The sequence below is a fragment of the Humulus lupulus genome, chromosome 2 (genome assembly GCF_963169125.1).
Source record: "Humulus lupulus chromosome 2, drHumLupu1.1, whole genome shotgun sequence".
Classification (NCBI taxonomy): domain Eukaryota; kingdom Viridiplantae; phylum Streptophyta; class Magnoliopsida; order Rosales; family Cannabaceae; genus Humulus; species Humulus lupulus.
This window is the reverse complement of record NC_084794.1, coordinates 22,971,522-23,043,610: the sequence shown is the minus strand read 5'-3', so window position 1 is coordinate 23,043,610 and position 72,089 is coordinate 22,971,522. Positions and strand designations below refer to the sequence as shown.

Sequence of the window (72,089 nt, the reverse complement as noted above, 5' to 3'; positions counted from 1 at the left end):
GAAATATTTTGCACATTTTTTATGGATGAATCAGTTATGTTTATTTATTCATACAAACATAGTTTGGATTTTAGGCTCGAAACTCGATGCATTCATGCATAGTTTGTTCGAATTATCCGCTTCCGCCCTCGTTATTTATCAAGGTCCGATATTACTTTAACCACGAACCCGGAAGTACTTATATGGTATGTAACGTATATGATTTGGTTATATCTTTTTTGTTTAGTCACTTTTCCTCATCCTCAGTTTTTGCTCCGAGGTTAAGAGTTCGAAACTATTTTTCTTTAAGATATTCCAGCCTCGATCTCGACTTATCTCGAAGCAGGTTTAGGTTCCTACTTATCATCGATCAATTTTTTGGCCGGTTTGTCCCAAACTTGTTAAGTTTGCTCATCTGGTTAACTCCAAATGTTTTAGGTTTTTGATGGTTCGGTTATGTCCGAACTATCTAAGCTCGCGTACTTGGTTACATCCAAATACTTTATGTTTTTGCTAATTCGGTTAAGTCCGAACTATCTAAGCTCGCGTACTTGGTTATATACAAATACTTTTTTATATATATTTTTATTTTTTAAGCTGATGGTATGTATACCAATGATGCCCCCTTAATATCCTATGAGTGTGACCATAGGTTATTAAATTAAGAGAGATTGCCAAAATAAAAAAAAATTAAAAAGAGATTACATATTGAACAAAATAGATCTTTTATTTGATGGAATTCAAAAACAGACAAGCTAATACATATAGAAAATCATGGTTACAGGCAGCACACTTCCTATACTACTGATAGTAAGGTCTAAGGTGTTCGCCATTCCATGCTCGCGGTACTAGGCTCCCGTCCAATCTCGCAAGTTTGTATACGCCAGGTCGGATTACTGACTCTATCTGGTATGGTCCTTCCCAGTTCGGCCCGAGCACTTCAGCTGCGGGATCTCAGGTTGCTAAGAATACGCGCCTCAACACCAGATCTCCCATTCCGAATTTTCGATCTCGAACCCTCTTGTTGAAATATCTGATAGTGCGTTGCTGGTAATCGGCATTTCTCAACTGAGCCTCTTCTCTTTTTTCTTCGATCAAGCTAGGGTTTCTTCGAGCTGAGTGTGATTTGAATTCTGATCGTAAATTTGAGTTTGGATCGTTGGGATTTCGACCTCGATAGGCAACATTGCCTCGCATACGTATGCTAGAGAGAACGGGGTATGTCCTGTTGATGTCCGAGTTGTGGTCCTATACCCCCAAAGGACTTGAGGCAATTCCTCGGGCCATCGTCCCTTTGCTTCCTCCAGCTTTTTCTTTAGTGAACTCTTGAGAGTTTTGTTAACGGCTTCGACCTGACCATTCGCTTGAGGGTGAGCCACTGATGAAAAACTCTTTATTATGTCGTTCTTTTCACAAAAGTTGGTGAACAAATCGCAAATCGAACTGGGTCCCGTTATCGGATACGATCTTCCTCGGTACTCCGTATCGGCATATGATGTTTTTTACCACGAAATCAAGGATCTTTTTCGAAGTTATGGTCGCCAATGGCTCAGCCTCCGTCCATTTTGTGAAGTAATCTACGACGACTACAACATATTTTACTCCGCCTTTGCCAGTCGGGAGAGAGCCTATGAGTTCGATGCCCCATACTGCAAAAGGCCATGGGGATGTCAACATGGTCAGCTTGGATGGTGGGGCTCGGGGTATCGTGGCGAATCTCTGGCATTTGTCGCATTTCTTCACATAATCGAAAGAATCCATTTTAATGGTTGGCCAGAAATATCCTTGGCGTATTATCTTCTTGGATAGGCTATGCCCCCCGGTGTGATCTCCGCAGAGTCCTTCATGGATCTCTTTAATGATTTTCTTAGCTTCGGGAGGGGTTACGCATCTGAGTAACGGCATGGAATATCCCCTTCGGTATAGCCTTCCATCCATAATTGTGTAACGGGGAAGTTGATACATCAACTTTCGAGCTCGGCTCCGATCTTTTGGAAGAACTCCGTTTTCGAGATAATCAACTATGGGGGTCATCCAGGTCGGCTCTGTTTCAATCATACACACATCTTTCTCTTCTGGCTCGTTGATGCTAGGTGCTGATAAATGTTCTACGGGCACAACATTCAGCTCTTCGTTTTCGAGGGACGTGGTGAGTCGAGCTAAGGCATCTGCATTCGAGTTCTGCTCGCGAGGAACTTGTTCGATTGTATAGAATTCGAAACACTCTAACGCGGATTTTGCCTTTTCCAAATAAGTTGCCATTCTCGTGCCGCGAGCCTGATATTCTCCCAAGATTTGATTAACCACGAGCTGGGAGTCACTGTAGCAATGTATAGCTTTAGCTTTGAGTTCGTTAGCTATACGAAGTCCCGCGAGTAAAGCCTCGTATTCGGCCTCGTTATTCGATGCTTTAAAATCAAATCTTAGGGCAGAATGAAATCTGCTTCCTGCGGGGGTAACCAAAATGACCCCTGCCCCTGCTCCATTTTCATTTGACGAACCGTCGACGTAGAGTTTCCACAGCTCGTGGGCCGTGGTTATTACCTCGTCGTCGGGTATACCCGTACATTCCACTATAAAGTCCGCCAAAGCCTGTGCTTTAATGGTCGTTCTCGGGTGGTAGGTGATCTCGAACTGTCCGAGCTCAACAACCCATTTAAGAAGTCGACCTGAAGCTTCTGGTTTAGATAGGACTTGTATAAGTGGTTGATCAGTCAGCACATGGATGGGATGTGCCTGAAAGTAGGGGCGGAGCTTTCGAGATGAATGAATTAGACTGAGCGCGAGTTTTTCCATCAATGGATATCTTGACTCTGCCCCCAGTAATCTTTTACTGATGTAGTAAACGGGTCTCTGCACCTTCTCTTCTTCTCGGACGAGCACTGCGCTTATTGCGTGTTCGGTAGTTGAAAGGTATAGGTATAATATTTCTCCCGTTTCAGGTTTTGACAGGATGGGTGGTTCCACAAGGTGCTTTTTGAGCTCCTGAAAGGCCAGCTCACATTCCTCTGTCCATTCAAACTTCTTACCTCCTCTCAATAAGTTGAAAAATGGAAGATCACAATCTGTAGATTTCGAGATGAATCTGCTTAGGGCCGCCATCCTGCCAGTCAGACTTTGGACATCCTTATGCCTTCGAGGTGAGGGCATATCAATTAGGGCCTTGATCTTGTCGGGGTTAGCCTCGATTCCACGAGAGTTTACAATAAAGCCCATAAACTTTCCCGATGATACCCCAAAAGTGCACTTCTGAGGATTTAACTTCATGTTATACTTCTTGAGTACGCCGAAGCACTCTTCGAGGTCATCAACATGGTTCTTGTTAAGTTGAGACTTGAAAAGCATGTCATCAACATAAACCTCCATGTTGTTCCCAATTTGTTCCGAAAACATCATGTTTACGAGCCGCTGGTATGTGGCTCCAGCATTCTTGAGCCCGAATGGCATGACATTATAACAATATAGCCCTTTATCCGTGATGAAGCTCGTATGTTCTTGGTCTGGGGCGTGCATGGGAATCTGGTTATATCCAGAATAGGCATCCATAAACGACATCAGGCCATGCCCCGCTGTGGCATCCACGAGCTGGTCAATCCTTGGTAACGGAAAACAATCTTTTGGGCAAGCTTTGTTGAGATCTGAGTAGTCAATACAGGTTCTCCACGTCCCATTGGGCTTTGGGACCAACACCGGATTGGCTACCCAGTCAGGGTAAAAGGCGTCCCTAATGAAATGGTTTGCCTTTAACCTGTCAACCACCTCCTTTAGTGCTTTCTTCCCGTTTTCGTCCAGCTGCCTTTGCTTTTGTTGCTTTGGGGGAAAACTTTTGTCTATGTTTAGAGCATGGCTTGCTACATTCGGGCTTATCCCCACCATGTCAGAATGCGACCATGCGAAGACATCCTGGTTTTTCTTCAGGAAGCAAATTAATTGCTATTTTGTCTCATCTGGGAGGTGTTTCCCAACCTTCACCTTTCTCAAGGGTTCAGCTTCCTCGAGCTGAATTTCTTCGAGCTCCTCTAGAGGTTCTAGATCAACTTTCTCCTCAATTCTCAGATCAATCTCCTCGTCGATTTCTAAGATCGTACCATCTTTATTGTGTATGATAACGAGAGCCTGAGCGCTCGTTTGCTTCTTTCTCAAAGAGATGCTATAGCACTCTCTCCCTGCCAGTTGGTCTCCTTTTAATGTCCCGATTCCGCTAGGGGTCGGGAACTTAAGGGCCAGATGCCTTACAGATGAAACTGCCCCCAGCCCGACCAGGGCGGGTCTCCCGAGCAGCACATTGTAGGCAGATGGTAAATCTACTACTACAAACTCCATTATCTTGGTTACCGAGACTGGGTAGTCTCCCAAGGTCATAGGGAGCTAAATGGATCCCATACAGGCAGTTCCTTCTCCTGAAAAGCCGTACAAAGTAGTTGCACATGCCTTCAGGTCGCGAAGGGAGAGTCCCATTTTCTCGAGGGTTGCTTTGTAAAGAATGTTGACTGAGCTCCCATTATCTATGAGAACTCGACAGACTCTTTTGTTGGCGAGCTGAAGAGTAATAACCAGCGGGTCATGATGTGGGAACTGAACATGGGAGGCGTCCTCCTCAGTGAAGGTTATGGGTTGTGATTCAACCCTCTGGCTTTTAGGTGCCCTAGGTTCGGGTTCATAAGGAGACCCGTCCCCTGTCTTAAGCTAGTTAACATATCTCTTTTGGGCATTCATGCCTCCTCCTGCGAGGTGAGGCCCTCCCGAGATGGTTATTACGTCCTCTCCATCTATCAGAGGGGGCCTGTCCTCTTCCCGAGATCGAGAGTTATTATTTTGTGTCGTCGGAGGCGCGGCTACTTTATGGCTTGCGGTCGTCTGACCAGAATTCTGGTTTTTGACATACTGCCGGAAGTAACCTCTCGAGATCAACCCTTCGATCTCGTCCTTCAGTTGTCGACATTCTTCAGTTGTGTGTCCGTTGTCTCTGTGGAACCGGCAATACTTACTGGAATCCCTCTTGGACTTTTGATTTCTCATTGGGTCCGGACGCCTGAAGGGGACCTGGTTTTCATTAGCCAGGTATATATTTTCCCGAGATTTGTTGAGCTCGGTGTGTACTTTATACACGGAGAAATACCTCTCTCCTTTCTTTTTCTTTCCTCCCTCAGCTTCGGGATTACTTCCTTCGTTCTTTTTCCTCTTGGATGGGTTCTCCGAAGCAGGCTTTGATGCCGCTGGGTCCGCCGAGGTTGAGGCAGAGTTGATGTTTATCGTTGTAGTTTCGGACTGGGAGGTCGCTTTGAGCGTCGACCTCACTTCCTCTACATTGACAAACCTCTGCGCTCGTCTGTTAAACTCGGTTATCGACCTTACCGGTTTCCCTTGCATATCTTCCCAAAGGTCACTTCCCGGTAATACGCCAGCTCGGATAGCCATGAGGTGTCCACTGTCATCCACATCCCGAGCTCGGGCTACTTCCAGATTAAATCTTGTCAAGTAACTCTTCAATGTTTCACCCGGTTGCTGCCGGACGTTAGTTAAGGTGGATGCTTCTGGTCTGACCCCTACCATTGCTCTGAACTGCTTCTTAAAGTCTTTGGACAACTGCTCCCATGAGGTTATCGAGTGTCTCTTGTACTTTTCGAACCAACTTTTGGCAGGACCTGCCAATGATGTTGGAAACAACATGCACCTGAGCTCGTAACCCACGTTACTGACTCTCATGATAGTGTTGAACGTGCTCAGGTGACTACACGGGTCGGTTTTTCCTTCAAACGTAGGGACGTGAGGAATCCAAAACCCTTGTGGAAATTGAGTGTCAGAAATATGGGGAGCAAACGGCTCGAGCTCCTCATTAGAGTCTTCATATCGACCATTTCCTCGTTCATTCTTTAAAAGCCTAAAAGCTCTTTCGAGCTGATCAATTCTTTCTTGGACTGGGTCAGGAGGTACTGTTTGGAATTGACTGTCATTGATCGTGATTCCAGGCTCACGTCTCCGCGAGGGATCTCTACGCCTATTCAAGCGATCCCTCAGGTCCGGATTTGTTTGATCTCCATTCCCCCGACTCTGATTCAGATGATTGCGCAGGTCGGGACGTTTCTTGTGACTCCCAGTATTCTTTCGACCTCGGTCGTGTTTGTTGACGGACCTGGTCTCTCCGGAATCGTCACTGGTGAGACTCATTGCTCGGTTGTTTCGCGATGGATTTTTTCCATGTCGCCTCGTCTCCGCGATGCGAGACCGAGACGTTTGACTTCTCTCAGATGGAGCGCCTCTCCGCTCCTGGAAAGTCTCCCTGTTTCATTGTCCATCCCCTGCACGCCCTTGATCCTGATCTCGAACAGGTTGAGCGTTTCTGCGGGGTGGCGAAGGATATCTTATGGGTGACGGAGGGAACCGTATAGGCGACGGTGGCTGCCACCCTTGTCGCATCCTAGAGGGTCCTGAATTTTCCCGAGATGGGTCAGTCGCATTTGGTGCGCTCCCAGGTACCTGAGTCCGAGCCTCTGCAGGGGTTCGGTTATTCTCAGTTCCCGCAGGCACTTCCACAGGCGGGTTAGGCGGGACCCGAGCTCGGGTACTCCTCTGAGGCCTAGGAGGAGCAGATGGCTCTGCTGGCACCGAAGGTTGAGTCGGCCTCCTTGTGGCAGCATCCTTTCGTGGACGTCCACGGGGCCTCCGGGGAGGAACATGCACGTCCCTTGGAGGAGGGACTTGGTTTTCGCGCGGAGGCGGGGGCTGAGCCACCTGCGCCTCTGCGGCTATCCTAGTCAACTCCTCATTCCGTTTGTTGGCTTCTGCCAACAGCTGTTTCAACTGCTGGTTTTCCAGTTCTACAATAGTAACGTAACGTTCGGGATTGTAGTACATATCCTCATCCCTTGGCGGAGGCGGTGGTCCCCGGGAATCAGAGGACCCACTTCTCTCCTCGGCATCCGGGTTCTCCATTGGTTGTTTTCCAGGACGCCTTGGGTAATTTTCATCAGGGGCGTTCTGATTGTTTGCGGCCATGACTTTTTCAGGGATGAACGCTTAAGGCTCTCAATGAAAGCACCAAAATGTTGACGCCGTTTTTCGTCAAACAGTGAAAGAAGAGCACGTAAACTATAACTGAAAATGGCCAATTCAAATAAAACAATATAAACACATGATTTTTACGTGGTTCAGCAGTTAAATCTGCCTAGTCCACGAGTATTTGTTATTAAACTCAAGATTATCTCCAAGAATTCTTCAAGAATGAATTCTCCAGAGTTTTCTCTCAAGGTTCAGAATTTCGGTCATTTACAATGGTGCATGGCTTCTCTATTTATAGAGAAGGCTAAAGAATACTATCCCACATACTTTGGGTAGTTACTCTTTTTGTATAAATAAAATTAATGACTTTAAATGCCTATAATCAGATATACAAGGAAACGTCCCTTGAAGACCAGGAGACGTATGATACCAAATAATATCCCACGATTCTAGGGGATTTACAATAATAAATGAGGATTACATCTCATATTTATAACACTTGCAGATATTCAAGGTGGTTATCGCGTATCTCCAAGGTTTTAGCCTCCCAGGTTTCCCGTCATCTATCGAGCTAGAAACATCTCCCGAGGCCACATGATTTTCGAGATCGTACGTGCGTCGAACTCGGGACCCCGGATCCGAAGTCGTCCCCGAAGATGAGTGTGTTCCCGGAGCTATCTTCTGAGATCATGAATACTTCGAGGTCATCATACTCGAGGTCGTCTATATCCTGCAAGCTCGACATACAATCCTGGAGCATGTTTCCAACCTTATGAGTCCACTGATTTGCGAATCCAACTTTCGAGATCATAATTAACATAGCTCGAAATCTGGGTATAACACTATCAAAATCGTAAATATACACTATTGATAGTGTATATTAACAATACTATAAACTATATGAATGATAATAATAATTATTATCAACGTAATACAAATGACTCTTCATATAAAACATTGCTCATTTAATAATGTACTCTCATGATAATAATAATAATAATAATAATAACAACAACAACAATAATAATTATCATCTATAAATAAACTTATTTCAATAATAATAACAAAATACCTCAATAACAATACATATATGAATGTATATATATTCAAATAGTCATTTTATAAAAGAAATCATATTTTTAACATAAAATTGTAATAATCAATGTAATGATAATAATATAAATATAAATATTTATATTATTATTAATTAGTCATAATATCAATTCCAGTGATATAATAAATATACTTCCTCCAAAATTCACTGGTCTTACGAATATCAATAACTGTAAGAAACTAATATTTGATATTATTTTAATATTCAAATATTAATATACAATAATAATGGTTAAATAATAGGTTTACTATAAATCACACTTTTCATATATATATATATGAATCTGTATTATTGATTTACTTAACAAAACAATAACAATAATAATTAAAATTAATTAATCATAATAATTTCCATATTAATGGAAAATCAATTAAATATGTATTTTTATACTTTATTTAATATCTAATATTTTCTAGAAAATTGGACAGCACAACGGCTATAAAATGGACAAACCCAAAATCAAAACCTGTATCAGAAATATATATAATCCCAGACAGCCAGTATAATTACAGAAAAATATTCCATATATTAATAATATATAATTATATACTATAAATACATATAATAACAATTACTCTAATCAATCACAATTAAATCATAATATATGGGTCAAAGAAATTATACCACAATGATCGGGTTCCACAACAAGTCAAACGATGATTTTCTGAGACTCAAAACGTACTTCAAAACCTCGAACACTAAGTTTCGACCGTCGGTCTACGGTGGATCGCGGTGGCTCGTGGTGGGCCCACCACCCAACTATGGTAGATGTAGGAACAAGTTATTGGGTTTTGAAGCCCACAACACGAGGAACACGATGGTGGTGACGGATCGGCAAACGGATGCCTGAGGTGGCCGAATCGCAACTTTGAAGTCGCGGGGTGGCCGAACTTAAATCGACCAGTTGAGGTGTTTAATCGGCGAGTGAGCTCTAGATTCCCGTGTGGTCGATAGTTCGGAGGCCTCTGAATCCAACGGTCCGGCGCGTGGCTATAATTGGTGACCGCCGGTGGATGTTTGGTGGTCGGGCAGACGCACGCACGCGAGAGAGAGAGAGAGAGAGAGAGAGAGAGAGAGAGAGAGAGAAAGATTCGGTTAAAAGGCTGAAGCCTTTTTTTTTTAATTTAATTATTTATTTAAATTACACTTGGACCCAAAATACTAAAATTCTTTTCAAATAAGCCCTTTAGCAAAACTTTCTTAATTTTATAAAAATCCCCAATTAAAATTATATGACATTTGGGTCCAACTACTCAAGTTTCTCTCTCTTTAATCTCATTAAAAACATAAAATGATATTTTAAACACTATTTTTCCATTACTATTTCTTAAATTTGTAAACTTGTACATTTTATGTATTAAAGCTCTGATTTATAATAAAAAATGTATAATGAAAATGTTGGATATTACATTTTCATTCCCAATATTTTTCACTCAAATATCAATTCACTTTTCCCTATTTTTCTTACCTAAATAAACATTCATAATTTATTTTTTTTACCCTAACTTTTCACTAATCTTTTACCCAACCAAACATTTCATCTTTCCAATACTCTTACACTTACTCTATTTATCCTACCACTTCTCAACACAATTAAATTAATCAATTTATTTATTTTAGTTTGATTAATTTAATCTTCACATTTTGCCTATAAATAGAGTTTTGTATGACCATTTGGGGGGCTCTTCTTCTTCATCTTTTTTTCAATATCTTCTACACATTTTTCTCTCTTCTTTTCACTAGTTTCTCTCTACCATTTTCATCTTTTGAAGAGCATGTCAAGTATGTTATTTTGTAATTTCTATCTAGTTATGAGCTTCTAATATTTTTCAAAGGTTATTAAGATGATGATGAAGCAAAATGTAACTAGATAGTATTTTTTTTTATTGTATGTTGATTTCCCATTTGTGTAACATTGTTTATGGATTTTTCTATCAAAGATATGCATTTTTCATCTATTATTGAGTGTTAAAGCATATTACACTTAGTTCTTCATTATGCAAAAATATGATATTCTTTGATTAAATGTTTTTCATTAAATTGTTCACATCTAATTCTTAGAGCATAAGTATCATATTTTGCCTAAACATAATCTCTTTGATTTTTTGTAGTTTCATTAGGTTGTAACACAACTAATGCTTAGAAATTATATCTTATATAAGTGAAGAAAAATCCTACCTTTTTGAAAGAGTAACTTGTGCTTGAATAGAAAATATATTTTGAAAAAAATATATAGTGTGATTTATTTCAACTATATTAAAACTTGGGAATCAATATACTTATAAATACTATTGAACTTGCATTTTGTGGATTCTAAAATCTTAATAATCTTATTTTACATATATCATTTGAAAACCATTTTTCTATTTAATCTTAAATTTTTTTATTGCTTGTCTTTTATTTTTCTAAAACAAAATCTCATCAAATATTTGGAACTAGGTTAGAATATTATTGTTTTGTTTGAAATAGTTTCTTTTGATGTTAGTCAACTCCCATGGGTTCGACCTCGTACTTACATGAACATTATATTCCGAAACGATTCGTGCACTTGCGAGCTTAAATATTAAAACATACCCGTTTTGGGTCCAACAATCACAAAAAAAAAAAATTGTGTTTGATAGTGTGGATAAAATATTGATTGAAGAAGATAACAAATGGAAGAAAATAAGAAGAAATATAAATAAAAAACATGGTGATGAATGTCTCAGTTTTTTCTTTCAAAGAATTATGTAAAAAAATATTTTATCAAATATAAATGATAAAAATCAACACAAATAGATTAAAATTATAAAAATAATCTAAAAATATATAAAAAATAGGTACTGAAAAAATATAAAAGATAAAATATGGTATACAAATAAAGTTTTACAAATATATGGGAAAAAAACTCCCATAAAAATGTATACAAAAAAAATATGCCATAAAAAACTTAAAAAAAAAACTGCCATATTTTCAAAGTTTATAAAAAATCCCATAGTTGGTGTAATTTCCTTATATATTTATTAAGTTTTAAAAAAATATCAGTTTACTATACAAAAAGTGTCTAAAATTTAGAAAAATATCATATTTTATATATTAATTATAAAAATACCATATTTTTTCTTAAGCCTTCAAAGTCTCGTCTACCACTCTCACATATATAATATTTACTAGGTGTAAGCAACATACAATGCACGTTTGGTTAGTTTAATTTAGAAAATTTACGAATTATTTTTATTAAAATTTTATTATTGTCATATAAATTTTAAATAAATAAAAAATATTATATATAAAAGAATGACATAAACATATTAAAAGAAAAATTAAACCAAAACATTGCTTATGTTTTTTTTAAATAATATGATAATATTTTACGAACTACCCTATTTAACGTACAAAACATTTATGATATTATTCAAATCACATTTCAATAATTGGAGAAGAAACTTATTTATTCTGTATAAAAGATAAATATTATTCTATTTTTTTATTTAGTTACATAGTCATATTATTTTTACACGTATGACACTTATATATAATGTATTATTTTGTATTATATATTATTATAATAATAATATTTATAACATTTGAATTTATATTATTATAATTATTAAATATACTATTTTATTATATATTATTATAATAATAATATTTTATAATATTTACATTTATATTAATATAATTTGATAAATATATATTTTTAATTTGTTAATTATTAAATATCTAATATTGCATTATATATTATTATAATAATGATATTTTATAACATTTGAATTTATATTAATATAATTAATAATTTTTTTAATTTACTTTAAAAGTATATTTCGTTAAATATTTATAATATTCTGTTAAAGTTAAAGAAAAAACATTAAAACCAATAAGTCTTGTTATCTAGAATCTCATCTCGTTAAACAAAAAAAAATAGTGTACACACTTTTTATATGTAGAGATTTTTTACTTTGTTACAAATTACAATCAACCTCCCCACATACAAAGAATCCCACCTCAATTAAACATGTTAAGATTTATTAAGGCATTTCTCTTCGCCTATTTCTAAAGCATATTCCCAATACAAGTATTTTAAAAGCTTTCTGATTTTAGCAAAATTTAATTTTTAAAAATATCAACTTTTGAAGCTGACCATTGTCAAATGGGTGAAACTATAGGTCCTAAAGTTATGCCATTCTTTCTCCAGTCAAATCATGCATCAAATTGATTTCAATATGTTTGGTAAATTCGCTATAAATCATGATAAATGGGTTACACAGTATTATGTATATATATATACATATAGGTTGTATACAACCATAAATCATTAAATCAAATTTATCTCCAAGCAACGATATGTGTTAAAATAACTTATTCATTACTCATTACTATGATGGTAAAGTCAATAACTATAATTGAAAAAATATTTATGAACCAATTATTCTAAAAGAAAGAAGAAGAAGAAGATATAGGTGTAGTTTCTCAACAATTCTACTAGATTTAATGAGCTTTTTTTACCTTACTTGCCCTAATCAAACAAGCATATTTGACCAAAAAGAACTCAGATGTAATCAAAAGTGAGAAGTGAAATGTTCCCACTCACAAGTGACCATTTAATTTTGGTTTTTTTTTCTTTTTTTTTTTTTATCAACAATTTTGGTTTGTTTTCTAAATAAGGTGAAATGCAAGTTTGTTTTTTTTATTTTTCCATGTTTGGACCACAATTTAAGTAAGTTTATCTAAAAGTCAATTAACGTATAGGATATGTAACAAATTAGAGAACACTTTCTCAGTATTAATTATTATATTTTATTTATGGGGGCGAAAATTTTGACTAACAACAGAAAATGTTATCATTTGTTAATTGAGTTCGTGAGGTTAAATTCAACAAAACTGTCGTTGACTCATAATCCAAATAGCATAATTAATATTTTTTTTATATATAAAAATATATATGATTATTGTCACTAGTAGCAAATAATCCTCCTTCTAGAAAATTAGCCAGTATTACCTAACTATATATTGTCATGACTCGTGATATTATACTTAATAACTTCTACATTTACAGGGTGTAAAAAAAAACAATAAATACGATCTCAAACGGTGGTAACAACAAAATTGAATAAAATAAAAATATGAAACTAATAGCATAAATGTATTAATAAATATATATAGAGTATTTTTATGGGACAACTCACATAAAAATGTACACTGATGCACATTTTTTTGTTTGTAACACATAAATATTTTTCGGCGTGAATTATTTTTATGATCATGTATATTGTAGTTAATTAGATCATCGTGTAAATTTTTTAAATTTTTTACAATATTATTTTTTATACTCTAAATTATTAAAAAAATTCTAAAAATTTACAAAAATGCTTTAAATAATTATAACATTCTAGGAGAAAAAAAATCAATTTCTTTTGTGAGTTGAAAAAATTCCCTATATATGTAGAGTACATATAATTAGGTGTAGATGATGGAATGGGTAGCATGTGCAACATATTGAGGTTAAAAAGGCCAGCAAAGCGTGACAGACGCACCCAATTAGGGCTGACTTTTATGGAAAATTATTAACCATTTTGTGGGTTGGTCACATCTCACTCGATCATTTCATATCAAGTTTTTAACTTTTTATTTTATTATGGTACTATTGATATGGCATGATATAGAGTTGTAATTTATCATTTTGTATTAGGTTATATTTATAGGTCATTTATCGGTGAATCGAATCATCTGAGTCTAGTAGTGGTCTAATTTAAGTTAGCATTATGTATAAAAAATTATTATATTTTGTATTTGTCATAGTATTAATTTAATATGGTATGGATTCAAAATCGGACAACCTTTCTTTAAATATTTTTTTCTTAACAATTATTTAAAGAAAACTATATCATAAAACTTCGTAGACCCAATAATTTTAAACATCTTATCAATTTTAATTATGGGTGTCTATAATTTAGGGAAGATTATTGAATAATTCAATATTGTTTTAAGAGTTGATCAAGCTTGTTTTTTTATAACAAAAAAGTTGTGGCTAGCTAGCTACAGTAAAAAAATTAATTTAATTTTAAAATAATACATATTCATAATAATTGCATTATATAGTATTATTTTTTAGGTGTTTCATTGCAGTTTCTCAACTTTTTATTTTAATTTTTATTAAAGCAATCTAATTATTTTGAAAATTATATTATTTGACTTCACATATATTGCTTGTTAATATTCAATTATATAGTGGACACTAAAATTATGATATCGTTTGTTCTATTTCCACATATATTTTTTTTAACCATCTTTCTAAATCAACCCTTACTCTTAATGAAATTTTAAAATTCTTTGGGAAAAAGTCCACCGCTATTTGTACATAAAAATTTATGTTGGAATTTCTTGATGATTAGAAAGATTTTTTTTTAATTAACAAAATACAAATGAAGATACATAACAACATAAAAAAATTATCACTTTACAACTAAATCATTGATAGGATCACAATATTTAACTTTCACAATTCAAAGATTGTGATAATTATTTAATATTTATAACAATTATAGAAAAATGATACAATCCCAAAGCCAGACGGTGGTACTATTGGAACGAGCACTTTTAGAAGAATAAAATCTAACCACCTATTCTCCTTTACATTATCATCATTCTTCGACGGGTTTATAGATATATCTGCCACTTTAGAAGTATTTTATAGCACCAATGATAACCGTTTTGGACTCAAAGGTGGTACTAACGTAACTTAGTATTTTTTTTTTCAAGAACGCAACTTACTCTTCAAATTAAATGGGTTATTTTGATATATGACAAACATAAAAATTTTGTTGTCGCTAGAAAAGATGGTTTGAAAGAGTCAATTTGTACTTAAATTATTATGCTTCAAAAGTAACGTCTTCATTATTTTCTATTTGGTTAAAAGAAATTAACTACAATTTAAAAGCAACCAACCTACTGAGTTATCAAATAATATATCTTTATATTACATTTAAAAGTTATCACATGGTATCTTAAGCAAGCTAGTTTTTAATCACTTTTATACAAAAATTCAAACGTGAACACAATTTTAAAATAGCCAATCTAATGAGTTGCAATAAAACATTTTTTTTGTCATTTACAAAGTTACTAGATAGTATCTTATATAATGCTCTTTTAAATAGTTATTTGGATAGGTTTCTAATATAGATTTTAAGCTGAGGTAATCAAGAAGTATCTTCATCATCATATAATTAAACGAGTTCCTAAGTATATAGCCTAAAAACTAAGTCATGTTTTAAAGGATAACAAATAGGTATGTTAAATAGCTTCAAATGCAATTGAAAGAAAACCCGATAATTTTGTAATTGTTTTATCACCCAAAATCATGTTCTGAAAGGTTATCAATAAGTATCTTCAATAGTTAACAAAAAGATAATCTTGATATTTTTGTAATTAATTTTATAAATATCAGTATTTGTATAATTATTTTAGTTTTAGCAGTGTTTTTTTAATAATTACTTTTAGATTTGTTATTTTTTTTAATTATTTATTATTTTAAAAGTATACTTAAAAAGACACCAAAAAATTTATGTTGAGTAATTATATAAGATATATAGGATAAAAATATATGGTTTATAACTATTTGATATGTTGTGATACAGACTTGGTATCTTATGTTTTTAATAATGCTGATCTGATACTTTGTAATTTAAAATTATACATATTTGCTACCCTGAACTTAAATTTGAACGGTAAAATTTTATCAAATTTTATCAATTATATCTAATTAAGTAATTAAATTTGAATTTGAAATCATATAATATTGATGACAATTTGATCATTTTGATAAAATTTTATTGATCAAATTTAAGTGCATAACACTAAATATGGAGGATTTTAAATTATAAAGTACGAGATAAATATTATTGAAAACATAAGATGCCAAATATGTATTTCTATAAAATACAGGTAACAAATGATTATTTACCAAATATATATATATATAAGCATAATTGATATTCCCTAAACTAATTAGAACAAACGTAGTTATTTTACTATTACTTAGAATGTATGGAATATTTTATCACTTACCTGAGTTACCTCCATTATTCGTGACCATTTATTATAATTTCTCCTAATGGCATGCAATTGATATATCTATATATTTTTCTGACAAAACATGCAAGAGATAAACAAATGAGTTAAGATGGAATCTTAAGAATTATATTTAATATTTGATCGATAGGTGGATTTATGCCCTTTTATAAAAATGATAAATTTAGATTAATTAATAGTATAAATTTAACTTAATTAGTATTTTTGAACATGATCATAATTGAATAAATGAATAAAAATAACATAATGCCGCAAAAATAAATTAGGAGAATGATTATAATATGTTGCTTGTAAAATTAGAAAGATGCTGCATTTAACTACATTACTATTGATTTTTACTTTTAATTATAAAAAAGCAACGAATGAGTAAATAAGGTTAATATGCATTGTGACGTGGATTAATGTCATTCATAATTTTTGATAAAATTATTTTGATAAAATTATTAAATAATAAAAAAGATTAAATGTAAATATTTAATTTTAAACTTGCTATGATAATCCTTAAAAAAATGCTATAATTTTCTTTAACCTTTTCCAGAAAAATAAAAGAAAGATTATCTTCAATGCTCAACAAAATTAAGATTCTGGAGTCCAAACCATATAAATGAAAAAGATGATCAAAGTGTTTTAGTATTCTTGAATGGCTATGCTACCAATTTAAAATAGAACATAGCAAAAATTTATTTCCTATTTAAAAAAAATCACTCTCATTATTATTATTATTATTATATGGAAAATTTGACAAATTATATTCACTTGAATTGACATAAAAAATCTATTTTTTTTTTGACATAAAAAGTATATAAATTTGCACATCAACAAATTAAAAAAGTTGTTTTTTTTTTTGAGAAGGTAGATAATAATAATAGTAGCATAGTAATGAAATTTTACCCAAAAATGAATAAAAAATAAATAAATAGGCATATTAGTTAGGGGATATTCTTCTTATATCATAAAAACGCGTTATTGCAGCATTGAAATGCCAAACAACTTTTTTTGAACTCAAAAACCAACTCCAACTGTTTAGTTAGAGAAAGTGGAAGAGAGAGAGAAAAAGTGGAATTACTTTTTATTAGTTCTGAGAAAGTTAAAATTAATTTTTATTATATTATTGGCTGAGCAAAAGAGCCGGCAAAGCCGTCTTCTTAAGTTAAAAAAATGATTTTTATATATTAATGATATGAATCGATTATCTTTTGAATGCGCGTTGAACGATCAAACCAGGCCACTCAACAAGTTTCTGCTTTTTCTTGGTAACTAAGCCTCTTTCCATTTCTAAAAATCATTCAAATTCACTTTTTTTTTTTTTTTGGGTTTTCTACGAAATTTCTTTTTCTTTCAGACCCTTTTAGGCTTTTAACGTTGTTGATCATCCATACTTTTTTTTGGGTTTGGTTCTATCCACATGGCGGAGTAAGAGGGTGATTGAATTTAGCGACTTTTGTACTGGGTATGTTTGAATTCGTCAAACTTTTTTAGGCATTTTTTTTAATAATTGGGTTCGTCTTGTTTTTCTTAGTAGAGGTGTATTCTGAGGTCTTTCGTTAGACCCATCATCTGAATAGTAGTGTAGTTGGACGTTGGAAAGTTTATGTTTGGATATAAGATGAAAGAAAGTTTTCAAGAATTTTAGAAGTGAATTCCTTGAGTGGTTATTGGTAGTTGATCAATGGGTGAGATTCCTTTTTTATGGAGTTGAAGAAAGAACAAGTTTTTTGGAAGTTTGGGATTGGTTTTGGGTGCTGATTTTGCTTGTGGAGTGGGGTTTTGGTGGGATTATCTTCTATTTGTTTTGAGAAAATGGGTTGTATTTCTTCAAAGACTTCCGCTGTCAAAGACAGCAGGGAAAGCCCGAGAAAGATATTGTCCTCTTCAAACAACCAATACTCGGAACTTAAGGGCTCAAGACACAATTCTTCAAAAAGAGAAGAAGGGGTTTGGACTAAAGAGAGATTGGATGGTGGTGATGTCAAAGTTATGTTAATTGACAAGAAAATCAATGGCTCTATGAGAACTTATGAGGATCAGGCTGAGATGAAGAAGACAGAGAAGACTGAAGTTGCTGTCTTCAATCATCCGGGGTTCGGAAAAGTTCCAAAGGCTACACAGGGAGAGCAGGTTGCGGCAGGGTGGCCGGGCTGGCTCTCTGTGGCGGCACCTGAAGCTATCAGAGGATGGTTACCGCGGCGTGCTGATACTTTTGAGAAATTGAATAAAGTACGTTCGTTCTCTAATTTAGATTTTCCATTCGCCTTTGTATAATAGTGTGACTAATGATATTCGTACAAAAACCGGGAAATTCGGCAGTTACTTTGAAAAGAATGATTTAGATCATCATGCTTGCTAATTCACTATATTTTGTGTGTCGAAAGTTTTGCTGCATGTAATCCTTGTATCTTTGTTTATTTTTAGATTTTTTATGACCATTTAGAAAAGTGTAAAGCAATTCAGTGGAAGTATTTTGATAGTATGCCAATTTTAAGTAATTACTGAAAAATTACTAGGGAAACGATTGCTCATCTTTTGCATCATAGTCAGATAGTCTATGCTCTGGCTTGTTTTTTTGACATGTGATGGCATTTTTTCTTTTGCAGATTGGCCAAGGAACTTATAGTAGTGTTTACAAGGCTCGTGATGTCACTAACAATAAGTTTGTTGCTTTGAAAAAAGTACGGTTTGATAATCTTGATCTTGAGAGTGTCAAGTTCATGGCAAGGGAAATCCTTCTTCTAAGACGGCTTAACCACCCTAATATTATTAAGTTGGAAGGGTTGATTGCATCACGTACCTCTTGCAGCTTATACCTTATTTTTGAGTACATGGAACATGATCTTACCGGACTTGCATCTCGTCCGGGAATAAAATTCTCTGAATCCCAGGTACTCATCTTGTTAGAGTTCTTCTGTATGTTGTGGTATTATTATGTTGTGGTCATTTAACAAAAATATTCAGAAGGAATGTATTTTTGAATTTCTCTTTTGCTATTATTTAGAAACATGATTCCTTCTTCTATTTGATTCCTAAATTGTAATGTGGTGCTTAATTTTATTTAGGTCAAATGCTACATGCATCAACTTTTGAGCGGACTTGATCATTGTCATAGTCATGGTGTTCTGCATCGTGACATAAAGGGTTCAAATCTTCTCATTGACAATAACGGCATCTTGAAAATTGCGGATTTCGGTTTGGCAAGCTTTTATGATCCTCATAATAGTGTCTCATTGACAAGCCGTGTGGTTACTCTTTGGTATAGACCACCAGAACTTCTACTTGGAGCTTCTCACTATGGTGTTGCAGTGGATTTATGGAGTACTGGTTGCATTCTAGGAGAACTATATTCTGGCAAACCTATCTTGCCTGGTAAAACAGAGGTAAAGTTACAAGTTTGTTTTTTTAGCAATGGATTCATTGTTGATAGCCTTTCGTTCCATACATAAATGTATTCCAGAATATTATGTTGTACTAGATGTTGCCTATATAAACTATTTATTTTTTTATTTTGTTGTGTAGGTTGAACAACTACATAAAATCTTTAAGCTCTGTGGCTCGCCATCTGAGGATTATTGGAGGAATTTGCACTTACGTCATGCAACAGTAATGAAGCCTCCACAACCTTATAGACGATGTGTTGCAGAGACATTTAAAGAACTTCCTGCTCCTGCTGTGCAGCTTATGGAAACCTTACTTTCCATAGATCCTTCCAATCGAAGGACAGCAGCTTTTGCTCTCAAGAGTGAGGTGTGACCTGAATTCTTTTTGAAATATAAACAAATAGTTATCTAATTTAGATGAAAAAAAAGTCATGTGCCATACTGGAGACTCTGCCTGATTTCATGCTCTTCTAATCTTAATGACAATAGATACCACAATGCGTTAGCTTTTGTTTGAAAAGAAAAGGAGAAAGTGGGAATATTATTAAATTTAGTAGCAAAATATGTTTAACTTTAGTAGCATCTATTCAAGTGCCACAAAAAGTGGGAGATACTATAGTCATATATGCCGCTTGCTTTTGTTGCATCTATTCAAGTGCTAATCTTGTTTTCCTTCTTCATACCAAAGCTACACATTTGCTATGGAAAAAGTAATTATAACTAATACATGAGGAAAAGAATAAAACTAGAATGGTTTGGTGTTTTTATATTGTGTTTAATGCATAATTGTTGAGCCTAACTATGAATATTCTTATGCAGTTCTTTACCACAAACCCTCTTGCTTGTGATCCTTCAAGTTTACCCAAGTATCCTCCCAGCAAGGAGATTGATGCCAAATTTCGAGAGGAAGAAGCTAGAAGGTACATGTTGGAATTTGTTGGTTAGAAGTATTCAGTAGAGGTTAAGTTTTAAGCATTGATGGTGTTTTATAAAGTTAACATTCTTGCTTTTTTTAATACACCTGTAAGATTTCAGTGTGGTGATTTTATAATGTTTTTCCTTGATAATAATTTTGATATTTTGGTTCATGTTAGTAATATTTTATGGAAGATCAGTGGTTATGCATCAGTTTCTTTTTAAACTTCTATTTGCATTAGACAGAAACAATTGTGTAATTTCTAGTTAATTTGTTTTCTAATACTTACAGACAAGGAGCACTAGGTGGAAGGGGCCACAAGGTTGATATCGAAAGGAGAGGACAAATGGAAGCTCAAGCAATCCATGCAGCAAATGCTTATGCTGGGGTAATCATGTCATGTTTTAGTTTCAGGTTAAATTGTCCTGTTAGGAATTAAGGAGACAAAAATGAATTGAAAAGAAAAGAAGATTGAACTTGGCTTTTAAGTAAAACAATAGATTTATGTTATCGTAAGTTTGATGTTTGAAGTCAGGAGTTACTTTATTCTGTATTTTGGAACTGCTGAAATCTCATTGGCATTTTAAAAATTCTGTCTCGAACCAATATAATTGTGTATTGTACTATGTAACATTTTTTTGATTTTCCTTAATTTTAATATGCCTTTCTTACTTGGCTACAGAGAAAACAAGATCATTCCAATTCGAAGAGCCATAGTGAAATTTTCACCCATCGCAGGGAGGAATCTCATTCTGGATATTTGGTTGTTCCAACCAAGCAGTCCCGAGCAGTTAGAGATTCAAGAAAGGATTCTAGAGATGATCATATCAGGAGGGTATCTCTCTCAGGGCCACTAATTCCTGGCCATGGACAAACAAGAGCTGGGAGGGACCGTAATGATCCTCCCAATGTTTCAACTAGAGCCAACTTGTCTAAGTTATCTGGTTTAGTGGCAGCTAGGACTGCTGCATCATCTGAAGATCAGCAAGTGAAAGCTGGTCCCTCACACTCGCAAGAGACAACAAATGATGGTGGTAGATTCCGATTATCATCTAATGAAGCAGATTCTACAAAGAAGCAGGACCGAAAGCATCACTCGCTAAGAGTAGCACATTCTCGTCAAGTAGATGATGGAAAAGCCTGTGACAAAGAATCAAGTCTGGTTAGTTTCATCTAATGCATTGTTTTGAATATTTTATTTTCTAACATAATTCCATTGTTCATTCGTAGTGCATTTTCAAAATCATTAGTTACTTTTGAAGATAAGAGACAACTAATCATTACATCGTAGGACTATTTTCTAATATAATGTTGTTTTTGTTCCAACATGTATGACATGAATGTTTTGTTATTGTTTTTCCTTTTCCTCTCCCCAATGGATGTATGTGAATGATTGAAAATCCACAGATTTAGAGAGAACAATAACCTAGTGGTACATATTTTCTATTTGCTTCTATGCATTTCACAAGAAGTATGTTATAATTTGCCAAGTTATCTGATGCATTTGTTGCTGATGTTCTTCTCCAGCATGGTCATAACCACAAGTCGAACAAAATTTACGTCTCTGGCCCTTTACTTGCTTCATCGAATAACATGGATCAGATGCTCAAAGAGCACGATCGCCGGATCCAAGAATATGCACGGCGAACACGACTGGACAAAAGCAGACCGGGTTCACAGGGGCTAGCATATCCAGTGTCTGCCTCTAAGCAAGTAGCTGGATAGATATATGATCCTACGGCACCCAACACATTCCTTTTCACTTGTTAGAGATATATAGAGAGAAAACGAGAGAAAAGAGCATGATAAGCTCTCCTCTCGTAGTACTTGGTGTGATAATTCCATGTATAGGTAGGAAATCTAGATAGAGAGCTGTGAGAGGCCTCTCCATTTTACAGCATTTAATACAGTCAGAGTCGTTTTAGAAGCCACGTGAGAATGAGTCCATAATTGTATTCTGGCATATTCATATGTTTCAATTTATAATAATAGCGAGAAGAAGAAAAAGTAACATAAATTTATTTGAAACCACACGTATAGTCCATCTTTTGGTTTATTATGTCAGAGTTGTCTTTCATGCATGGCGTCCAAAATGCCTGCTCAGCATGATCATGAAGTAGCTGGACGTGATGTGATTCAAAGTTACAAGTCAAATCAGCTTTCCTTTGCTATAAGGCAATGTTGATAACACCATTTGATACCGCATATCATCTGCTATTAATATTAAATTGCACAAATACTGGCACACCATATGATGTCCCAACAATCTTTGTTAGAAGAGAAATTTAAGATATTTGATAATGTAAAACAGCATATCCATTAATGATAAGATATTCTTCATAGAATGAGGACAGGTCAAAGAAGATAACAGGGACGTTCACCTGTTTTTTATCAACCAAAGTCTTCGACTTTATCTATCTGTCAAACTATTCCTGCAGCCCCAATAATCATAGAACAAACAAAACGACCATTGAATTTCAACACTACCATAAATGCATGTCGTCTGTAATTGTCAGTAGTTTTTCCTACTTCCCTCAACAGACATTTCTATGCTTCGTTTTTTTAATGGGAGCAAAGTTATGAAGTTAAATTTTTTACTGTGCTGAACGAAAAAAAAATATAATAATATATATTAAATATATTATTATAGAAAGTGTTATCATTAACCCTCAACTTATTAGAGATGAATATCTTTATTATTTTTTTCACTTAATGTAAAATTGAGTTTATAAAATGAGAAATAAATCAGACACAAGAAAAAGAAAGGAAGAGAAAGGAAATACATAGAGTTAAGATTTTTATCTTCAAAGATTTCTACAAAGTGAGTACGAGATTTATTTATTTATTTATTTTTGGTATTCCAAACATCTTTTATTTTTCAATAATTTTCTTCTTTTGTCTTTGGTTCACTTTGACGTAAGCTTTATAAGTTACAAAAGATATTTAAAAGTGAGATATAACCAAAGAGGAAATGAGGAAATTTGATTTCTCTATGTTATTATGTTGTCTAAATCTCTCCTAAAATTATAATTGATTTTCATGTTGTTTATGGTCTACTTTGATCTAGGTTTTACCACTAAAAGGTCTCAAAAAATGAGATATAGTTATGAAAAACATGATAAATCATCAAATTCATATTTAGTTACGTTGTCAAAGTTTTCTTAAAAAAATAAATTTTGCTAAACATTAAAATCAAGAAAGCAAAACTTGCCAAAATCCAATACCTGAATTGAATTTCAAAGCCGAAGCCTAAAAACGTAGAAATCTAATTAACCAAAATAGTTGTTGATTTAATTTCCTCATAATTGCCATTGTTTTACATATGCACTTGTATGAGGAGACATTAGCCCGTTTGGTTTTGGGAGATAGTAAAAAACAAAAAAAGGCCATCATGTATTAACGAATGTATATGGATGACATATGTATTACAATACATACCATTAAAATTCTAACCTAAACTAGACTCTATTCTTGGATGAGTTTATATGCTCTAAAGTTTTATATAAAATCTTTAACACGTATATGTATATACATATAAAATCAAAAAAATGAGGTGAATTATGCATATACAAATATATATATATTTAAAAAGGCACTATAATAAAATTGTGTGTATGTTCTGTCAAAGAATAACAACTTATTATATGACTCTTATTTTATTTTTGTAAAACTATAAAATAAACTTAGAGATATAACTAATAGTGAAATAATCAAATAATATATTAATATATATATAATATATGTTAATATATTAAAAAAACAAAATATTTCAAAGTCCAAATTAAATTTAAATTCGAATTTTAAATATAAATAAAGTCAGATTTTATTTTATCTCACGATTTTAAACTAAAATTTAAATTTTAAAATAGTGATATTATCTGATATAAAATTTTAGATTTATTCCTCAAAAAATAATCTTTTTATATATAAAACAAATTCTTGAAGAAAAGATATATATAAAGAGATTTTAAGACATAAAATTATTATGAAAAAAATGACAAAATTATAAAACTATGTAAATGGTATAAAATTTTCAAATCCCAAATAAGCTCATTAAAATACATGAGATGATAAAATCCATTTTAAATAGTATCTCAAATAGGTAATCCAAAAAAAGATCTTTTACCTCAAAATTTAAAAGTGTACTAAAGTAATTTCAAAACCATATAAAATAACCAAATTTCAAAATGAGATTATCAATCTCAAAAAATTCTAAAATGTTTTGAATTATGTTTGACTTATTTCTCTAAAATATACGTAGGCAATTTAATCGCTAAAATTAAGTGCAGTCACACGAACTACAAATTCTCAAAATTCTTAAATATCAAACACAACTCTCAAAATTCCATAAAGTGTCATTCCCCTTGAAATTTTTTATAACATCTAAAACACTAAATGATTCCATGATATGATTATCTACTGAAATTTCATAAATTTATAAAAATACCATAAATTTCTATGATGGGTCATTTACTAGAATTCTTTTACTTATTTTCCAAAATATCTATATAAAATTACAAGTGACTTGATCCTTCATAAAACATGTAAGTTCTTTAAATTTTTTCTAAAATTAATCAAATAATTAATATTATCATAATCAAAATGTTTTTCTTTAAATAAAATAATAGTCGTTATTCTTGTAATCATGATCGAATTCAAACTAATATACTGTTATGGTATAAAATCCGCGTAATTGAAATTGTGTTTCACAATCATTTTAATATATTAAATTTGAAATTTTTTTCTAACAGACCTTCAATGAGTGGCGGCGGTGGGTCCCCCCAAACCTCTTGTCATGGATACATAAATAATAGAGTGAGAAGAGACAAAATATTCTTCTACTTTCCCAAAAACACTTCCTTTGATTATTCTCTTCCCGTCTCCAATGTCTCTGAAAGTTTTTGCCATGTTCTTTCCTGCCATCATAATTATAATCCTTAGCTTGAACTGGGTTTCGTCCACAACCGAGTTCATCTTCAACAGTAACTTCAACTCGTCTAATATCTTACTCTTTGGGGACTCTACTATTGAATCCTCCATCCTCAGCCTCACAAATGCCTCAACCTTCTCCCTTGGACGATCTCTGTACCCTTCAAAAATCGCCACAAAACCCAGTAATTCTTCGACTTTGGTAGAGCCCTTCTCGACCTCCTTCATTTTCTCCATCGCCTCAGTTGATGGCTTCCAACCCGGCCACGGTTTTGCGTTTGTGCTCGTACCCTCTAGAGGTACAGAAGGCGGGAGCTCATCTCAGCATCTGGGTCTCTTTAATTTCTCCAATAATGGCGATTCCGTCAACCATATTCTCGGAATCGAATTTGATGTGTTCAAGAATCAAGAGTTCCAAGATATTGATGATAACCATGTGGGTCTAAACGTTAATTCGCTTAATTCTATGGCTTCTCACTCTGCTGGGTATTGGGATGGTGAAGATGTTGAGGAGTTCAGAGAAACTGAGCTTAAAAATGGGGTTAACTATCAAGTATGGATAGACTTTTCTGATTCAAGGATTAACATAACCATGGCTCCAGCAGGTCGGAGAAGGCCTCAAAGGCCATTGATAAGTGAGTCTGTTAATCTTTCTGGGGTTCTCTTTGATGAAATGTATGTTGGGTTTTCTGGGGCAACTGGGCAGTTGGTTGAGAGTCATAGGATATTAGCTTGGAGCTTTAGTAATACTAACTTCTCCATTGGTGATGCTCTGGTGACACAAAACTTGCCTTCTTTTGTGGTTCCAAAAGGGTCGGTTTTAAAGTCAAAAGGGTTCATTGTAGGGGTTAGTATTGGTGGTGGTTTACTAGCTATTGTGCTTTTGGTAATTGGATATGTTGTTCTGGTCAGGAAAACGGGGAGTGTGGAGGAGAATACTGAAGAATGGGAAACGGAGTATTGGCCACACAGGATTAGTTATAAAGAGATTCACCAAGCAACAGAGGGGTTCTTGGAGAAAAACGTAATTGGGACTGGAGGTAATGGGAAGGTTTATAAAGGGGTTTTGCCAGGGGGGGTAGATATTGCAGTAAAGAGAATTTCGCTCAAGAATGATCAGGGAATGAGAGAGTTTTTGGCTGAGATTTCAAGCTTGGGAAGACTAAAGCATAGGAATTTGGTGGGATTGAGAGGCTGGTGTAGAAGAGAGAAAGGAAGCTTGATTTTGGTTTATGATTATATGCAAAATGGGAGCTTGGACAGCAGAGTATTTGACTGTGATGAGAGTATGGCATTAACTTGGGAGGAGAGACTAAAGGTTTTGAAAGATGTAGCTTCTGGGATCTTTTACTTGCATGAAGGTTGGGAAGTTAAGGTTTTACATAGAGATATCAAGGCAAGCAATGTGTTGCTTGACAAGGATATGACTGCAAGGTTAGGAGACTTTGGCCTGGCCAAGATGCACCATCATGATAAATTAGCCAGTACCACAATAGTGGTTGGAACTGTGGGATACATGGCTCCAGAAGTGGTTCAAACTGGTCGAGTCTCAACTCAAACCGATGTGTTTGGTTTTGGTGTACTGGTTCTAGAGGTAGTTTGTGGGCGACGACCAATTCAAGAAGGATTGCCAGGCTTGGTGCATTGGGTATGGAGGATAATGGAGGAGACAGGGGAAGTAGTTAGTGCTCTTGATGCGAGGATAAAGAGCAAAGGTGGATATAACATGGAAGAAGTTGAGAGAGTGCTCTCCTTGGGATTGTGGTGCGTGCATCCTGAACCCCATGAGAGACCAACAATGAGGCAAGTTGTGAAGTTATTAGAAAGGAGTGTTGGTGGTGATGGTGAGACTGAAGAGGAGGGAATGGAAATGAATAAGTTGCTTGAGAAGATGAAAGAGGCTGCAGCATCGTCGTCTCATACTCGCCGGAATAACTTCGGTGGAAGAGGACTTCACCCTACGTTTGATGAGATAAAAAACTGTGTCTCTTCTTCCATGTCTTTAAGTGGCACGAGTGTCATTCAAGTTGGCCGGTGAAAGTATTGTTGTTACCGTCTAATGGCTTGGTTTTGAAACATTGTTGAGACTTGAGATACTGGCTTCTTGAGTGATGTTATGCATTATAAGCTGCTTTGTATGATACAAATTGTATCTATAGATTCTATATTTGTACTGATTATTAATACAAAATTCATTTGTTCATCTATTTTTACACTCAAAGCTGAGAACATTGCGATGGTACGACTGTCTGTCTCATGCAGTTGGTTGGTTTGTTTATTGGTAAAGTTATCAAATTAAAATAAAGTATATGACTAAAGTTATCAAAGTAAGATATGTGCATGGTTGCGGGGATAGCTCAGTTGGGAGAGCGTCAGACTGAAGATCTGAAGGTCGCGTGTTCGATCCACGCTCACCGCAATTCTTGTTTTTCCTGTCAGATACACTTTTCCTGAATTTTTACTATCTTAACTTCACCGTCATATTTTGTGTATATTATTATTATGTCTCATTTAACTGATCAGAACAAGTTATACCAATTCTATATAATAGTCGACAATATTTTTCTTTTTAAATAAAATTAAAGTGATTCCATATGTGATCATGTCAAAGAAATAATGGACTCAATTTTTCAGTGTTCGAAACATTTCGAGTTTGAAGAGATCAGACGTTGAATTGCTTGCTCTCTTTGATGTCTTTGAATGAAATGATGGCAGTTTTCTCCATTATTTAATGGTGAATAATTTGGACATTAATTAAGATGGCACAAAATAGATTTGGCTGTCATTCTCATTTATTAATTTCTAAATTCTAAAGCTCAAAAAAAAAAAAAAAAAAAAAAAAACTCGTCCATATTTCATGTGTTTCCACCATCGGTCTTCTCTGCAGCTATATAATTAGTTTATACAGGTAACAATAGTTATTATTAGTTGTATTTTTATATGAGTATGAACACAAAGCGGGGATAGCTCAGTTGGGAGAGCGTCAGACTGAAGATCTGAAGGTCGCGTGTTCGATCCACGCTCACCGCATTCCTATTTTTTATTTTCTTTTATTGGCTATTCTCGAAGAAGCTCTGCATAGCTTAGATTCAAACATTTGTAGTGGTAGTAGTATTAAAATATTTATCCTTATTTACACTATAATTTTATTTACTTATTTCTGATATACATTTATCCTATTTTATGTAATTTATTATTTAAAAAAATTAAATAAAAAGAGGTAGACACATACTTATTTTAATAATAAAAATATTTATTGTAATAGTATTCATATTTTGCCTACATGTACACTTGTAATTGGTTATTAAGTTTTCGTCGAGACACTACAGAGCCTAAATCAAATAATAACACATTCATGACCTTCAAAGATAAATTGTTTGTTTATTTGGTTTCTCCAAATCATAAAAATAGAATTCTTGTAAAAATTATATTAGAAGACTTTTCTACCAATATAAAAAATATTTATTAATTCTTATTATTTAGTAGCTAACCTGTTTTTATTTGTTTATTTTGTAGGTTATTATTCTTTCACACATAATAGAGGGCCATCCTTTTCGGGTAGCTGATGGAGCAATCTCACTGTTGTTGATATTGTGTACTCAATGCTCGTTTATTGTCACACTTTGTAGTCTTTGAAACTTCTTAGAAATTCTCTTATTATTTTGTTGAGGCCAGCCCATATAAATATTTTATTGTTTATTAGCTACACAATGGTGTTTGGAGTTGTAGTAAATTCTTTCATCTCTTCCCATGAGGTTGTTATTCTTTAGGGTTGTCTCTTTATAAATATTAGATCATTGTTATTTGTCTTTCCGGATGTGTGTGACTTATATGTGACACAATAGTAATACTACTACTCATAGACAGGGCCGGCCCTGGGCATAGGCGGGCTAGGCCCGTGACTAGGGCCCACCCCTACCCAGGGCTTATTTTATTTAAAATTAGTTTAATTTTATATTACTAAATATTATTTTAATTTTATTTAAAATTACATATACAAAATGGCTCATTTTTTTTTCAAATTTATTAAAACCGTCTTAGGCCCACTTTTTTTCAGGGCCGGCCCTGCTCATAGATTAGCCGTATATGCACTATTGATAAAATATGAAGTTAATTGGTTAGAAGAGATTCCACCATGTATTATTATGAATTGTGTACTTAAAGATTCAAATGAGTACTGAATAATTTGTAAAAAAAAATCAACAGTAGTAGTCTAAAGTGTGTGTGAAATACACACAAAAGTGTTATCTTTTCATTAGAATAATATCCCCTCCTACTAACTTACAACCTTTATTAAAAAAAAATATATATATATTTTTTTGATTCTACAAATATATAAAAAGATTTATGGGTTATTGGAGATGAATTTTCAATGTTGGTGCTTTATTTATTCATGTATTTTTTTTATGATTAATAAAGACTCATTAATATAGATCCATGTAAAGTTGCCCCAAATCCAAATCTTAATCATAGGCCAGCCACCGCCACCGCCACCCCACTCAAGATGTCGAGCACGGTCCAGGCGCTCAACCTTCATACAATTTGGTCACTGGCCTCTCACTTTCCGGCGGCATTGCTGCTGCTTTCTTGCTCGGCACTCTCACTTGGCGCACTTGAAGTTCTTCTCAGTGAAGTATATTATATATTATAAGTTATAATTTATAACTTTTATTATATATAACATATAATTTGCTACAAAAAAAAATATATATAATCAATAATGGGTTTAAGACAATTATATTAGTTTTATACAATTGATAAAATTAAGGCTAAATTGATGCAAAATAGGTTGTTTTGGTATAGTTTTTGTTGGTAAGTTTAAGTTATTATTAATTAGTTTTGTCAAAAAAAAAGTTATTATTAATTAGTACCTTTTCAATTTTTAAGTTAGTTATTTCGGTTTGTGTATATTGTCTTCTTAAGTTAGTTATCCTTGGCCTAGGTACAAAATGATGATTACTGTGAAAGTAAATAAATATGTCCATATTTTTATTTTTGTAGTAAAATAACATAATTATTTTTTTAATATTACATATTACAAGTATGCTATTTAGCAAATTACTATTTTATTCTAAATTTTTTAATATTATGATATATATGTATATTAGTTTTGTTTAATTTATTTTTATTTTAAAGTTATTTTGATTTTTTTTCCATTTTTTATGAGTTGTTGAATGATATACTATACTACAAAATACATATACCGAGTTGGAAAATAATATACCATCAAAACTTACAAAATTATTACAAAAAAATGTATATACTATGTTAACAAAATTATACACTATCATTAAAATGTATATACCATGATACAAAATTATATAGTATCATTATATATAATAAGATAGAAAATAAATATCATAAAAAAAATGATATACTATACCACAAAAAATATGTACATTAGTTGGAAAATAATATACCAACAACCTATAAAAAAATTAAAAAATTAATATAATTTTAAAATAAAAACTAATTAAACAAAACAAATGTACATATATCACTATATTAAAGTCATACGGTTCTAAATAAATAAATAAATGATAAAAAATGACAATTTAGATAATCAACAATGTAAAATGATCATTTCTTTATAATTTTTAAAATAAGGATATTAGCTTACTGATGCTATTATTTTGGATCATTTACTATAATTTCTCATTTAAAAATTTATTTAAATTAGTAACTTAAAGATTATCGTATTAATTTAATAAAATTGTTTTTTGTTATTATTATTATTAAAAATTATTACCGTTATTAGTTATTTAAATTATTGTTTTCCTATGAGATTTTAAATAAGATTCATTGATGGCAAGAGTTGCACTCAACATAATTTTTTTTAGTTTTTTTGTTCATTATAATTGTTACTTTTTACACTTTTTGTGACAATTATTATCCAGTTTATAAAATTTATTTTTCTCATCATTCTTATTTACTAATGTCTATTTTTTTTTTTAATTTGCAGTCAAAATAAGCAATAACGATGGATTGTTTTCAATAAATGATGTTCTTGTAGCTGGTCTTCTTATAATTTGATTTCTCCGAGTTGGAGTTTTAGATTTTTACAACTACAATTGTAGATATTTTTTGTTGTAGTTTTTTTTAGCTTCTTTTGTTTGGGTGTCGTAGAGATACTATTTATTTTTCTAATATTTCTTAGTATTCTATTTTATATCAATAAGATATTCTCATATGAGATATTACACCCTTGTTATCTGTTTTTTAGGTGTTCTTTTTTAGATTAGTCATTAAGCTTGTACATTTGATGCACGATGAATTCACTTTGGTTAGAAGAAATTGTACCATATGTGAGATATGAATGTATTATGACTTACAAAATTGATCTTTGTAAAATTAAAATATAGATGCAAGTAATAATATATATATATGATTTTTTTAAAAGGAAATCAGAAATTAATATGTAAAACCTTTTTATATTACTCATTAGGTTTGTGCTAAAATGTATATTATATATATTTTCATCAATTCATACGCAAAATAAGGCCAAAAGAAATCCAATGTTCAGGATAAGGAGCATTTTTTTTTTTTGGAGAAACAATGCTTTTTTTTTTGACAACGAAGTAAGAAACAATATGCTTTAGAATTTAGAAATTAATAAATAAGAATGATATACAGTGTGAGCCAATGATAGAAAGAAATAACTTATCCTTATGAAGAAAAAATAGCTTTTAAAAAAAAAAGAAAAGAAAAGATAGAAATAACCTGGAAATGTTGAAATGGTATGACTTTAGGTTAAATTTGATGGAAAATTGATAATAATTAATAATAATAAATTTCCTTTAAAAAAATAATAAATAATAATAATAATAATAATTATTATTATTATTATTAATAATCATATTCACTGTTATATGTGTTAGAACCGGTTCAACTTCTTATATAAAAAAAATAGCAACTGGGAGAAAGAACTGAAAAATAGAAATTAGAACCGGTTCAAATTCTCCGAGGCCCGAATAATTCGACGCTGTTGACTACATATATTGCCAAATATTCTGACGGAAAAGTTCAATCTTGAACGGTAAATTCCTTTCTTCCTCTCTTCTCTCCCAATTTTTCTTCATATGAATACCAGCACTCTCTTTCTTTCTCCTACAATTCACTATAATTCAAACACTCTGTTTCTCCCAATATTTGGATCAAAGGGTATAGTTTGTTATTAGGTTTTGTTCTAAATTTTGACGTTTTCCCTTATTTCTCCTCTGCAATTTTCGGTGTTTTGTGTTTGAATAAATTTGTACATTAATGGTTAATAACTTTTTGTTTTACAGAATGAATGATTCTTCACACTTGTTTTCGTATTCAGCAAGCGAAGCGAAAACCCTTTTGATATTTTTAGCGTGGAGCAGAAGTAAGATCCTCAATTTATGAAAACCCTTTTAGTTTTATAGAAGTTTGCTTAAGGATTGAGTTTTTGACCATGGCTGCAAAAAGAGCAAGACTGCAAAGTAGAATAGAGCTAGAGAATTTTAAGGGGAAAGACACCTTGGGGGTTGACATGATATCGACGCTACCTGATCATATTATATATCACATTCTTTCTTTCGTTTCCACCCTTGATGTTATCCGGATGAGCCTCCTTTCCAGACATTGGAGAAACATGTGGTGCTCCATCCCTGTATTGAACTTTTGCGACTCTAGTGATATTGGAATGAACTTTGATCGACTGAAGTTCTATAAGTTTGTAATCCATTGTTTGGATCAACGTAGGATAGATATGCTCAAGAATACTAACATGGCTATGACTAGATTTAAGCTTGACTTGAAGTGTTATTATCCTTTGAGCACTGGCACCATAGATTTTTTGTTGGGTTCCGCATGCTGTTTTAGTAAGCTAAAGGAGTTAGATCTCTGCATCAGATCAAAAGGGAATCGGAAGTTGTACTACTTGCATCCTGGTATATTTTCTAACAGCCCTTTGACTTCTGTAAAGTTGTGTGGTATCATGTTGGATGGTCAAAATTCTGCTCCTATCTGTGTACCATCTTTGATATATTTGTCATTAGAGAGTGTTGGATTGGATGATCGTATACTTCACAATATATTAACTAGATGCTGTTCCCTTGAGAAATTGGTTTTTAAGGAATGCACGAAGTTGCTGAATCCTAGAGTTTCAAATATGAGCCTTAAGTATTTGGAAATTGTTCAAGGGTCTTGTGAAGTAACATTTCAAGTCGAAGCTATGAATCTGCAGTCCCTTGTGTATGATGGAGGTCCTAACTACTGTGACCTCAATCTTTCATCTTGTGGAGCACTTCGACATCTTTCACTATCTAACATGAGGCTCAAGGATCAGTGGTTGGAAGGTCTAACTTTTGAAGTGCCTCTTCTTGAGAGTTTGAGTCTATGTGACTGTAGGTTTTCGCATATCAAAATCTTGAGTGAGCACCTGAAACACTTTGTTTTCAGAGGAAACAAATTCTGTCACGCATTGGAAGCTATTATCCACACACCTAATTTAGTCTTCTTTAGCTTTGACGGGGATTTGTCATTCATTTTTTCAATGATTGCACCAAATATCTTGCAATCAAATATCAAACTTCAGAATCCTGCGACTCATGATACACAATGGTATTTCAGTCTTCTAGATTTTCTTATAAATCTTGATTTCTCCAAGAGCGTGTGTCTACATGTTTATTCAGAAGAGGTACTTTGATTTCATAGGTTTTTGTATGTCTATGCATGAGTGTGGTATTTCACACTTCTGCTTGTAAGTTGATCCTTGCTGATTGACTTCTTTTTCGTCTTGCTGTGTTAATATGTGAAGGATCTCATTTTTCCTCGTAGCTTTAAAAGAATCTGCCGGACTCCTTTGCCTTCTCTCAAGCATCTGAAGGTAAAGATTGATTGCCCTCTGTCAAGAGACTCTGACTTAAGAGATGCATTACTTTGGGTTTCACCTTCATTGGAGACTTTATCAATAGAGCAAAACCCTGGGATGGTTGTTGAGTTAGATTGATTCTGGCTTAAAGAAGAGGTATGCTATTTACTATTTGTGTGGTCTTTTAGTTCTAGTATAGACTTTAATCATCTACTTCTTTCGATACAGGATGCAAAATGCATTATATATATAATAATGTTTACTGTTTTAGAAATTTAACTTGAAATTTTGGTGCTTTATACATCTTGGCTAAAACCAAGAGAAGCGGTAGTAGTGCTTTTCTCATCCACCTCTCTGTAGCAGATTTCATGCTCTACAGTCATCATCTTCTAGGAGGCATTAGTTTTGGGTATACATACGTCTGAAGTAGCTTTTGTCAAATTTGGTATGCTATATACCAGAGTACTATTATCTTTTGTATAGTCTAGTAGTAGAGGGCACAAAAAGTTATTCAGCCAACTTTCTCTTCAGGTTGCTGTATATAAATATATATGTATATTTATATGTTTGTAGACATCTACGAAGGGATCATCAGATATTTTGCCCAATAGTCAAATGTCAAATCCACAAGTACAATTTTTCAAGAGGTCCTGAATGTATTGCTTATGATTCTATTTTTGACCAGAACCAGTTATCATTGCTCTTTCTATGGATTTTCTTCTACTGAAAGTGACTATGTTTCTTGGTTGTGTGATGGTATTCTAAGCCATTGTACTTGAAAGGATTACTAAACAAGTATGGAAACAAATATTTTTTTGAAAACCCGAATACTGGAGTTGCATAGGAATGTAGACAGGAGTTGTATAAATCCACGTATCTGTACCTTGAAAAAGTTGGAATCTAGACAAGAGTTGAGTAATCTTTCTGATAATAAATTGCTTTGTTTTCCAGGTTTAGAAAAGCTTTAGTCAAATTTGTTTTCTTGCCATTTGGAGAAGTTTCGTTTGAACCAATATTACATGCTGAATTTTAGCAGAGAAATAAGTATGAGGTATTTCGCTAATATCTAACTAACACTGAATTTCTTTGTTTGTGGTCGTATCCAATTAATTATCGCGAACATTTTTAACTTGAAGTAGCCTAGTCATGAAAAATTCAAATGTTGGGGAAGTTTTTTCAAGTCAAATAAATGTGTTGCTACTTCATTTCTTTGAAAAATCAACTCTGCTATAAATGTATATATGTATAATATATAAAAAGAACATAAATTCTCTCCTCTATGCCAAAGCTTCCTCTCTTTCCAACCACCTGCATAGTCATACAATCCTCAGCTTGAATTGGGTTTCTTCCACTGGAGTTCATCTTCAATACCAACTTCAACTACTCCAACCTCATCTTATGGTTGACTCATGCATTCAGTCTTCAATCCTTTTCCGCATCCAAGCTACTAACCCCTCCTCAACTGGCCGTGCCTTGTACCCTTCCAAAGTGGCCACAAAAATCCCTCACTCTTCCTCTCTGTTTTGCATCTCAACCTCTTTTAGTTTTCTATTGTTCATCCTGAGTTGATCAATAGTGACGTTGTCAATAGTTTTGCCTTTGTGTTCATACCTGCTTCAGGTGTAGTCAAATTGTGGTCATCTGGGTTAATGGGGTTCTTCAATGTAACTCGTAATTTTTTTACTGTCCAGGTTACTGGTTATCGTTACAATTTTGGTAACAGTGTTGCTTTGGATCTGAATTAGTATAATCCTCATAGATACTAGGCTTGTGGCCGGGTATTGGGATGGTGAAGATGATAAATGAAGTCAGGCAACTAATTTTTATATGTGTTTAATTTTTCAGGGTTGGTTGACTTTACAAATTCGGAAGTAATATGACTGTGACTTGGTGGGTCTGAAATGTTGGTGCAGGAGAAATAAACGAAGCTTAATTTAGTCTAACTATATGGAAAATGGGACTTGGATAAGAGGATATATGGTAGTGATGATGCGACTTTGCTTCTGAGTTGGCAAGAGAGGGTTGAAGTTTTGAAAGACGTAGCTTCTGGGGTTCTATGTTTGCATGAGTGTTGGGAAGCTAAGGTCTTGCATAGGGATATCAAGTCTAGTAATGTATTGCTTGACAAGGACTTTGATTGCTATAATGCACCACCATTATCATATAGCCAGCATCACAAGAGTGACTGGTACGGGGATATGGTGTCAGAATTTGTTCAAATCAGACGGGCCTCAGTTTAAACATACGTGCTTAACTTTGTAGCGGTTTTAAAGGTAGTACGAGGGAGAAGAAGACCGATTGAACAAAGCTTGCCATGTTTGGTGGAATGGAGACAAGAGGAGCTTCTTTCAGCTCTTGATGTGCTGCTGGTGACCAAAGGTGGTAGATACAACATATAAGAAGCTGAGAAACTGCACTCTTGGGCCTTGTTCTCAACTGCTCTTTTGGGGCATGTTGTGTGTGAATCATGAACCTCGGCTGTGGCCTGTAGACGAGGAGGAGGCATGCGGTGACGTTGTTGATTACGCTGAAAAGGAAAATATGACGGTGAAATTAATGTGGAAAGATAGAGTGCACTTTTTAGTCTTGTTGGAGCTTTGGTGTAAGAGGAGCAAACTCTATTCTCTCCCTTTTCTATTTCGTTTCTCTAGATGAATTGGATTTTATTCATGAGGGCCGGTAACAATGTGGGATTTGTAGTCTTATGGTTAATAATTTTGACAATGGAGTACTTTTTAATATGACTATGGGATGACTTATTTTATGTATCTTAATATTGAAGAGAAAAAGAAAACCAACAGAAGCAAGTAGGAGAATGTTTTTTTTTCCTTTGGCTGATTGAAAGGGGAATTCGGTGGTCTCTCTCTTGCTCTCATTTCCATTCGGTTATTAGGCAAATGAATGGGTTTCCCTTTCCCTCACCTTGGCACTAATAGACACATCGTGCGCCACTTTAAGGAGCCAAAATTTAATTTCCTTTACCAACATGTCAAAGATCCATAACGGAATGAAATCCTCTGCTCCCAAATCCCTGTCCCTCTCTCTGTCTATCAATTAATTGAATGACACTTATTCTAAACTTAAATTCCACTTAAATGCTGTTTGGAACTAGCTGTTTGGAACTAACTAGGGGTGACAATTCGTGTTCATGTGTCGTATTCGTGTCTTGTCAATGCTCATGTATTATTATAAGAAAATGTTTAACCTAAACCTAACCCATTTATTAATCGTGTCGAAAACTAAAACACAAATAGGCATGGCAAAATAGGGCGGTGAGGCGGGGCGAGGCCCCGACCCGACAGGACATCTTTGCCCCAGTAAAAACAGGGTGGGGTGGTGCCTTGAAAACTTTTTTTTTTTCTATACTCTAACCCAATTCTCTCATGCTACTTATATACATAGTACGTAAAATTGACATTTTATATGTGGTTTAGAATATCCTTAATTCTATATAAACTAGAAAGAATTATAAATATTGAAAAATATGTTTTATATAATTCATCCTTATTCTTGTATTTATTTTGCAAATTTTAAAATAAAAAAAACAAAATATAATATTTGATGGTGTAGTTGATACGAAATGTAAAATATAAAGATTACAATAAAAAATAATATTTAGGCTTAGGGAAAATTCTAAAATTATAATTTAATGTTTTTAAAAAAAAAAGTTAAATGGGGCAAATGGGGCGGGGCAGACCCGCCCTGCTCCAAGAAACTAATCGGGGCGAGGCAAAGTGTTTGCGAGGCGGCGCGTAAGCGGGGTGTTAGGGTCATTTTAGGTGTGTTTTAGGGATCGTTTTAGGTTGTGTTTTTAGTTATTTAGGATTGGTTAGTGCAGATTTACGCTTGTTTTCTTTTTGTTTCAGGTTTTAATGGTCAAGTGCATACTATGGCATGAGATGAGAAGAAACATGTTAAAAATGATGAATAAGATGGATTTAGTGTTGATTATGGAGTTTCAAGACATCATGTGTGGAAGATACTACATTAAAGAGGCTCAGCACACGTCGTTTATGATCTATAACGCAAGTCTGAGACTTTATGCCACATTTTGACAAGGATTTAATCACTTTTTGGAAACACATCTAGAAATAGAAGTTGTAGATATTTCTCTTAGCTTTCCACAGCTTTTTGAATCATTCAATTCGGAGTTATATTGAAGGAGTTATGATCAAAATACGATGAGCTGACGCTGCAAGCTGTTCAAAACGAGTTAGTTTTATTCTGTGCAAAGTAGCGCCCCGCGCTGCCGAGAAACAGAGAGCATATTCTGATGCGGGTTATAGCGCCTAGGCGCTACATTTCAGCGCCCCAGCGCCATCAATTTTCCAGAAACGTGTTTTGAGACTTATTTATAGCGCCTCAGCGCTATCCCGTAGCGCCCCAGCGCTAAGGTCCGTACGGAAACACAATTTAGGGGAATTTTCAGGGGTAATCTTGTCTTTTCATGCAAAAATGAATTAGGGTCTATGAAAGCTTCTTTATTGACGTTTTTAGAGGGGGCATATCAGATCAAGCAAGGGGGGCTAGAGAAGAAACAACAAGAAAACTCAGAGTTCTTTTTCTTTATCTTTTGATTCTATGTTTATGTTTTATTTAGTCATGTTTATGAACTAAATTTCTGTTTAGGTTTTCTAATTGACTCTCTTGAAACTCTATTATGATTTAATGCATTTATCTATTTCTTCTTCATCTAAAATCTATTCAATTTGTGTTTATTGTGTATGTAATTGACTCGCATCTTTTACATATGATTTACGAATTTGAATCAAAATCTGAAAAGCGAGATTTGAATATGCTAAAATTGAATAGACATAGATTTCAATTTAGAACGAGAGTATCAAATTGGTTTATGTGATTGAGGGTTGTATTCATTGCTTCCTATTGTTTGAATTGACCATAGAAATATAGGGAATTCACACTAGGTCGAGTTTTCTATTTCTTAGCTCGAATAGTTAACACTTTTGCAAACCTATCATTTCAATGAGAAGAGTTTCAGTAGTAATTGCATTAAAGATTAATAGAGTGGATAGTAGAGAAGATTAGGATTCCTAATTGTTTTACAGTGAATTCAATCCAAGGTTTTGTTATTATTTGTTATTTTATTTTTATTATTGTTTCTGAATATTATAGTTTCTTTTGCTATGTCTAAAAGAATCAAGAATTCTAATTGATCAAATAGAAAGAGAAATTAATTGACTGGTGTTAACCGAGATTTTCGGCAACTATATTAATGAATGATATTTACTAGTAATAATAACGAAAATGGAAGATCGACACGAGGTTTTTACGTGGTTGGGGCGTTAACTAGCCTTAGTCCACGAGTTCATATATTAGAGCTAGAAGAAGCTTTTACAATGGAGTTTTCTAATTATATCTGAACAAAGTTTCTGCCTTCTCCCTCTCCCCTTTTACATTGTTCTACAGCTTATATTTATAAGCTGAGGGGGACACCGGGTCTGGGCCGGATCCGACCTGGGCCCATCAGAGGAAAGTGCACCAGGGGCCTTTCTAGCGGAGGCCCAATATAAAAAGGTATACAATACACAAAATTCAAACCAGCTAAGGCCCAATTAGTTGATCTGTGACACAAGCCTTCGCCCGACAAAACGACGCTTTGGCTCTGACCACTTCGAGTCACGAGGCCGATTCAGGAGACAAGACCGGTCAGGGTACTTGGCTGCGCAGTCCTGACACACCAGTGGGCAATCCCGAGGCGACCTTTTCTGCAGGCGAAAAGTGGGGGACAATGCCCACGCGAAATGAGGCGGTTTAAGGATTCTGGACGCCTGGCCCTTCAACTGGGGAGGAGGTGATCCAGGTCCGTTTACCATCGGCCCGCTCCGTTTACCTCGGGCCCGGACCATACCATGCTTCGGGATAGAGACGCATAGGCCGCGACGGTCCGGGCGCTTTGGACATCGCCGGGACCGTTCAAGGTGACGACGAACCCGGAGGTACGTCCCGGACCCCTCCAGATGGGCCCAGTCTAGAGTCCCCGGTCCGTACCAATTCCCTTGGGCGATACTCAGATCAAGGGACCTTGGGCTAGGCCCATATGCCGAGTCGGACCTCTGACCGTGGGCCAGGGCGAAGGCCCAAAGCCCTTCCAGGAAATGGGGATAACAACTGGTAATTGAGAATTCAGCCCTTGAGGACGATACTTGGTTTTTACCATATTATTACAAATTGTGATTGTGTGCACTTGCATAGCTTAAAAATTCGCAACACGGGGCGGGACAGACCCACTCCATTTACATGCCTAAACACAAACTTGACCTGGTTATAAACGGGTTGACCTGACACGACCCATGTAGCCCATTTATTTAAAGTTCGTATTAAAATTTGGGTCAATCTATTAACCAATTAACATGTTTATGACACATTTAATATATTTATAACATATTTATGACTCATTTAACAGGTTTAATACAAACAAATTAACATATTTTCAAATTATGTGCCTATTTTAAATACAAAAATATGATAAATAAAAATGTGTAATTTTAAATAGGTCATTAACATGTTAATTTTGTGTTAAGCATGTCAATTCGAACCCAATCCTTTTATTAAAAGGGTTAGACATGTCAATCTAAAAATGACCCAAACTCGTTTAAGATAAACAAAAACTGGTTAACTTCGTGCTGGTTTCGAGTCGTGTTATCGTGTCTGACCTGTTTTGTCGCACGAAACACTAACTCATTAAATAACGCTAACCCACTAATATTTCTCTAACACTAACCCATTAAGTAGTTATAAAAAGTTACCTTAAATACAAATATGTACATGAGAAAGACTTTTATGCACTTAGCACATACAAAGGTAAAATTAATGATGATTTGGAATTTATTTTAATTTTTTAAAATCTTATACATTTTTTTAAAATTAAAATTAAAAGATATATAATTTTAAGTTTTAATGTAATTTAAATTAAAAAAATACTTATTTTCCCTTATATCTAGTTACATAAATATATAAATAAAATTAATAATTATTATGAATTTATGTTTTCTTAAAAAAAATAAACATTTTTTAGTAAATTAAAATTAAAAATATATAATCTTAAGTTTTAATCTAATTTAAATAAAAAAATACTTAATCCCTTATATATAGTTATATATATTTATAAACTTTCATTTAAATTCAAAAAAAGTTGTTTATATGTTCTATAAAGAAAATATATATTTGCAGTTTTTGAAAGTATATATTAAATCAAATAGCAGTTTTTTTTTTTTCAATTTAAAATTTTCACTGTATAGTTTTCCACAATCTTGCAAATTACATTTTTATACTCTGAATTTTCTGAGTTATATATTAGTTAGTAGGAAGCAAAAAAATCATAGAAGAAAATGAAAAGAGTATTATGTTTGTGGTGAAATTTAAAAAATAAAATATCCTAACACGGTGTATTAACTAAAAATAAAATTTATATTATTAAGTAATTATAAATAACTTATTTAATATATATATGTATATATATATATATAAAGTACTTATTTATTAATAGAAAACACATAACTGTTTTTGGAAAAAAAAATTAATAAAAACAACAGATTAAATAGATTTTCTTATGAATTAAATTAGACCTAAAAACTTATTTTTACATCATCACTACTTGTTATATAAGTAACAATATAAGAGAAAAAGATGTACTGTTTTTTTTTTTTTTTTTTTTTTTATGAAAGGAAAAGAATTACTGATTTACATTACATTACATTAATTAGATTTAAACTTTGAATTACATATTTTTTATTTAAAAGAAAAATGCATAAGATTTTTAACAAAGTAATTGATTTTATTTTATATGTTGAAGAGTGCAAAAGTAGATGACCGCTTTTTTCTCTATATATATTTGAATTTAAGATAAGCTTTTTTAATAATATAAGTATGTTTTGTAAAAATTTTGTTTTTGAGTTTTTTAAACACAAAATAGGAATATTATTTTTATTTTTAAAAAATAAAAATATGTTTAGTAACTATTTTTGTTTTTTGTTTTTAAAAACAAAAAAATAATAAATGCCTTTGATTATTTTTTTATTTTTGTTTAACAATATAAAATGAGGTGTTGATTTGAAGAAGAGAAGAAAAAAAAACAGAAAGTAAAAAACGGTTTAAAAAAATTTTGAAGTGAAAAAATTCGATTTTTAAAATTTAATAAATTTTAATTCAATTTTAAAAAAATAATAAATAAAAATAGAGTTTCCAAACACTATTTTATATTTAATTGTCAAATTTTTAATTAACTAAATGAAAAACTATTTTTTAAATGTTAACAACACAACACCATAAATATTATAATTATTTAATGGGTTAGCGTGGGATAACTTGTAGTTCCAAACAACACTCAAGTAAAATTTAAGTTTAGAATAGGTGTCAATCAAATAATGGATGTACATGAATTTTGGGACAGAGGATTTCACTCCAAAGATAATATTTGTAGCCTTAGGCCATCTCCAACCCATTACCCCATTATGGTGTTGCACCAACACCAAAACTAAAGAATCTTAACACAATATTTTTTTTCCATTCCAATCACAACACCAAAAATTACACCAAAAAATATATTATTTATTATTATATTATTTTTTAATAAAAATATAATATTCTTTTTATTATTTTATCATTTATTTATTTAATTAATCAATTAAGTAAAAATGTCATTATTAATTACATGAAACTTATTTCATAAATATTAAAACTTGAAAATTATAATAACACATTACATTTTCCTATTTAAATATTACACTACTAAAATAAAATATATTCAATTAACCCTAAAACATAACACACTCTTGAAATATTAATTAAATTAAACTAATTTTCCGATACTATATTCGTCCCACAAGTGTTCAATTAATGCATTTCGAAGTGCAATGTGAGCATCTTTATCTTTGATTTTTCTATGTCGAGCTAGAAATTCTTGAAATCGAGCATCGTCATTACCCACCATCTCAACTTCTGGATCTGGCACTTCGAACCGTTCTTCAATGGGTGCATTAAAGTCACGTTCATCTTCTATTATCATATTATGCATAATAATACATGAAGTCATTATATCATGTAATATCCTCTTATTCCATAGACGCGATGGTCCTGCCACAATGGCAAATCTTGATTGTAATACTCCAAACGCACGTTCTACATCTTTTCTACATGCTTCTTGTTTTCGAGCAAAAAATTGTTTCTTCGGGTCACGTGGCTCACGAATGGTTTGAACGATAGTAGACCATTTTGGATATATACCGTCAGCTAAATAATAACCCATATTATACTCTTTCCCTTTAATGACATAATTAGCGGGTGGAGAAACACCCGCAGCAAGATCAGCAAAAAGATGGGACGCCTCCAACACGTTAATATCATTGTTAGATCCAGGTAGACCAAAATATGCATGCCATATCCAAAGATCATAGTCAGCTACAGCTTCAAGAATAATAGTCGGAGATCCACTACGACCAGCGTATTGTCCTCCCCAAGCCGTAGGACAATTTTTCCATTTCCAATGCATACAATCTAAACTACCCAACATTCCTGGAAAACCTCGACTTTCACCAATGTGTAGTAGCCTTGCAACATCATCAGCGTTAGGTGATCGGAGATAGCGGGCTCCAAAGACCTCGACAACAGCACGACAAAATCGTTTCAAACTTTCCAAAGCAGTAGATTCTCCTATTTTGATGTACTCGTCGGTAGCATCTGCCGGTACACCATATGCCAACATTCGAAATACGGCTGTTACTTTTTGTAGATCCGATAACCCAAGCTTACAGAGTCCATCTCTTCGTTGGACGAAGTAATTGTCATGCCTTTGTACAACATCATAAATATGAAAGAATAAAGCACGACCCATTCGGAATCTTCGGCGAAACATCGAGGCAGAAAATCGAGGGTTCTCTGCAAAATAGTCGTTGAAGAGATTGCGATAAGCATTTTCTCGGTCACGGTTGACTACTATATGACCAGGAATTGAGCCCCTGTGTGACCCTTCGTTATTTTGATGTTGAGCGATGCAAAAATTGTTGTTAGCAGTAATTTGACATACCACTTGTTTTTCTAGATCATCATAATAATCATCATCATCTGAAGAAGAAGAAGACGATGCCAAATAAGATGAACTACCATAATGAGAATTCATCTTTAGTCGTATGTGTAGTTGGTCTACATTAAGCCAATGTTTTATAGTGTAGATATTCACTATCTTCAGATTTCAAATTATTTTGTCTTAAGAAAAGATACTCATAACATTGTATTGTCACATCGTATTTTGTCTTCAGATTTCAAATTATTTTGTCTTAAGAAAAGATACCCGTAGCATTGTATTGTCACATCATATTTTGTCTTCAGATTTCAAATTATTTTGTCTTAAGAAAAGATACCCGTAGCATTGTATTGTCACATCATATTTTGTCTTCAGAAAAGATACCCGTAGCATTGTATTGTCACATCGTATTTTGTCTTCAGATTTCAAATTATTTTGTCTTAAGAAAAGATACTCGTAGCATTGTATTGTCACATCATATTTTGTCTTCAGAAAAGATACCCGTAGCATTGTATTGTCACATCATATTTTGTCTTCAGAAAAGATACCCGTAGCATTGTATTGTCACATCGTATTTTGTCTTCAGATTTCAAATTATTTTGTCTTAAGAAAAGATATCCGTAGCATTGTATTGTCACATCATATTTTGTCTTCAGATTTCAAATTATTTTGTCTTAAGAAAAGATACCCGTAGCATTGTATTGTCACATCATATTTTGTCTTCAGAAAAGATACCCGTAGCATTGTATTGTCACATCGTATTTTGTCTTCAGATTTCAAATTATTTTGTCTTAAGAAATCTACCTTCAACATCCCTATATAATGACATATTTTTCACATAAGATGACCACACCTCTTCAACATAGTTCTAAACCAACTTCTTTCTCTTTCAAAATGACTTCAATTCGAACTTCTTCATACTCAATTGAAGAAGATGTGCACTTGTGTCATGTGTATCTTGACATTTCTCAAAATCCAATCATAGGAATTAACCAATCCAGAGATCAGATGTGGGCAAGAGTTGAATTAGCATATCACTCTGGGCAGTTTAGTAGTCAACCTCGACCGAGAAGATCTTTGCAAACTCGAATGACGACCATTCTTGCGGCAATTTCAAAATTGAGGGGATGCGCCAACCAAATTGAAAATAAAAATCCAAGTGGTGCTTCTCAAGAAGATATTGTGAGTATATATTGTTATAGTTTATTTTTAGTTAGTAACTTATTTTTAATTTTATTGACAATATTTATTTATTATTCAATAGTTAAATCAAGCGAAGATGCTATTAGCACAAGATCCAAAGTACATAAGAGGGTTCAAATTTGCTCATGTGTGGTCTATTCTTAAAGATTGTGAGAAATTTACAAATGACAACACCAATTCACCAGCTAGATTCCAACAACAACGTCGTAGTTTCAATTCCCCCCAATCTTGTTCTTCTGGCTTCGAATCACCGACATCAGCACCCACCGGTATGAGTTCATTTGATCTTAATATGAATGAGGAGGAAGTTCCTATTAATTTATCTAAAAGACCTATCGGTGTGAAAAAAGCAAAAGGAAAACAAAAAAGTGATGAACAATTTAAGAAATTAATGGAACAAAGTCAAAAACTTGTTAACGTTATAGAAAATGGTAACTTTGAAAGAAATGAACTTCTGAGACAAAAGGTTGATGTGGCTAGAATGAGAGAAGAGAATAAAATTTTATTTATGGATATGAATTCTATATCCGATCCAGAGTTTCGCCAATTTATTCAAAGCGAAAGGAGAAAAATTTATAGATCAAGAGCACAAACATCCGAACATGGAGAACAAGGAGAAGGATCTCAATATCAGGGATCTCAATATCGAGCATCTCAGTTCCAAAGATCTCAATATGAAGAAGAACACAGAGAAGGAGCTGAAGATGAACATCAACGATCTCAAAATCCTTCACAAGATTATAGTCAATATTATGACTATCTTGGCGGAACTGAGAATAATTTTTAAAATGATTAGAAGTATGTCTTAGTTTGTCTTGTGTTCTATATATATATATTTATATTGTTTTCCATTTTATGTTTGGTGTATTTGATTTTAATATTAGAATGTAAGTTTGAAATATTTTAATTATCTTTTGTATATTTAATCAATTTCAATGTTAATTTTATTTTCTTATAGTGTAGAGTAAGAATTTTCACACAAATTAAAATAAATTATATAAAAAATTAATTATGAAATATTTGAAATTTTATTTAAAAAATTAAATTATATGTGTATTTATAATTTAAAAAACCCAACATAAAATATAAACCCAAATAATACTCACATGTTTATATATATAAATATATATATATGATATAAATATGTTTATTTTAATAAAAAATATATATATATACCGTGTGAACAGTGCACGGCATATATGCCGTGTCACTATTCATCAACTGGTAAATGCATATACATTTGGAGTTGGGTTGGAGAGAGATTTTTACTCTCCACGGCATATATTGCCGTAATGGAGTGGGATTGGAGATGGCCTTAGGCCATCTCCAACCTATGCATCAAAATCATCCTCAACTTCAAAAATGTCAAATTTCCTTCTCTAACCTACTACTAACTTTATCTTTATTTTGATGTTATTTCTATTAATTTGATGCAAGAGATAAAATTATCCATATATCACTTTGTACAATTAATAATTACATATGTATCATTTATTAAATATATTAATTTAATTAATATTTTATTAATTTTTGTTAGTTTTTAATTTTTAAAATATACACCAACAATAAATAAAAATTATATAACACAAAAATTAATTTATTTTTAGGAATACAATAATATTAAAAATATAAATTTTAAACCCGAAATGAAATCAACAATAATTAAAAACAACAACAACAAATACAACCAACATAAGCTAGAATAATTATTTAATAATCTGGGAGAGCATTTGGAGTTCTTCGTTATTATATCATGTAACACATGATAATAAAAGATACACATGATATTAATGCACCAAATAATGAATGGAAGCATTAGTACCAAATGTTGAATGTGGTCGATGAGAATACCAAATGTGAAGAATTTTTTAATCAATACAAACAGATCAAAGATAAAGAAGCTCACATTGCACTTTCAAACACACTAGTTGATCATTTGTGGAACAAATTCACTAATTTAAAAAATTAGTGCATAATTATTATTTGTACTTTTTCGTTTATTTATATTAAGTGTAATGTTTAATTTTCATAATGTGGTAATTTAAGTTAAGTTCATTAATAGCTTTTTATCTTTTTTTTTATTGATATAAAATCATTACTTAATTATATATTAATAAGTTAAATTATTTATTGATAATTATAAAAATGAATATTCTTTTTTTAAGTACAAGTTGAAGTAAAATATGAAGTAGTGATTGAAGATGAAATAGTAATCTGAAGTGCAAAATGTGAAGAAATGAAGTTAAAGTAGATTTAAAATAAAGTAAAGGTTGGAGATGACCTTAGAACACTGTTATTAGATGCTTCCTAATAGATAATTCTTACGATGTTTGAAGAAACAAGTTAAAAACACATTCTCTCTCTAGATAAATTGATTTTTCCGTCAGATGATGTAATTTGATTTTTCATTTTAAAGATTCTCTAAAATTTACCATTCTCTCTCTAGATATAGAGAAGGGTTTAGAGCTCATTCAAAAAAAAAAAATTAATGTTTTATACTTTTACTTTTGTTTTTGTCCTTTAAATATTTTTTAATTAATATTTAGTATTTTTTTTATTTAAATGAATAAATAGTATTTAAAAGTATAATATTTAAATAATGTAAATAAAAATATAAAGAAATTGATGTATGAAAATGTAGGAAGTGATGTAAAAATTTGATGGAAAATATAAAAAAGTGGGATTTTTGTGATGTATTTTAAAAGATAAATTAGAGAAGCTAATGTGAGCCTTAGTTTAGCACAATATTTTCCTTGTAAATAAATTTTTATTTATTTATTATTTTTATAGGCCGAAAAAGGGGGTCTGTGTTACACGTTCATGGACTGGCTACTATTGGTTCTCACGAATCAATCAATAGCCAATTATTTTAACAGATTGAGAATTGATTCTTTCTATATACTTGCCTAATTGATTACTTTTCATGCCCGGATAACAGCTCCAATTTGATTGTGCAAACCACTCTTATCGTTATATACACTTGAAGAAATGAACAAAAAAATTGAAGCCTGACATTTTTGTTTTAACCTATTCTTTGTTTTTCTACAGCTTGAAAGTTTTAACTTGTAAATCATTTATTTGTGCTAATTTTCTCATTTTCATTTTCTATCTTACTATTTTTATCTTCATCAGCTCTGTAAGATATTTTTTTTACTGATGTGTTATTTAACCTCCTGATGAAGTGAATGTACTCTGTATTATTACAATGACATTGATTGAAAGGAAATGAGAACTAAAAAGCAAAAACATTTGATAAATTTTGAAAATTATTGTCTTTGTTGAATTTGTAAAGACTGAATTGAGTAAATACATTCAATAAACTTTGATAAATTGTATTACTTTTCTTTTAATTAAATTTCTACTTGTGGATTAGTTAAGTGTATTTTTTATTTGGAGAAATGTAAAGGAAGTATTGAGATCAACATGAGAATGGACAATCTTGAATCTTGTGTCTTTAGGGGGAAAACATTAATTATAATATTAAAAAATAAGACTTGAATGTGGTAAAATATTATAAATTCTATATAAAAAAAATCGCTTATTTTTTTTCCACACAATTTTTTTTTTCATTAAAATCCTAAGATCTAAACAAAACAAAGCTTAAAACTATTTCTTTTATTACATCTTTTGTTTCAGTTAGATACTAGTAGCTATGAATAAAACAAAACCTAAAACTATTTCTTTTATTACATTTTTTGTTTCAGTTAGATACTAAAAGATATAATTTAGGTACTAAAACGACACATTTTTTTGCGCTCCATTTTCCATTTGCTATTGTGATTGGTACAATGTTCAACTATAAAGGTTACTTGGGGCACTGATGGTAATAATGACCAAATTATATATTTTATCCCCTTCTTTTCAATTAAAATACTGTGAACGCATAACACTGCCAAATTATAATGATTGTGGTTAGTGGTTTCTTTTTTGCCAAAAAATACTTCTTCGTAAACTAATTAGAAAATGTTTGACACACAGGGGCAGATCTCCTACAAGAAATTGTCCATTTAACAAGTTAGTCCTAAACCACTTAGCTATAGAGCCAGATTTCAAATTATAGCATTTAGGAATATAGTAAACCTTACAATAATTAAAAAATCTAACACAATTTAAAGCCTCAAACAAATATGGTTCAATGACCAAACCGGAGAGTCCCCTTCTTCATTCAGAAAATCCACAAGGAGCTTGCGGTCACTAACAATTTACAATCTAGACAACTACTTGCTTTTTCCTATTTGACAAGCTTGGATTAGAGATTTTGTTTCTGCTTCAAGAGCACTTGAGGCCATAAATGAATGGGCATAAATCAATGGATCCCCCCAAGCGGGCGATTCAAACAAAATGATTCATGAGCCAGCCAAATTGTTTCCGTAGGAAGCATTCACAAAACCTGTATCCATGTTCCTGATATTTGGTTTCTATCTTTGACAATGACCTTTGCTTGTGCCATCTTCACTGTGATCATTCTCCAGAGATGATTGAAACTCCTGAAAAATCAGATAGAGCTTTTGCAATCACTTTGTATATGTCAAAAGACCCTCCATTAAAATAGATATCATTCCCTACTGACCAAATATTCTTAAAAACACAAGCTGCAAAAGGCAAAATTCCTATGAAATTAGCTCTAGAATCTTGCTCAGTTAACCATTCAATTAATTTTAGACCTAAATCTGCATCTACTGCATCACTTCTAATGCCCCAAGGAGAAGCTAACCAAATAGCTCTAGTTGCAAGACAATTATTGAAGAAATGAATAATTGATTCCTCAACATTATTGCATAAGATGCAACAGACTTTTACTAAGCTAGAATGTAGAAAACTTAGCTTTGCAACAGATGGCAGAGCATCATTTGCTATGCACCACATCAGTAATTTGTGTCTCTCAATAGATTTGCAAGACCACAACTTGTTCTACATCTCCACTTTCTCATTGAATCTCAACTCTTGATCCAAATAGTATGCACTCTTTATATTGAACTTGACATTTTTTGTAGCAGTCCAAATACACTTATCCTCCAATGACAATGGAAGAACTTTAATGCTAGCTATCAACAAAGAAATTTGAGGCTGAAAAAGTTAGTTAAGTAGTGACTGATTCCAAATCCGAGTACCTGGAAGCATCAACTCACTCACCATCTTGAATTTGTAAGCTTCTTGTGATAACGCTGCTGGATTCTTATGAAATTGCAGAGAATAATCCTCTAGCTGAGGCACCCACGGATGATACCAAATAGAAATTGAGTTTCCTGATCCAACCTGAAAAAGGCACCCCTTAAGCATCAAGCCTCTAGTATGAATTATAGATCTCCAAATCGAAGAGTTAGAACTAGTATCCCGAGTTTCCCAAAATGATTTATTTCTGCAATATTTAAGCAACAACATCTCCACCCATGGTCTATTAATTTTAGAAGCCACAAACCAAGATGATTTAGCTATGAAAGCTCTATTTGCATCCTCAAATCTTCTGAACCCCAGACCACCACTTGACTTAGGTTGACACAAGTAATCCCAGGATTTGAGTGACAAAAACCTCTCCTTGTCAGTGCCTCCAACCCACCTAAACTTTCACATCATAGAATCCATCGGACGACAAGTTTTTTTGGAAATTTCATAGGCAGCCATGTGTAACTAGGAATAGCCATAGCAACCGATTTGATAAGCGTAGTTCTTCCAGCCCTTGATAACAACCTATTACACCACCCTTCCAATGAAATTCTCAACTTTTCCTTTAAAGAATCAAAGTCTGCACATTTTTGTCTTGACAGAAAGATAGGGCTTCCCAAATAAAGGTCCTCCTTTTTGAGTTCTTTCATCCGCATCTTCTCCAAAAGTCTTTCCCGAGTTCTTCTATTCATGTTTGGAGAAAAAAACATAGAAGATTTACTTAAATTAATCTTTTTCCTAGACCAAGTTTCTTATTTCAAAAAAATTGCTTGTAAATTTTCCCACTCCTTGGGATTTGCTCTACAAAAGAAAAAAAAAAAGTCATCTGCAAACATAAAATGCGACACCACCTCATTGTTTGCATAAATTTTAACCACATGAATCAAATCTCTTCGCTCCACTTGCAACAAAAGTTTAAAAGGAACCTCACTACATAGAAGGAAAAGAAAATGTGACATAGGGTCTCCTTGCCTGAGACCTCTGCTAGGAGTGATTGCTTTGAGAAGGGATCCATTGAGTAAAACAGAGTAAGTAACTGAGGAGACACATAACACAACAAGGTTGACTGCTCTATCATGAAAACCATTCGCAATCAAGGCTCTTCTTAGAAACTCCCATTCAATCCAATCATATGCTTTGCTCATGTCAGTCTTTATCGCCATTAAACCACCACTGCCTCTCTTTCTTTTGATCGAATGCATGACTTGCTGACCCAAAATAGAACATTCCCCAATCCATCTACCAGGAATGAAAACGGCTTGATAGGGACCAACAATTCTATCCATAATCAATCTTAATCTGTTAGACAAAATTTTTGTCAGAGTCTTGTAAGAAAAATTACTTAGGCTAAGTGGCCTGAAATGGTCGAAGGAGAAAGCATCAGAAATCTTCAGAATAAGGCATATAAATGAGTGATTTAAACTTCTAACAAATCTTCCCGAATGAAATACTTCCTGAACAAAATCAATAATCGAAGGCCCAACCACTCTCCAATTCTGTTTGTAGAAAGCACCAATCATCCCATTAGGACCCGTGGCACTATCTGTGTTAATGCTCCAAACAACTTCCTTTATACATTCCTAGGAAGGGATTTCCATCAGTAGTATATTCTCCTCAAAAGACACCTTATCTTCAAATAGAGTATCAGGGTCATCTGAAATGACAAGATTAGTGGAGGAAAATAAGTTATGAAAATTTGAGTTGAAGTACTCTCTTATCTCCTTTCTAGACGACAACTAGCTACCATCCAAGTCTTTAACATTCCATATGAGAATTCTCTTTCTACGAACAACAGTGGAAGCGTGAAGAAATTTGAGTTACGATCCCCATGGTTAGTGGTTACGCACTCAAATTCCTTCATATCTCTTTCTCTGTCTCTCTATCAGACTTAAAAAAAAAATATTGTTCCACCAACAAGGCCCATAATTCACGTGGTTCAAAAGGCAATGTCATGACTCTCCTTAATCGAACCCAATAAGTGACAATCATAATGATTTAATAATGGTACTCTTCTTATGAATCAAGCAAAGCAACCCAAAGGTCATTCAATGGTTGTGCTTTAAATTTTGTTGACTTCTTAATATTTTTTTGCTTCCTTTACTTGGTGAAATGACATTGAAAGCATTTTCATAAACACTACACTCAACTCAAAGTAAGAGGCACTCATTATTAGTGACCATTGGCTCCTTGCATTTATTCCAAGAGAAAAATTCTTCTTTCTAGCTGATGATAGATTCTAAAATAATATGATGACAAAAACAAGACATTAACATGTCTGTAAGGACCGTCAGACACCATCTATTTCCCCATTGGTATGATATTGTCCGCTTTGGGCCTTTTGGGAAGGTGCCCAAAAACAAATCCGTGAGGGCTTAGGCCCAAAGCGGACAATATCATACCAATGGGGAAATAGATGGTGTCTGACGGTCCTTACAAGTGGTATCAGAGCCGGATTCCAAAATTAGCCATGTGAATGTATCCTCGGATTGCCAAACAAAGGAGGTGAAGCTTGCTACTAGAGCCATCAAAGGTTCAGATCTGATTCGAAGGGATTTCGAATTTAGCTGGTGAAGGGATTCATCTAGCTTACTCAAGGGGATCTTGAGTGTTGGACCTGAGGGATTCAGGTTTAGATCTGTAATCGTCTGAGGGGAGGCAAAGTGGTCCTTTGTTTGAGGGGAGGATTGTTGGGTGTACAACCAAAGTCCCACATTGGCTAGAAATGGGAAGGATCTTGGGTATAAAAGGATGGACACTATTTCCATTGGAATGAGGCCTTTTGGGAAGGTGCCCAAAAACAAATCCGTGAGGGCTTAGGCCCAAAGCGGACAATATCATACCAATGGGGAAATAGATGGTGTCTGACGGTCCTTATAAACTCCATTTTTGTTGTCCAGAATAAATATATATACCAAATGCCAACACTTGGTATCTTCAATTTTACAATGAAATTGTCACATTATAGTGTGTTGTTGTTAGTTCTATTTATGTCCAACCCTTAAACGTTTTTTCATTAGAAAAAAGAGAGTCCTATCATGTTTTCTGTTTTATTTACCAAGTTATATATGCGGGGAATATATCATATAAATCATTTTTTTTAAAAAAAATTATCTTTATGAAATTTTTTGCGAATATATCAATTGATAAACTAAAAAATCTGTTATTTTTGTTTATTATGAGTTATATTTTCTCAATGCCTATATTTATACTCATAAATTTAGGTATTAAAGTGTAACTTTAAAAATAATTTGGGTATTATCGCCACCTATATTCATAAATTTTTTAAATACTATAAAAATCATTTTAAAATTAAAAAACCTTAAATGACTATTAAAAAATAATTAATAAAACTAAAATTTACAAATTAAAAAAAACTCAAATTAAAATTGAAACTTAAAATCATCCAAAAATTCGTATTATTAATTAGTTTTTAATAATATTTTATATTTTTTTAAATTTAAAATGATTTTCATAATATTTAAAAGAATTTAGTCTAAAATCATCCAAAAATTCATATGCGCCACGTGGATACTTCACGAGCAGTTAACGGTGAGTACTAACGCTAGCAACAAAATTGTAGATTTAGGTATTACCGCCAAAAAATTGGGTATTAAACTGTAACTTTTGAAAAGATGTAGGTATTATCGCTATCAATTAGACTAATAAAAATGTGTCACGTGGATACTTAACAGACAGTTAACAATTGCACCAAAATTGTAAATTTAAGTATTATTACCACCAAAAAAAGATTTGGGTATTAAAGTGTAACTTTTGAAAATTTTGGGTATTATAGCCGCCAATATTCCTTAAAAATATTAGGGATTGTAGCTGCTATTTACTGTATTTATTATTGAGAAATGTTGGATGCATTTTATTTTAGGATATTTACAGCATAAATACCTAGACTTTTTTCATTGTAAAAATACCCATTGTTACATTTCTCGTGCATTCGTTACCACTTGTCTGTTAACTACTGGCGTGGCTCATTATGTTGACAGATGTCACTACGTTATATTTTCTAAAATTTTAATAATTTATATATTATTTAAAATAATAATTAAAAAATAAATTTTATTATAAAAATTAATTTAAAAACAATCAAATAAAATTAAACCCTTAAATATCTTTACCAGTAATAATTAAACCCCAACATTTAATACAACTCGATCAAGAATATGAACGTAGAACCCAGAATCCATCACCCCTCCTCATCAATAATAACAATCAATCTCTTAACCCTTATCCCAAGTTCAAATTAACACAAATCACAAACAAAGATTCAAAAGCCTAATACCCATAATATAAAGAACAACACCTGAAATCAAGAATAAAAAAGAGGCTCACCGACTTTGCAGTCCCAGCCCTGATCTCGAAACCCTCCGCCAAACCCCCAGCAATGGCTCCTATGCGCCTTGAAGTCATCGTGCCTCGGTAGAAGTCTCGCTGCCACCCATCGAAATCGCCAAGCCCCTCCATATGTTGGGGATGCCATGGACATCGACAAGGAGAAGAAAAAGCACGGGATATCTGATTTCGATGGGGTTTGTGGGCAGGAAGTCAACCATATTTTTTTTATTAAGGAAGAAAAAGAAGTTGAAAAAAAAACTAGAAGAAGAATGAAAAGAAAGAGAAGATGAGGATGTATCGGGGAAGGAGAGAGAGAAAAATTTTAAAATTTTATTTATTTTTATTAATTTTATTTGTTTATTTTTAATTATTTTTTATTTGTAAAACCAATTAATAAGAGTTTTTTTAAAATCATATAACATGAACAACTAATATAATGACACCTATCAACGTAACGAGCCTAGTCATTAATTATTGGGGTTGGTGGTAACAGATGCAAGAGAAATGTAACATTGAATAGTTTTACCATAAAAAAAAATATGGATATATAAGTGTATAAATACGAAAACATAATATATTTATGCCGTAGATATCCCTTTTATTTTTCATTCTCTTTTAAAAGAAATTACATATAGTATCTAGTTTTAGTTTGTCCCTTCTATTTTTACTCAAAATTTTAAAGTTGTTAATTAATACCCACTTTTCTTATCACAATACCTACTTTAGCCTAAAATCACACATTCATAAATGTAAACCGCAAGCCTAAAAATGTAAACCAATGGTATTTTAGTTACTCTGTCGCTAATTGTCGGTATTAATTATAAAAATAAAATATGTGGCTATTTATGATTAATGAAGGATAAAAGTGGGTAATTTTCAAAAAAATCTCATTCTTTTACGATCTATTATCACTATAGTATTTGACACATTAACATTGTTAATAATTTATAATATTATTAACATATAAAATATTTGAATACCAATCTATATGTCAAGCATTAAAAGAGCAAAGTATAAAAATAAATATCCTTATGTTGACTAGTTTTTTCGTCAATTAATAAATGAAGAGTTGTTTTGTGTGTGAAATCTCAAGTGAAATATTTACTGAGAATAATGAACCAAAGATAGAAAAATAAATGCAATAATAAATGTAAGAGATACAAGTTTATAGGGGTTCGACCCAAAAAAGATGACCCACGATCATTTTAGTCAGTATTGTTTATAATGAACTTTGAACCTTCAAGAATAGTTACACCGAGTTAGATTATGTTCTTGAGGCAGTTATAACAATGGAGAGTAGGAGCTCTCTCGAAGATGAACAATTACTGACTTAGTGACCAACCCTTCCTGCATTTTGATTTGCAATATTTATAGCTGCAGAGATGGGAAGAGTTGACGATGTCAAGTTGTTTCCCAATATAGCTAATTTCAGGCACACTCGGATGGAGATAAGTTTCTGTCTCTCCAAAAATGGCAACTTGACGTGTCCTATTCACGAAGAGGTTGATGGCACATTTTGGTGCTGAAGAAGGCTCGGGTGGCGAGGGCTACCAGGAAGCAGCGATAGCCATCGACGACAGACGAGGCCACCGACAACCAGCAATGGTCGTTAGCGATGGGAGATTGGCGAGGAGCCCCTCATCCTTGTGAATGATGGCTGAGGGTCGCTTGACTTCGCGCAATGGGAGAGTTAGACTTCTGCAGATGAAGTCCATGTTATCTAAGTGTTGAGGGAATGACGAGAGTCACTCTCCTTGGTGAGTGACAATGTCTTGCCACTTCATTACTTGCTTTGACACATCATCATCTTCGCGGGCCACCACGTGGCAATGCCAAAATTTGGGTATAACACCTTAATACTTGTCCCATTTTGTAATTATGATTGAATATGATTATTTCATAGAATTAGTTTGTATTTAGATTGAGATAAGTATAATACTATCATATATGCTTGATATATTATTGAAATGGATAAAATATAAAATTATTTAAATATCAATATTTTAGTTTAATACATGTGGAATAATTGTTGTTAATTAAAAAAAATATGGGAATTAATAATAATAAAAAGAATTATTAACTTCTTTTTTTTTTTTACATTGAACCCCAACCTTTTACCCATATTCTCACATACTCAACCACCTGAACTAGCCTAAAGGACAAGATTCACTATTATTTTGAGTATAAGATAATTTTTTTTTAAGGATGATAATATAATCTTAGATTCAAATTGGCAACAAACATGTGTTGATATTTTATCCTTATCACTTTAATGTCAAACACACTGTGCACTTCATTCACTATTTACTATTTCGGTGAGACAATATTTTTTATTTTTTGTTACACCTAAATTTCGAGAATGAATAAATGAGTCTTGAAATGTAGGCTCATAAAGCGTAAGTTTGAAAATAATAAGTAGTGGCTGAATACTTGTATAAATATGCATGATTCTTGACCTGTTCTTGTTGACGAGCGAGCACAAATTTAAAAGGTTTGAGCTTAAGGCTCAAGCTTGAAAGAAATAATCTTCTCTGATGCATATGAGTGTTATTCGAACCTTAGTTGTAAGCTCGAAAATATTGGTCTCCGAAGATTGAGTTCGATGAAACCACCAGATGGGGAGGAGGCTGGTTGGAATAACGAGCTCGAGGTCACACCGCGTTTTGCGAAAGCGAGTTATGTTAAATTGTAAAACGATATTATGAGCATTAAATCCATAACTCATATTCAAATCAACATTACATGCTCATATAACAATCTAGGAACACATTTTATTTAGAGCATTGAATTGAATATATAGAGATGAAACATACCTGACATTGAGTCTCAAATGTTCATCCTTGAATATCTCACGATCTATACAAAACAATATTAGAAAACAATGCAAGAGAGAACTTATGGAAAGCAATCCTTACCAAAACCACATACATCTATCTTTACCCAACAACACATATGTTCTATATATATGTCTCGTATGCCTTCTTACCCTAAGGGGTATATTGGGCCTATTGAGCTTATATTATTAGATATGGTGGACTATGGTTTAATGGGCCAACCTATAGTCTTTAGGGTGCTACCATGTGCCTCAATTGCAATTAGATTAATATTAACCATCCCATTATGGTCTTTAACTATTCGTAGGCACTCTAGAAAATGATTGCGATAATTGAATTATGTTTGTAATTATATTAGTCCATATAAAATTCTAACAAGTTAACCTTGCATTCGAGGTCACAACGCGTTTTGCACACAACTGTTAGGAGATCCCTATTCCTTAGAAATTTGATATTAAATTCCTTAGGAGATAACATCATCGCATTGTTATCTGATATTAAATCACAATTATCATGAGATATTATGTATTTAATGTATTTATTTACATTTATTTCATATTTGAATAATTGGTTGTAACTTCCCTGAATCAGGAGAAGATATTCTCCCAACTAGACTTATAAATAGCCTTGTAATTTTCATCTGTATTCATGCACAAATTGATACTGAGAATACTCTGTCGAATTGCTCCGAGAAAGCTTTGAGAGAGTATTAAAATCAATAATATTGACTCGTGAACTACACAAATTTTAATTGTTGAACCACGTAAAAATTATATTGTTATTTTCTTCTTTTTTGAAATTATGTTTAGTGCTCTTCAAATTTAAGTTGACGAAAAACAACGTCAATATTTTTCTAAAAAAAAAAAAAGCAATTTGACTTATTTACATTGATTACTTTAACTTAATCAACCACAGTTAAGTAAATCACTCCACCACGACACTCATAGATTAGTTCTAATCAACTTTTAATTTTAATTTTTTTATGAAGTTTTAATCATACTTTATTTATTTATTATTTTTTTTTTTGGTAAATCAGCTATCTTTGTATTATGCACAACAAATACAATCACCAATCAATTACAACCGCCACCATTAACAACAAACAACTTAATTACATTGAAGAAAACTAACCCATCTTAAATCTTCCTTTCCGATATTTTTGGCCGTACACCAGGAAACTCTATAACCAATTTGGTATTTAACATTCTGAATAATATTCCTAACCATAGGCACCTGAAGCTTCCAAAGAGCTGCATTCCTAGCTCTCCATATGAAGTAAATGCAAGCACAAATAGAGCTTCTGTAAACACTCCTTCTGCAAGCAGAGTGTCTACATCTACGAATCCAATTCATCAACCCAAAGAGATCAAAATTATTTGAACCTATCCCTAACCACGACAGTATAGGCCTCAGACAATTTTTACTGAATTGACATTCAAAAAACAGATGATGATGACTCTCAGGATAACAGCCACAAATGAGACACAGCATGTCTTGAGAGATTCCAAACCTATACAATCTATCTCTAGTCGGCATCCTCTGTTTGAGCACCAACCAAGCAATAAACTTATGCTTAGGGTATCCATTCCTGTCCCAGATCGCTGCATACTTCCATCTGGCCTCTGTATTAGACTGCATCAGCTTATACATTTGAGCAATGCTGAACCTAGTCCAACTGGAACCTCCCTGCAAAAATATAACCTTGAGCTCATTCTTAATCCGCACCAGCTGCTTCCAGTACCAACTGCTAGAAGTGGGAGCTACATAGTCCCACCAATCATCCTGCTTAAGATAAACAGCATGAATCCACTTCACCCACAGATTGTCCTCCTTTTTGGCAATGGCCCAGATATGCTTTCCTATGGCACACTTATTCCAAATTCCAATATTCTTAAACCCCAGCCCTCCTTTCTGTTTAGGCTTGCAAATATCTAACCAGGAGACACGCCCTTGACCCTCTGCATTATCACCTTTCCTCCATAAGTAAGCTCGGCAAATTTGGTTTATGTTACTAACCACTGAGCTAGGCAAGACAATCAATTGAGACCAGTAAATATTGATTGTCAATAACACCGAATTAACTAGGATGCATCTCCCAGCATAAGACAGATTTCTGGTATTCCAAATACGGATTCGTCTCACCAATTTGTCCACCAAAATCTCACAATCAGCCTTGGAGAGTCTTTTGTTGCTAATGGTCATCCCTAGATATTTGAATGGCATTTTACTTCTCTGGAAACCAGAAACTTCAGAAAGTCTCTGCCAACAGTCCTCTGTAAGCCCCACTCCATAAATGGCCGATTTTGCTGTGTTAGCCTTTAGACCAGAAGTATCCGAAAAAAGCTGGAGACCTCTCAGAATCAAATAAGAAGCTTTGAAATCTCCCTTGCTAAACAACAATAAGTCATCAGCAAAACATAAATGAGTCAATTTTAAGCTGCCACATCTAGGATGGTACTGAAAATCAGGGTGCTCAGCAACTTTAGCTAAAATTCTAGACAAATACTCCATCCCAATCACAAACAACAACGGGGATAACGGGTCCCCTTGCCTAACTCCTCTTCTAGCAATGATGAGTCTCGATGGAACCCCATTAAGCATAAGAGAGAACCTGGCTGTAGTCACACAATTCATTACCAACTTGACAAACTGATCTGGGAAATTTAAAGCAAACAACATTTCTTGTAAAAACTGCCAATCTAAAGTGTCATAAGCTTTCTGCAGGTCTATTTTGAAAAGGCATGCTGCCCTAGAGTTCCTCCTTCCATACCCCCTTACAAGATCTTGACAAAGCATGATGTTATGAGCTATATTTCTCCCTTTAATAAAACCACTCTGGTTCTCAGAAATAATGGTAGGAAGCACCTCTCTAAGTCTAGAGCATATCAATTTGGTAGCTATCTTGTAGACCACATTGCAGCAAGCAATTGGTCTATACTCACTAACATTCATTGGGCAACTTGATTTGGGAATAAGGGAAATATTAGTGGTATTAATTTCTTTTAGAATTTTCCCAGTATGCAGGAAAGAAAGCACAGCATGGGAAAGCTCATCACCTGTGATGTTCCAAGTTTGTTTAAAAAAACCACTATTGTACCCATCAGGACCAGGGGCCTTCTCATCAGGAATCGAGAAAAGAGCAGCCTTAACATCCTCTACTGTATAATCTTTTAACAAGAAGACAGCCTGCTGGTTCGAAATCAAGGGACCTGTTTGAACTATTGAAACTAACACTCTCTTTCTGTGACTCATTGCTGTACCAAGTAAATCTTCATAATAGGCATAAAAAGCATCGTGAACCTCTTCATGAGTATCATGCCACCTCCCCTTCATATCCCAAATCGAATAAATGGCATTCTGCATATGCCTATTCCGAATACTGTTATGGAAAACCTTAGTATTCTCATCACCAAGTTTCAGCCAATCTTCCTTTACCTTTTGCTTAAGAAACTGAACCAAATTGTTATGAGCCCACTGATACTCTTTCCTTCTAGCAATCTCCTCATCTATCAGTTGAATATTACCCGGATCATATTGCAGCTTATCTTGAACATCAATCATCAACTTATGTGTCATTGTATCTTGCATAAACACATCTCCTTTCCCTTCTCTATTAAGCTTTTTCAAATCAAATCTCAGCCTTTTCATCTTGGTAACCAGCATATACATTGGAGTCCCCTGCACATCCTTTCTCCAAGACTCATCAACTGTCCTAAGAAAACCCTCTAAATTGCTCCAAAAGTTGAAATATCTGAATGGTTTTTTATTCTCAGGCAGAGAACTAAAATTGACCATAAAAGGACTATGGTCCATAGTACCCTCAGGAAAAAAGAGAACCTCAGCATTCTGAAACTTCCCTATCCACTTCTCATTGACCAAAACTCGGTCAAGTTTAGCATAAACCCTATCTTTGCCCCCTTGTTTATTATTCCAAGTATAAAACGTGCCAGAAAATTTCATATCTGATAATTTGCAATGCTCAACACAGTGCTGAAAAGGCAACAGTTCAGAACCATTACCATGATAAGGGAATCGGTCTTCTGGTGATAACACTGCATTGAAGTCACCCATCACTATCCAAGGATCAGAAACACTATTAGACATGTTTTCCAAATCCTCCCAAAGTCTCTCCCTACCTACTTTATCATTCACAGCATAAACCACTGTAATAACAACTTGCATTCCAGTTTTAGCCTTAACTGCAAAATGCATCCACTGACTCGAACTCCCTCTAATATCCACATCAAAGCTCAAAGGATTCCAAGCAACCACTATTCTCCCATTAGGATGCTGCATTAAATTAGTAGTAAAGCACCAGCCCCTAAACATATTAAGGTATAAAGTTCCCATGTTAGGAGCCTTTACCCTTGTTTCTAGAAGGCTAACAAAACCAATTCTTTTGTTAGAGATCATTTTCATGACCTCCCTTTGTTTATTGGTATTGTTAAGCCCCCTAACATTCCAACCAAATAGCCTATCCATTGATGAATGGAGGTTCTCCCCCTCCACTCATATTGGCCCTCATTCCTTGCAGTGTTTCTCCCACTGTAACTTCAGCATCTGTGTACTGACCTAGAACCTGAAATGAGTTCTTCTCTAGTACCTCCTTAGCCTTATTCCCATTCCCTGTTTTCCCAATAATAGATACAGACCCCACTCCATTCTTCTTGACTAGTTCCTGCTGCAAATTCGTATCTGGTGTGGTCACAGAAGGCTGAGTAGAAGGACCAGTTTTCTTCTCTTGCCAAACTTTTGATGACTCTCCTGTATTCGGCCTCTTCTTACAAACTTCTTTCCTATGCCCTATGCCTTTACAATGCAAACATAGATCCGGTTTCCAGTCATACTGCACTCCAACATATACAAATTCCCCATTTTCATCTTCAAACTGGATTTGGTCTGGTAAATCTTTTGTGAGGTTCACTTCAACTAAGACTCTGGCATATTGTAGCTTTTCTCTAGCCTGAGTTGCTCTGTCTTGTTTAACCATTTTCCCAAATGAGCTAACAATCTTAGCCATGGACCTCTCACCCCAGTACTTCAACTCTAGATTACTTAATTGCGCCCAAATCGGAATCGACATAACTGTTTCTTTAGTAAACTTTGAGTGAGGGTCCCAGCTTTTCATGATGAGCGGTTTCCGATCAAAAAACTGATATCCCCCATTCACTATTCCATCCCTCTGCTCCATCGATGTAAATCTGACAATGAACACCCCTGGAGCTAATAGAGCTAGTTTGTCAAGTCCCTTATCTCTCCAGATTCTGCGAAAATAACCTTCCATTACTGAAAACGGAGGGTTTGCTCCCAGAACATAGCAAACCAAAGCGGATTGCCAGTATTGAATCTCATCTTCAATGTCTTCCGCTTCTATTTTAACACAGTTAGTCTCAATATGAGGAGCGGAATAAGCTTTGGATGTACCTGACTGCTCGTTCTTCCCCAAGTCGCCTTTTAGGACCCCCAGCCAATTAGTAAGAGTTTGTTTCACCAAGGATCGCCGAACCTCTCCATCCGGATTCATATCTGTATCACTCATCAATTGTGAAATCGGATTAGTCCCATCAACTTGCTCCATCACCACTTCATCCATAGATTGAGTAGACGATTTCTGCAATCCAACTTCGTCTTCCAGTCGATTTCGCTCAGAAACCTCTTCTCCCTCAAACACCATTGCCTCCACTCCTAGGATGCTTGCCATAGATTTGACTTTGAGGACTGGATCCGTAGAAGATGGCCCCTTCTTCTTCTTCCCAGGCGATTTCTTCTTCAATCTCGGTCTTCCTGCCATGGCTCCAGCTCAAGCTGAAAAAAGAGCGGGAAATTCAAAGAAATCTACTGGAGGGCAAAGAATTTTAACTGTTATAAAATTTTACTTTATTTATTTTTGGATTCTAAGCTTTTTAGTGCCATTTGTCAAAGACATGGGCATTCCAAAACGTTCCCAACCACACTAGAACTTTCAGCGCACACTATTTTGGCACTTGGCCCCGTCACTAACTAATCATGATCCATGTTCCCTCCTCCAACAACCATCCCTTCTTTACCAATTTTAAATGGTGTTAATTAAACAATGAAATGCGTTCCTAGTATACAATTAAATCACTAAATTATTTCCTTAGACCATCTAAATATTGTGCTATATATATATTTGGCACAAAAAATAATATGTAATATATATTGACTCAATTTTTAGTATTATGATGCAATGCACAATTATAAAAATTGATGTAAAAACCAATATTTTATTAATACCCTTTTATGATTTATTAAAAATATATAAAAAGTAATAATTTTCATTTATATTTTATTTTTGATAATTAAAGATGATAATAAAATAATAAGATAAAAGTTTAGTATTTAATGCTAATAAATAAAGATAATGCTAAAATAATAAAAATGACATAAAATAAAAAAATGTATAATATTTATGGTGATGCAAAATATGTATCATGATATATTGTGTGTCAAATTTGATACAACTTTTAGCATGTGCCAAATTAGAATATTAAATTGAAACAAAAACTAATATAAGAAACTAAGACAAAATAAATTAGTAAAATTTCTAATATCAATTTTAATTTATTTTTAAATTTTTTATTCATTCAAATGCTAGATTTAAAAAAAAAAATTGAATATGAATTTGAAACAATTTATTTGATTATTTTATTTTCATTAACATTATTTAATTTTAAGAGAATAAATAGCATTTTTGCCTTCCGAACTATGACCATTATATGATTGTGCCTCCCGAATGATTCGCTATGTTATAAATTTCCCCGAACTATGCATGTTATTAAAACATGTGACTTCTGTTATATTGTGTCCTACGTGGCTAACAGAATGCTTGCGTGACACTTTAAATGTTGATGTGGCATTGCCACTTCAATGCCAACTCTGTAATTCAAAATAAAAATAATTTCATTTATTCATTTTTAAATTAGTCCATGCATGAATTTAAAATTACAATTTATAATAACACACTAATTTAATAATTCGAAAATAGGGTACTCTCCACTTTTGCAGATCTGATAAGGTGCTCAAAGGGTATGATCTAAAGCGAACATAGTATTACACTCTTCTTGTCTCGGTACCACATCGCGATCTCAAGACAGCGACATTCACAATCAGATGCTTTTGTTGGTTTCAAGTGTTTATTTGGTAAATGAGAACTTAGTTGATTATTCTTATGGATAACAAGAGGTGAGTTTCATCATTTTTTCATTCTCCTTTTCTTTTGTTATATGTTGTTTTTTTTTTTTTTTTTGGATTGGTTTCTTTTCCTCAATGTACAAATCATTTTTTGATATATCTGATTTCTTCACAATTTAACAAATTTATATATATAATATAAATATATTATATGTAGATATTAGTATGTATTTTTCTTGCAACTTCAACATTTTGATCTTTTGTCACTTTTGAGGTTGTGTTTTTTTTTGTGAAAATTCTTATCTATTTGTAGAATTTTTTACTTTGTGTTTTAGTTTTACAATATTGCTTATCAACTTCTTTGTTTGATTTTTGTCATAGTCTCAAACAACATTATTCTCTTGTATTATTATTTGTATGATTTATGTGCTTTTGTATTTATATATATATATATATGTATATATTATATAAGCATGCACATTTCTCAAAACCTTCTTTTAAAGTAGACTCTTTTTATTCATCTTCAACCAAGATTTCTTGGTAGACTAGATCTATGGTGATTTCTCTATGGTTTTCGAACTGTGGGAGATCGCAGATGTGTGAAATTTTGTAAATTGGTAAAGTTTGGTGTCGATTTATCATTTGATTAGTTATATAATTTTGTTTTCTTGCTACTTGAGTTCAATGTAATCAATTTTGGCATATCATATATCAGTTTTGGCATAATTGTTTATAATTTTTTTTCTAATAGTAAATGACATTTATTCTATAACATTTGTTACTTTTTAATATTTATTCGTTTTTTCTACCAAAGAATTTTAATTCAATAGTTGAAATTCTCCATTTATTACAATTAATATGGTTAATTAATTGAGAGATTTTTCCAATTTTAGTTGAAAACGAATAATATGGTAATTAAATGAATTTTATAATTAAAATTTCAATTTCTCCCTTATATTAATTAAATGATAATATATAATTAAAATTATTTTAACCTATTAATATTTTTATTACAACATTTTTGTTTTTATATTTGAAAGTTAAATGATATTTTATAATTAGCCTAATATTGTTTTTTCATTTTTATTATTAAGAGTGATTATTTTATAATTATCTTTTCTGTAGTTTCTCTATTCCAATTATATAGGTACAATGTACAAGAATCTTAGTTTTTCTCTTGGATATTGTTAAAGTCAAAAGGTATGTATCTACTTAAGTCCTAAATTGAGTATATGCTATCTCTCACATATTTTGTGCCTCTTTGTAAGCTTGTTTGTGCATGTTTATAGATTTATTTTTTGTGCCTGTTTGTAGGCTTGCTTATGCTTGTTTGTAGGCTTGTTTTTTGTGTCTGTTTGTACGCTTGTTGTGCTTGATTATAGGTTTGATGAATTGGTAGTCAACACACAAGATTGACTATTATAAAACTCTAATCAGGTTGCTAGTGACTTCCTTCAATTCACTTTGGGTCAAAAAGAATGTTAGCTATCTTAAATGATTATTTTTAATTATTGGATGTGGTTGTTTTGTTACTTTATTACTCTCAATCTCAGTAGACAAAATTAATGGGGTCTAACCAAAGAGTAGCCTTTGATTAGACCCCTAAACTTAAAAACTAATTTTATTTCTAAAAGTTGAATAAAGGGAAAACCAAATGATGGAACTTTGGCTTGATTTCCTATTTTTTAAAAGATTTTCTTTTGTTTTACTTTTAAGAAGTTACTTATATTTGTTGGTTTGTGTTGCAAGTTTACTTATTAACTTTTCAAGCATAAGTTCTGGTGAAACTAAAAGAGACTTTTCTATGCTCAACATTTGATTTTCTTCTTGCGACCGTTTCTTTGATTTTTCTTCAATTGGTTTTGGTTTAAAACAATAGTTCAACCTATTAAATTATCTGTGTATTAGTCATTTTGATATGAAACTTCTTTTGTATAATTTCCAAGAGTATCTTTGCATGCTCTTTCGCTAGACAATGAGTTTTGTTGGCTAGAGGAAATCCCTCCCCCAATCTGTACCCCCTATATTATGCATTCTGAATAAAATAAATTTATTCCCCCCCAAAAAAGTAGTCCATGCATGTAACTTTGAAAAATATTGATACTTTATAAACATCTCTTCAACTTTAATGTCATTCAACACAAAATAATGATACCAACGACAACAACGAAAAATATTTTTGTTGTAATTTTCATAAAATAAAAGGTTATTTAGGATTTTTGCTCCCTGAACTATGTCTAATACATTATCGTGCCTTATGATTTTTTTGAGTCGTAAAAAATTATCCTCGAATTATTCACAGTGTTGTAAAGTGGTACTTCTATTAAGTTTTATCTTATGTGACTAACAGATTGATGACGTGATTATTTGGTCACTGACTTTTCATTGTCACGTAAACGACTTCTGTATAATTTAAAATTAAGAAATATATATTTCTTATAAAAAATTTAAAAAAATATTATTTCTTTTTAATTCTTAAAAGATTAATTTTTTTTGAATAAATTCTTAAAATATTAATTTATTCAATTAAGAATTAATTTTTTTTTAATTTTTGATTTTAAAAAAAAAAAATTCTTAATTTTAAATTATACACATAATGCTGATGTGACAACGACAAGTCAGTAACCATATAGCCATGTCAATGGTAAAACTTAATAGAAGTCCCACTTTACAACAATGTAAATAATTCGAGGGTAATATTTAATGTATTGTTGATAATTTTGACGAACATGTCTCTAAATAGTTTTGCATCGTGCATATGATAACTTTGATGATGAGAATAGGCAGCATATATATATATATATATATATATATATGGGTGCACTTTTAATGGATACTACCTATGGATAGTTACTTTAATATTAACCATTAGATTAAAATCAATTGTCCATATTTATAGTTGTTAATTAATATTTCTAAAAATAAAATTTGATTTTTTCAAATTTTTGGAAGGGTGATTTGATGAAAAATATGTATTTATTATAAGAATATAATATTGTAAACTTTTCATTTTTCAAATGCATGTCAATTTCTAAAATATAGCTAGTGTCTCTTATTGGTTTGAAACAACATTAATTATGACAAAAAAAATAATAACTAAATTCGAAATTAATGTTAAAAAAAATATTTACTTGTTGGTGACTTGCTATACCAAATCACTATGTTGTCACATCATCATAATTGTTAGTACCCATTTATGGGTAGTAACCATTGAGAAGTCTTCCACGTATATATATATATTGAAATGATATTTTAGATGATTAACATATTTGGTGCGTACAATTTTAACGAACAACGAAAGATTTAAAGTTTTTACATAACACCTCTACTTAATTTTAGTCCACTCCACTGTTGAACTTGTAGAGATTATGGCATATTTCAAGAACAAAGTTGAGATTATTATAGAATTAATAATAATAATAATAAATAATATATATGATTTTGATATTTGTCACTTAACTGGAAAAGTAACAGTTGTACAAAAAAAATAAATGTTAGGTATTTATGCCGTCAAAATAAGTTAGTTCTTTAAGTGCAACAAATGCATAAACTTAGACTTATGTATTTATGTTGTCAATATCTCTATGATTTTAAAATGAGTATTGCTAAGGGGTACTAATATTGTTCAACACAAGAGCAAAGCAATAACCAAATTATAGCGGGGGTTTGTCCTAAATTCCTTTGCTTTTAGTTCAGCACCACCTTATATAAAATATCGTTATTGATGCAATTTAATATTAGATATTACATATTTTTATTTAAAATAAAATATTTAAGACCCAATACTAAATTGTACTATATTGAATACGCATAATAATAATTTAAAAAAATATATATTAATGGTTAGGCTATTTAGGATTTTTACCCCTCGAACTATTATCACTACCGTATCGTGCCCCCTAATTTTTTCAGGCCGTTAAAAATTCCCCCCGAAATATTCACTGTAATGTAAAGAAGGACTTCCGTTAACTTTCAACACATGTGGCTAATAGAAGGCTGACATGGCTCTTTATATGCTGATGTGTCTTGGCCATGTCAGCGCCATGTGTGTAATTTTAAAATTAAAAAATCTATAATCATATTAAAAATTAATGAATTAAACAATAAAAAATAGAATTAATAAATTAAACCATTTTTTATACATTAAAAAAAATAAAAACCATATTTAAAAACAATAAAATTACACACATGGCGCTAACATGGCCAAGACACATCAGCATGTAAAAAGTCATGTCAGCATTCTGTGTTGAAAGTTAATGGAAGTCCTTCTTTACATTACTGTGAATATTTCGGGAAGAATTTTTAACGGCCTGAAAAAATTAGGGGGCACAATACGGTAGTGGTAATAGTTCGGGGGTAAAAATCCTAAATAGCCTAATAGTTAATTAGGTATTATATTTGAAAAAATACAGGGATTTGACATTGTTTTTGTTTGAGTCAAATTCTTCTCCCAAATCTTTTATTTACTTAGCTTGATTGTGGATTTAGTACACTGTTCTTTGCCGATGTAGTTCATCTGGTTCATACACATTCTTTTGGCTAAACCAACATCATAAATGTGTCTTCACTGAATTGAGTAAGTACAATAAATGTGAGAGTGCTTGCAAAAGACACTCCATACTTAAGTCAACACAATATTTATTTTCCTCCTCAATTCTCAATCTACAGAGACCTTTTCAAAACTCAAATCTCCAAAAAATAGGTCCCTCTTCTTCTATTTATAAAATAATGACAAAGAATAAGGTAAGAAAACATATCAGGATTGGTCCATGTGTCCAGCTTCATTAACCTCCTTCTCGTCTTTCGTTTCTTTCAAATTGTGAGCTCCCAGGCTCACCAATCTTTTCGCTTAACTTAAGTGCGAGTTTAACGCGATAGTTAGTAGTTTTGGTATGCCACTTTGGAATCCCAAACTAACACAATTCAACTCAACTCAACACAACACATGTTATACACAACTCTTCATCCTCCAATCCAAGCTTATAATTTATAATATTATTATATATTTTTAAAAAAAAAAGAAAACCTTAACTATATTATCTGTGATATATAACAACATATTATTGTAGTTAAATGCGTAAACTACGGAATATAACTATATAACTATATTTCACTAAACTACAACTCGAATTTTGCTGCAAGCTTTAAACCGATTTTTAAAAACTAAAAGAAACATTCCGAAACACCAGCAGACACATTAAATCCAACAACCTTAGCTTAGACCCTAAGTCAGTAGGAAGATGTGATGAGAGTTATCAAAGCTTAACCACTGCTATTCATTTATGTTATCGAACTTGTTTGCTTCCTTGTATTTGGTGTCAAACCACTGCTATCATGAATAGTAGTGCTAAATATTGCGGAATTAGATTTGAGAGAAAACTTTGTGTCTTAATCAAAAGTGAATGAAATAGTCCAAGGTACAATAGCTATATTTATAGCTAATGATGATAAAACTAAACAACTAAACTAAAACTAATTGAAGTACATGGAAAATACAAGGGAAATAAAGTAATCTAAAGTCAATAATCCTATGTCATTTGATTGCAACTCCTTCATAAAAGCAGACCCAAATAAGGCAAATAGTGTTTCAAGAGCAACTAACCTTCTTCATGAAACCAATGAGCAAACTTGAAAGATTGTACAGAGTCTGGGCTCTCTGTCTCATCTACTCAATTATCATGATGCTACCACAGAAGCAAGAAAACACGGGTCAATCTCAAACCAATGAGCAAACTAGTGTTGGGAGATGCTACCATAGAGCCAAAAGACACAATGCTTTCCTAAACCAAATAAAAAAAAATGGGTATATTTGCTTAAAAGCAACTTTTATTTGATACGTATCTGAAGTATGAATCCTAAAAATATTACACAAGAGAAAGCAATGAATAAGGCAAAATATTAAGTAGGATTTTCAATTGTAAATAATCCAATAAAATGATTCTTCAAATCAATGGAAATGTAAACTAGAAAACCGAATATGAACACCAAAATGGAAAATTCAAATGTTTAAAAACCTAATACATGAAGACAATTCATATATCAGAGACAATGGAATTCAGACCAATTTAAAATACTGCAAATACCTCAAGGGAAGGGAAGTAGAAGAGCCAGAGCCAGTGCCAGTGCCAGTGCCAGTGCCAGCAACACTTAAGGTTAAGTGTTAATGCACTGCCGAAAAGCTTATGCAGGATTGAACAAGTAGACTCGCCCAAAATTGAAGGCACAGTTACCTTCTCAGCATTAAGCTGTACAGGCTCGTATGCTATCTGTGCCAAATGATTTATCTGAAACATCTAGAGTAGATGATGATTATCAATTGAGCCACGATTGCTTATACTCAATCTACCCTCATGGAGGCCTTTCCATGGAATCAATATCCTTGATTACATACATATTTGCATTCGAATCAATCATCTAATCTCATATACAACTCCTTACAAGTCTAAGGCCTATATCAATTCACTTCCAAATACTTTCAACATTGCAGAATATTTCAATAAACATTTGAAACAAAAAGAAACATCCATGACTACCAGCTTACAGATTCACAACTCACCACTGCTGCATGGACATGGTTAGATTGATTACCTCTTCTGCTCTATCTTCACTTGTAGAGTCAGAAGAGAAGAACCAAATGTTATTCAGATTAAAAAAAATTCCAACAGATTAAGAAATTGAAAAATGTAAACAAAATAATCAATACCAAGAGGACTAATTAAGTGAGTCGAATTTTGCGGCAAGTTTTCAACCTATTTTTAAAAAATAAAACGACCATTCCAAAACAAATATTTTAAAAAATAGATAAAGTTTTGAATTAATTTAACTTTCAAAGTATAAAAGAACACTCCGAAACACATATTTGAGGAAAACAATAGATTTTAACAGATTTTTAAAAAATAAAACGACCATTCCGAAACTAGTGCTGAAACTAATTTTCAAAGTATAAAAGAACACTCCGAAGCACATATTTGAGGAAAACAATACATCAATACATTTTTTTTGTGATGTGTTTTGGTTCTGAGTTATTGAGTAGAGCCTATGGAGTCTGAAAATCGAAACCCACCTCAAGGATTTTGCTACCCTGAACCTGAACCAGAACCACTGAATATGTATACGGGCCTGCCCGGGATCAATTCGATG

The 72,089-nt window shown here is 32.9% G+C and overlaps 6 protein-coding genes, 1 long non-coding RNA gene and 2 other non-coding genes across 13 annotated transcripts in view; 7 read left to right on the top strand and 2 right to left on the bottom strand.

Annotated features, from left to right (window-relative positions):
- The first annotated feature begins 17,200 nt into the window (after nucleotides 1–17,200).
- LOC133817482 (probable serine/threonine-protein kinase At1g54610) lies at nucleotides 17,201–22,477 on the top strand. Its single transcript, XM_062250020.1, has 8 exons — nucleotides 17,201–18,376; nucleotides 18,754–19,038; nucleotides 19,213–19,530; nucleotides 19,670–19,897; nucleotides 20,350–20,450; nucleotides 20,738–20,834; nucleotides 21,129–21,608; nucleotides 21,974–22,477. Exons 1-8 carry the CDS (start codon nucleotides 17,960–17,962, stop codon nucleotides 22,169–22,171), a joined length of 2,124 nt encoding a protein of 707 aa, XP_062106004.1. The 5' UTR covers nucleotides 17,201–17,959; the 3' UTR covers nucleotides 22,172–22,477.
- Nucleotides 22,478–25,288: 2,811 nt separating this feature from the next.
- LOC133817483 (probable L-type lectin-domain containing receptor kinase VII.2) lies at nucleotides 25,289–27,582 on the top strand. Its single transcript, XM_062250021.1, has one exon. The coding sequence runs from the start codon at nucleotides 25,332–25,334 to the stop codon at nucleotides 27,411–27,413; it is 2,082 nt and encodes a 693-aa protein (XP_062106005.1). The 5' UTR covers nucleotides 25,289–25,331; the 3' UTR covers nucleotides 27,414–27,582.
- A 139-nt stretch (nucleotides 27,583–27,721) lies between these two features.
- TRNAF-GAA (transfer RNA phenylalanine (anticodon GAA)) lies at nucleotides 27,722–27,794 on the top strand. Its single transcript has one exon. It is a non-coding gene; the product is annotated as a tRNA-Phe (tRNA).
- Nucleotides 27,795–28,332: 538 nt separating this feature from the next.
- On the top strand, nucleotides 28,333–28,405 carry TRNAF-GAA (transfer RNA phenylalanine (anticodon GAA)). The gene has a single exon. It is a non-coding gene; the product is annotated as a tRNA-Phe (tRNA).
- A 3,856-nt stretch (nucleotides 28,406–32,261) lies between these two features.
- LOC133817481 (F-box/LRR-repeat protein At3g58900-like) lies at nucleotides 32,262–36,979 on the top strand. Of its 4 annotated transcripts, XR_009885564.1 has the most exons (5): nucleotides 32,262–32,411; nucleotides 32,662–34,037; nucleotides 34,158–34,367; nucleotides 35,163–35,262; nucleotides 36,057–36,979. XR_009885564.1 is itself a non-coding variant. In XM_062250018.1 (4 exons), the coding sequence occupies exons 2-3, from the start codon at nucleotides 32,811–32,813 to the stop codon at nucleotides 34,347–34,349; spliced, it is 1,419 nt and encodes a 472-aa protein (XP_062106002.1). In that variant the 5' UTR covers nucleotides 32,262–32,411; nucleotides 32,697–32,810; the 3' UTR covers nucleotides 34,350–34,367; nucleotides 36,057–36,979. The 4 variants fall into 4 exon arrangements, 3 of the variants coding, with proteins under 3 accessions (XP_062106002.1, XP_062106000.1, XP_062106003.1); XM_062250018.1 differs by lacking the exon at nucleotides 35,163–35,262 and having other exon boundaries at nucleotides 32,697–34,037; XM_062250016.1 differs by lacking the exon at nucleotides 35,163–35,262.
- A 6,041-nt stretch (nucleotides 36,980–43,020) lies between these two features.
- LOC133814033 (uncharacterized) lies at nucleotides 43,021–44,631 on the bottom strand. The gene is made up of 2 exons (XM_062247051.1): nucleotides 43,745–44,631; nucleotides 43,021–43,531 (listed from the first exon to the last, which is right to left on the bottom strand). The coding sequence occupies exons 1-2, from the start codon at nucleotides 44,344–44,346 to the stop codon at nucleotides 43,021–43,023; spliced, it is 1,113 nt and encodes a 370-aa protein (XP_062103035.1). The 5' UTR covers nucleotides 44,347–44,631.
- Nucleotides 44,632–44,935: 304 nt separating this feature from the next.
- LOC133815910 (uncharacterized) lies at nucleotides 44,936–46,240 on the top strand. The gene is made up of 2 exons (XM_062248675.1): nucleotides 44,936–45,432; nucleotides 45,515–46,240. Exons 1-2 carry the CDS (start codon nucleotides 45,073–45,075, stop codon nucleotides 46,238–46,240), a joined length of 1,086 nt encoding a protein of 361 aa, XP_062104659.1. The 5' UTR covers nucleotides 44,936–45,072.
- Nucleotides 46,241–49,584: 3,344 nt separating this feature from the next.
- On the bottom strand, nucleotides 49,585–52,679 carry LOC133817479 (uncharacterized). 2 transcript variants are annotated; one of them, XR_009885563.1, is made up of 2 exons: nucleotides 50,587–52,679; nucleotides 49,585–50,520 (listed from the first exon to the last, which is right to left on the bottom strand). It is a non-coding gene; the product is annotated as an uncharacterized LOC133817479 (long non-coding RNA). The 2 variants fall into 2 exon arrangements; XR_009885562.1 differs by having other exon boundaries at nucleotides 49,585–50,498.
- Nucleotides 52,680–71,987: 19,308 nt separating this feature from the next.
- The window catches only part of LOC133814032 (protein REVEILLE 3-like), a 1,709-nt gene continuing 1,607 nt past the window's right edge, over nucleotides 71,988–72,089 (top strand). Inside the window, exon 1 of the mRNA XM_062247050.1 lies at nucleotides 71,988–72,089. This exon is cut by the window's right edge and continues 167 nt beyond it. Coding sequence (XP_062103034.1) covers nucleotides 71,988–72,089 — 102 coding nt within the window.

Coding starts and splice junctions, on each gene's coding strand:
- LOC133817482 (XM_062250020.1), top strand. CDS start 17,960: ATGGGTTGTATTTCTTCAAAGACTTCCGCTGTCAAAGACAGCAGGGAA. Junction 19,531..19,669: donor TCTTGCCTGGTAAAACAGAG/GTAAAGTTACAA, acceptor TTTGTTGTGTAG/GTTGAACAACTACATAAAAT. Junction 19,898..20,349: donor CTTTTGCTCTCAAGAGTGAG/GTGTGACCTGAA, acceptor ATTCTTATGCAG/TTCTTTACCACAAACCCTCT.
- LOC133815910 (XM_062248675.1), top strand. CDS start 45,073: ATGACATATTTTTCACATAAGATGACCACACCTCTTCAACATAGTTCT. Junction 45,433..45,514: donor GTGCTTCTCAAGAAGATATT/GTGAGTATATAT, acceptor ATTATTCAATAG/TTAAATCAAGCGAAGATGCT.
- LOC133817481 (XM_062250018.1), top strand. CDS start 32,811: ATGGCTGCAAAAAGAGCAAGACTGCAAAGTAGAATAGAGCTAGAGAAT. Junction 34,038..34,157: donor TACATGTTTATTCAGAAGAG/GTACTTTGATTT, acceptor TAATATGTGAAG/GATCTCATTTTTCCTCGTAG.
- LOC133817483 (XM_062250021.1), top strand. CDS start 25,332: ATGTCTCTGAAAGTTTTTGCCATGTTCTTTCCTGCCATCATAATTATA.
- LOC133814033 (XM_062247051.1), bottom strand. CDS start 44,346: ATGAATTCTCATTATGGTAGTTCATCTTATTTGGCATCGTCTTCTTCT. Junction 43,532..43,744: donor GGTGAAAGTCGAGGTTTTCC/AGGAATGTTGGG, acceptor TTTTGCTGATCT/TGCTGCGGGTGTTTCTCCAC.